The 68,969-nt window shown below is 28.4% G+C and overlaps 3 protein-coding genes across 5 annotated transcripts; 1 reads left to right on the plus strand and 2 right to left on the minus strand.

Annotated features, from left to right (window-relative positions):
• Window positions 1–16,706: 16,706 nt before the first annotated feature.
• LOC100215811 (serine/threonine-protein phosphatase 6 regulatory ankyrin repeat subunit C) lies at window positions 16,707–30,852 on the minus strand. The gene is made up of 4 exons (XM_065811055.1): window positions 30,543–30,852; window positions 22,749–22,913; window positions 18,527–19,043; window positions 16,707–17,568 (listed from the first exon to the last, which is right to left on the minus strand). The coding sequence occupies exons 1-4, from the start codon at window positions 30,544–30,546 to the stop codon at window positions 16,845–16,847; spliced, it is 1,410 nt and encodes a 469-aa protein (XP_065667127.1). The 5' UTR covers window positions 30,547–30,852; the 3' UTR covers window positions 16,707–16,844.
• A 9,714-nt stretch (window positions 30,853–40,566) lies between these two features.
• Window positions 40,567–48,560, minus strand: LOC136087634 (uncharacterized). Of its 3 annotated transcripts, XM_065811056.1 has the most exons (12): window positions 48,285–48,560; window positions 44,150–44,209; window positions 43,722–43,795; window positions 43,536–43,586; window positions 43,352–43,383; window positions 43,171–43,221; window positions 42,632–42,799; window positions 42,440–42,521; window positions 42,123–42,274; window positions 41,410–41,474; window positions 41,003–41,127; window positions 40,567–40,752 (listed from the first exon to the last, which is right to left on the minus strand). In XM_065811056.1, exons 7-12 carry the CDS (start codon window positions 42,632–42,634, stop codon window positions 40,655–40,657), a joined length of 525 nt encoding a protein of 174 aa, XP_065667128.1. In that variant the 5' UTR covers window positions 42,635–42,799; window positions 43,171–43,221; window positions 43,352–43,383; window positions 43,536–43,586; window positions 43,722–43,795; window positions 44,150–44,209; window positions 48,285–48,560; the 3' UTR covers window positions 40,567–40,654. The 3 variants fall into 3 exon arrangements, with proteins under 3 accessions (XP_065667128.1, XP_065667130.1, XP_065667129.1); XM_065811058.1 differs by lacking the exons at window positions 42,632–42,799; window positions 43,171–43,221; window positions 43,352–43,383; ... (2 more) ...; window positions 44,150–44,209; window positions 48,285–48,560 and having other exon boundaries at window positions 42,087–42,274; window positions 42,440–42,579; XM_065811057.1 differs by lacking the exons at window positions 42,440–42,521; window positions 42,632–42,799; window positions 43,171–43,221; ... (3 more) ...; window positions 44,150–44,209; window positions 48,285–48,560 and having other exon boundaries at window positions 42,087–42,413.
• Window positions 48,561–53,796: 5,236 nt separating this feature from the next.
• On the plus strand, window positions 53,797–54,444 carry LOC136087023 (piggyBac transposable element-derived protein 4-like). Its single transcript, XM_065809528.1, has one exon. The coding sequence runs from the start codon at window positions 53,797–53,799 to the stop codon at window positions 54,442–54,444; it is 648 nt and encodes a 215-aa protein (XP_065665600.1).
• Window positions 54,445–68,969: the final 14,525 nt, after the last annotated feature.

The raw sequence follows: 68,969 nt of genomic DNA on the forward strand, positions 1-68,969 counted from the left end.
GCAAATCTTTAGTTAAGATTTCAATTTTTTGCCAATGCAAAAATTGAAACCTTAAGGTTTCAATTTTTTGCCAAATTCCAAAAGAGAATAACTTAATTTCCAGTATCCTTGTCCTCTCCTAGTTTTACTAAAATTGACTGTTGTCGTTAGGAACTGGTTAGAAAAGGGGCTGAAATATGGAGCATACTCTCGATATTTTTAATGCAGTAGTTATCATTACTGAATTGTATTTTATTACGTCATCTTACTTTTTGCCTAACTGACGCCCTCATATGTATACAAGGTAACGTAAAAGATAAAACAAAAAAAATATATATATAAATAAAACGTTTAAACAAAGATGTTTTTTATAGACCAAAACAAAAATTCCACATATGTGGGGCTCAGCGGAAAAGTGGTCTTAGCCACAATTTTTCATTTTAGTAAACTGGAAAGAACTTTAAGAATCTTTATAAAAATAACAGGAAAAAGTATGATTATCAGAAGTATTTATTATAAAGACAAGTGAAAAAATACACTGGTATACCTACTAAAAAATTAGGACACTATATTACTGCGCTCTACAATAACAAAAAGGTTACGCAGCTTTGCCTCTTAAATTTTTTTTTTTAATTTTCAATAGAGTTGGTTAGAATAAACGGATGTTTTGTCTGTGACTTGTTTTTATATGTAAGATGTACTAATTCATATCACCAGAATCATCTGTTAGACCTAAATCAGTTGCCTTCTCGTCACCTTTAAGAACAAGACAATAGGGATAATGGACAGGCGGTATGAATTGTATTAGCTCAAAAAAGTCACAGCTTTTCTTTTGTGAGTTTATATAATAATATTATATAAATTTAATAACATTGTTGAAGACTTGTTCAAGGTAATAACATTGTTGAAGACTTTGTTAAATTTATACACAACGACAATGGTTTAGATGGGGAAAGTTTATCTGTTAACATTTTAAACACCATTGCATCCCTAGGTTTAGATATTAATTGTCGAGGCCAAGGTTATGATGGTGCTGGAGCTGAAACAAAAAAGGGAGTTGCTGCACGAATTTTAAAGTTAAACAACAAGGCTTAATACACTCATTGTTTTAGCCATCGATTGAATCTAGTTGTGTGTAATTCTTGCGAAGTTGAATTTCTCTGTAATGCAATGAACCACATAAAAGAGTTTTCTTATTATTTTAATCTTTCTATTAAAAGAAATTCTATCCTCGAGACAATGGTTTCAGAACACTGTCCTGATAAAAAAAAAAAAAACTAAGAGATGTTTGTTGAACTAGGTGGCTTGAAAGAATAGATGGATTAGACACATTTCAGGAGTTGTATGTTCCAATAGTTTATTCCCTTGAAGCCCTAAGCAACGACAGAAATAAGTTTGTATATATATATATGTATATATATATATATATATATATATATATATATATATATATATATATATATATATATATATATATATATAATATAATATAATATAAAAGCGCAGTACACTTCAAAAGTGATGAGTGGAAACTGCGTAGAGTTTGTACTTTAATAGCTGTAATACACAAAAATAATAAAAATTAGTATTCAAAATATTCATCCAATTTGTTTTTAAATTGGTTGATACTAACTGCATCTATTGTTTTTTGTTTAAGTTTTTTCCAGTCATTTACCACTCAATTGGTATGTCGTTTAATATTTCCCGTATATTGTCTTCTTAGTTTACTACTGTGGCCTCTAGTTTTATGGTCTTTGTCTAGCATTTTGGGTTTTATGTGAAAGTTTATGATATCGTATCCTTTCAAATGTTTAAACATTTGCATCATATCACCTCTTCTTCTTCTATTCTCCAGCGATTGTAAACCCAACTTTTTTAATCTCTCTTCATAGCTATATCCTCTCAAACTTTCTATTCTAGTAGCTCTCTGTTGAACACTCTCTAGTTTATCTTTATCATACTGCCAATAAGGATTCCAGATGGGAGCTGCATATTCTAAATGTGGATGAACTAAGACTATAAACAAGAGTTTCGTTGTTTTTTCATTTAAGAATTTAAAAGCGTGTTTGATCTGACCTAGCTTTTAATTTGCTTTATTTACTGCTTTATTTACATAGTGTTTCCATCCTAAATTGTCAGAAACGTACACACCTAAATCTTTTTCCATACTTGAGTACACTAAAGCTGTATTTTTCATTAAAAATTTGTGTTGGTTATTTCCTATTACCATAATCTTACATTTTTGCTGGTGGAACTTCATCAACCATATATATAATATATATATATATATATATATATATATATATATATATATATATATATATATATATATATATATATATATATATATATATATATATATATATATATATATATATATAACTTTAATTAAATACATTGATAAAGCATCGATAATTTTGTTCCTTTATCTTCTTAAATAAAAATTTAAGTTACTTGGTTACCCAATTACCCCACTACTCTGCACTGCCATGACAGAAGGAAGCATGCCCACGAAGCATGTTTTTATAAAAAGCTGAAAAACTGTTTTTAACAACTCTATATGTTTGTATACGCTACATATATACGCTGATTTGTTTATACCATTATTTGGCTTACTGTTTATACCAGTATTGGACTTGTTTCTTAGATTTAAAACAGATTATCTCTAACTTTATATTCCATTCACACCAAACCTGCTCTTAAATAAACTGTATCTTAATCTTGTCTTATAAATATAAATTGTGTTAATGTATTTATCAAAATAATACTCAGTATGGTTAAAGTTCATTGCATACTTGAGATTATAAAGTGTATTGCATGATTGAGAGCTCAATATAGAATCTCATAATTCTATATTGAGCTCTCTTTTTAACAAAAGAGTTTCAATAAAGTTATTGATTGGTCACAATTTTTTGACTACGTGGAAAACAAAAACTGTTGAGTTTCAAGAAAAAAGATTTTGGCGCTCTATGCAGCAAAAACACAGCAAAATAGGACAGCAAATGTGAAAAAAATATAAATGTTAACTCGATGAATGTAGTATAAAAGCTACAAAAAATGGAGACGGGAATAGGCCAACAACTAACACATCGTTTACTACAAATTACCCTCTGACGAAATATTTCGCAATTTGGGATAAGATAAATTGAGATTGGTTTGTTAGGAGAGCAACTTGAAAATTATTTTAATTATTTGGAGGAAGCCCTGTTCAGTGGAAAATTTTGGGAAGATTTGTTTGTCTTTGCATCAAAGTATTGAGGCTGCGACGCTAATGGTTTGCTATTCAAGGAAAACCTTATTCGTTGAAGAAGCTTTGTGATCAAGATCAATTGCTGATCTATTAAATGAAGTAAAATCTCGTAAGAAATGGATTCAATTATTTGAATTCATTATCATGAAGAGCTTTTGATTCAAAGCTCTTCAAGCAATAAACCATGTCAGTGTCTCACTTCAATAAGGAATTTCCTTAGATGATAAAAAAAACTTGCAAAGACTCATTGAGAACCTTATCAGACTTAGATCTTCATGGCCCAATTTCAATAACGTAGCACATTTCATTGTCTCCTGTTAAGCAAGTTATGGTTTTCAATCATACTTTACTTTAAAAGAGGACAAAGAAGAAAATGACCTTTTTTTAGAGAAAAAAAAAGTATATTATTTTTGTTCCTACGGACCTGATTAAGTAAATAATTTAATTAACTAATTTAGGCAGAATAATGCCTTGTAGTAAATTTAATATAGTAAAATGTAAATTGCATACGCCGTAGTTGAACACGTTCATTAAACTCTCATTTAAATGCTTTAAGAACTTTTCCACTTTGTATTTAAATGAAAAGGTTATTCACCATTCCTAGGTTGACGTCACGAAATAAATAAGAGTTCTTTTGATTTAAAGTCTGACATTATGGAGGACAATTAAGCCAACGGAACTAATTCGCCTATAATTATATTCATAGTATAGTATAGTATAGTATAGTATATAGTATATAGTATATAGTATAGTTTAGTGTATATATATATATATATATATATATATATATATATATATATATATATATATATATATATATATATATATATATATATAATTTTTGATTTTAAATTTTTTTGTATTTTTATATTTTTTATTTTTTTATTTATTTATTTTAAGCTATTTTGCGGAAAGAAATCAAGAATTAACATAGGGTTTAAAAGAAGATATTTAAGATTAGTTTAGATTATTTGATGAAGAAAGATTTTATTTAAAAAAAAATTTAAAGTTGTTTTACAAACAAAAGACCAAGTTATGAACGCCACAGAAAACGATTATATGATGAAATTATATATCATAAAATAAGGGCTGGCCGTGATTCATAAATAATTATATCTTTGTTGTAAAAATTATTTGCAGAGAACAGGTAATCTTTACTAAACATGCAGATCTTACTTCGAGCCGTTGTTTTAAAATAGCTCATATGTTTGGTTTTAGATTCCCATTTTCAACTTGACAAAAAACATTTTTAATACAAAAAAGTTGACAGAAAATATCCGCAGTGTTTCTACGGACATGATTATTAAATTTTAAAATAATAATATTTCTGTGGTCTCTGATTATTATCATAATCAGTACCATTGGGACAATTTTTGTATTACTAAACATATGGTGGCATCTGCTGTTCCATATTGTACTCGTGATGTTTTGAGTGAGTGACAACAGTAGCTGCCAAAAGGGTTTTTCTCCGGTAGATTCGCTGTTTCAATCGAGAAAATTAAATTTATTGGAGAAAAATTGTTTTGGGATGTCAAGGAGTTATATGCATATTTAAAATACTCCCATATTTTAACAGAAGAGGACAGTAGACAAAGACGTGAATGTTGTCGTCAAATTTACCGAAAGTTTTGCATTTGTTATTTTTAACGATCTTTTGCCTTGCACTTTTGGCTACCAAGGCCGTAGAAGGTAGACTGTTGTGTAAAAAATGGTAGAGGATATTTTGTGTCAGTCCACATGCGTGGGAGGTAAAGTTTCTTTTCCAAATTTAGGACCACGGCATTGTTATTTTTGTTAAACTTTTCCAGAAAAGTTCTCCTGAAACGACTTTTTATTTTTTGCCACTTCTAATGAAACTTTTCAAATGAAACTCTTCTAATGAAACTGTTCAATCTGGTGTGAAAGGTAACACCTAATATTTCGAAACCGGTGTTTTTGTTTTACTCTATGCCATCCAATTCCGGTAAAACTTGATATCAAAACCCCGAAGAGCTAAACCCAAAGCAAGAGCTTTGACAAGAAAAAACGTACAGCAGAAGAGAGATAGGGTCAACTTGGTTTACTCCTCTTTCCGTTGGAAAGAAGAACGACAAAAAACCGCAATTCAGATGTCAATAGATGCCAAAACTTCTGAATATAGAGTGTTAATGAGTAATACAAAATTTTCTCCGAGATTGAATTTTTGGAAAACTTGAAGCAGAAATGCACAATCAACTTTGTCAAACGCCTTCTCTTGGTCTATTAATAAAATATAACTAGGTAGGTTTTTAAATTATTTTCTCTACAAAAAATATTTCGTAAGCAAGTTCTTCAAAGTCATTTTCTAAAACATGTCAAAAAATTTTGTAAAATTTAGCTGAAAGTCTGTCGTTGCCCGGAGATTTTCCGTTTTCAAATTTAAAAAGGGCATTTTTTTGTTTCACGTCATTTAGGCGGATTTTTAAAAATTGGTTTTCATTATCACGTAAACGTTTAGTGACGTGTGACAATAAATAGTTTTAACTGTCTTTCCATAACTTCGTTTTAATGTAAATTTTTTTCATAATATGTTGCCAGGAAGTTGAGTATTTCACCAGGTTCACTCATAAATATCCCGTCATTCTTGTGAATTTCGGTAATTTACTTGTTCCGCTGTTAAGTTTTTTCCAAATTATACAAAAATTTTGAAGGTTTTTCTCCTTCTTTGATTAGTTTTTATTTCGTGCAAATAATCGCTCCTGGAAACTGGAGCAAAAAAAGAGCATTGCGTTTTTATTTGATGCTTTCTAAATTTTTTTTTTTTTCTTGCCTTATAAATCTATTCAAGTCGTAAATCATAATATAAATATAAATAGCAGGGGCAAGAAGAAGATATAATTGGTTTTATCACCAAGCCCCTGAGTTATTTTTTTGTCGCTCCCATTGGATTTCGTTTTCAATTCTTTTGATGTGTTTTTTATTTTTCGCGCTATCCTGTATGGATATGTGCTGTAATTCACCCCAAACAAAAAGTTTGCAGTTGTCTCACCATTTTAAAATTGAGTTTTTTTTTGTTTGCAAATCTTTAGTTAAGATTTCAATTTTTTGCCAATGCAAAAATTGAAACCTTAAGGTTTCAATTTTTTGCCAAATTCCAAAAGAGAATAACTTAATTTCCAGTATCCTTGTCCTCTCCTAGTTTTACTAAAATTGACTGTTGTCGTTAGGAACTGGTTAGAAAAGGGGCTGAAATATGGAGCATACTCTCGATATTTTTAATGCAGTAGTTATCATTACTGAATTGTATTTTATTACGTCATCTTACTTTTTGCCTAACTGACGCCCTCATATGTATACAAGGTAACGTAAAAGATAAAACAAAAAAAATATATATATAAATAAAACGTTTAAACAAAGATGTTTTTTATAGACCAAAACAAAAATTCCACATATGTGGGGCTCAGCGGAAAAGTGGTCTTAGCCACAATTTTTCATTTTAGTAAACTGGAAAGAACTTTAAGAATCTTTATAAAAATAACAGGAAAAAGTATGATTATCAGAAGTATTTATTATAAAGACAAGTGAAAAAATACACTGGTATACCTACTAAAAAATTAGGACACTATATTACTGCGCTCTACAATAACAAAAAGGTTACGCAGCTTTGCCTCTTAAATTTTTTTTTTTAATTTTCAATAGAGTTGGTTAGAATAAACGGATGTTTTGTCTGTGACTTGTTTTTATATGTAAGATGTACTAATTCATATCACCAGAATCATCTGTTAGACCTAAATCAGTTGCCTTCTCGTCACCTTTAAGAACAAGACAATAGGGATAATGGACAGGCGGTATGAATTGTATTAGCTCAAAAAAGTCACAGCTTTTCTTTTGTGAGTTTTCTACCATTGGGGTACAAGGGCTCAAGTTCAACATTGGTAGTATCAGATGGCTGTCCACGATTTCGAATTGTTACGTCCAGCAACATGAATGTGTCACTTTCTAAATGTATTTGGTTTCTAAATGTGTGTGCTTTTCTATTTGTTATCCCACTCTCCAATGAATGTACCGAGAAATTCATGGGTCTCCATTTTTATTACAATAAATTTTGGGACCCTCTTCTTTGAACTTTCAACAAGGTCTTTAATCTGAAATAAATATTTGGTCCTTTGTTTGTTTAGCTTTTTTTAACACAGCAAAGTCCCCGTCACAGGAGGAAAAACTATACCCTAGTGCAAAATATTTCTGTTCAATGGTTTTTATAGATTAAAATGTGCGCAAAATATATTGTAACATAAGAGACATTTTTATATTACAATTTTGTTAACCACAACTATCGTTTAACTGGTATGTGTCTGGTACATACATTAATCCTGTCTTTAAGTTTTCATCGTGGATTCCAAGATTGTAAGTCCAAACTTGGCTTTTATAGCAGTTTTATCGTATCGGTAGAGTTTTTTGTCAAAAACTAATACTCTCTTGTTTGGATTTGTATATGTATCTAGTGTATCTTAATTCATTTTTTCTTTTGGATTTTTTCTTTTGCCTTTACAGCCATTTCTTGATGAATAATAAAGTCCCTTCTAACAGTGTTCTTTTCAACACCCTATAAAAGACACTTTATTTTATTGTTAAATAGATCACATTTTTGACATATATATGATAGCGGATGGTGAAAATGTAAATTGAATTTTGTATTGAATATGTGTCAAAATATAAAAATTGAAAGTGGGGTGCGATCATTTTTATTGCAGTTAAAAACATATTTCTTGTACATTGTTGACATTCGTAAAGTTGGAGAAAAATAGTTTCTGTACTGGTTGTCCTTTCGGCTATAGTGGTATTGGTACGTTGGAAATAAACGAATAAACCCTTAAAGATATGCGGTGTCTTCATCACTACTTTTATTTTGAGCTAATTTACACCTGCGGTCCTCGATAGGTGTACTATCTGTTTTTTTCCTTGCTAAAATATTTGTTTTTGTCCATAAGAGATCCGCAATGTGTCTTTAAAGTAAGTTTTGCAAATCTTTTTAACATTTCCACGTGTATCAGCTAGTTTATAGGTGCAACTATTTGCCCTACGGGATTATTTGATGCAGTTATTTGTTTTTCTTTTACATCAACAGAATCCTACTTCTCCAACAAAGTTAACATTTAAATCTGCAATGAAAATGTTAGACAAAAATGATTTTCTAATAAGAAAAGAATTCCTAACTCAACAAATTAAACAACCCTAGCTAGTCTAATGCTAGGCCTAACACCAATGTAGACAATAGGTCCAAGGCCACAACAATAGGGACTAAAAAATTCTTTGTATTAGCCTATTTATTTTTAAATGATTAGTACATACCATCAACTACTGTTAATATAGATATAGGTATTGCGTTTTCTTTAACATACTGATCCCCAAAACTTGAATCTGCGACAAAAAAGTACCGTCACTTGACTGAAATAAAATAGTACAGTCACTTTTGAAAAAACAACATTGAGGCTAGAAACTATATTGTTATATGTTAAGCTAATGAAAATCTTGATGCTGCATTAATTATATACATACTCAATATTTTTTTGGAAGTGAATATCTGGAAAATTTTAAAAAGGTGGGTTAGACCACTATTACGCTGAGATCCTCAATTCTACCTCAAATTTTCTTTTACCGGGTTTCGCTGTTATTTTACTAGAGCATAAAACAAAAAAACGCGGCGGTGGTCACTGTGAAGCACAGTAACCGTTAGGTTTGAAATCTCCCCACATCAGATTTTATTTTATATATGCTTAGTTACATATAGAATAATAAATAATTGATTACTTAAAACCTCCAGTTGAGTGGGAAAATGCATAAAATCAAAAAATTGAATTAATTCTTTAAAGTTATATTAATTATCCGCCGTTTTCAACAAAATAACTTTAATTTGTCGGCGGTTTTTGTGCTGTTTGTTTTAAAACCTTTGGTAAAAAGTCATCAAAGCCTCATAAAATAACCAACGCTGTTGAAGAAAAAAAAACTTTTATTTGGAAGAGCTTTAATTAGAGTTTAGTTAACCATCCTAAAGTTATTTGTAGCAATTGTTATAAAAACCTTTATTGTTTAGAAAACAATGATACAAAATAACTTAATAAGTGGCTAAACGAAATTTCTCAGGTTAGTTATTAAACTGAGATAAAAATTATAATTATGACTAAGCGTTTAATTACTTAAAAAATAAAGAACTGTGTCTCAATGAACCTCCATAAATTTGAAAGAAAAGTTATTTAGATAGCTTATTTTAGCATTTAAAATGTGTTTCTAAATAATGTGTTATACTATTTATAGTTAACTAGTTAGTATAGTTTTATATAAATAGAAGAGGAGGCTGAATAAGTGCGAATTTCATAAGTGCGAACTGGCATAAGTGCGAAGCAGTTGCAAAGACTGGCATAAGTGCGAACTGGCACAAGCGCGAACTGGCATAAGTGCGCCGAAAGAATTTGCAAACATTGGCATAAGTGCGAACTGGCATAAGTGCGAACTGGCACAAGCGCGAACTGGCATAAGTGCGCCGAAAGAATTTGCAAGCATTGGCATAAGTGCGAATTGGCATAAGTGCGAACTGGCATAAGTGCGAATTGGCATAAGTGCGAACTTGCCAATTCGCTACTTATGCCAATTTGCACTTATGCCAATGTTTGCAAAATCTTTCGGCGCACTTATGCTAATTCGCGCTTGTGCCAGTTCGCACTTATGCCAGTTTTTGCAATTGGTTCGCACTTATGCCAGTTCGCACTTATGCCAGTCGCACTTATGCAGATTCGCAGTTACGAAATTCTCACTTATTCAGTCGCCCCAAATAGAATATTGAATTTAAGTTGTCTTTTTTAATTTACAAGGTCATTGAAATTCAGTTTTGCTCTAAACCATAAAAAGTAAATTATTCTGAATTGAGAAATATTTACTTGTTTATATAAAGTCAAGTTATCAGAAGAACTTCAGATCTTTTCGAAATATCAAAAGATAATAAAATTATTACTTCTGAGTTAAATGAAGAGAAAAATGAAAGGATGTGTTTAATACGTTGTGGTATTGTTAAGTCAGTAATTATTCACCTTTGTAGGGATGTTCAAGCGTTAAAAAATTTAGTTAATGCAGCATATGCATTGGGATCAGCAAGTGCAGAACATGTTGCTTCAAATATCCTAAAAACTAAAATGCAATATTTTTAGAGGTGAAAAATTTACAATTGCTACTCATGAGAAACCATTGAGTATTGTAGCTGGGACTATGGACAAAAAAAGTAATTGTGCAAGTTTAAATCAAGTTTCTTTTGGAACAATTATGGAGCTTGTAAAATGTTTAAAACCATCCCAGTGTAAAACCAAAAAAATGTGTTCTATATTTAGAAAGAATCTTGGGTTTCAAAGTGGTATTGAAGGAAATATATTTAAAAAATTAGAAACTTTAAAAGCTGAAATGAATATTTTTTATGTAAAGAAAAAGAATTTTTTGAAGCTGGTGATATAGTAAATAAATCAATGGTTTATATAAAGGATATTGATGAATTTATACATGTTATAATCACTGAAAGAAACCCTCTTTCTTCAATTATAAGGATTGCTGTGGATTCTGGTCAAGGTTTTTTAAAAGTCACAATGAATGTTTTTAATTCGCATGATAAAACTAGCAACTAACCTGACCTTAATGATACTGGAGTGAAGCGTTATTTTATTGTTGCTATTGTTGAAGGAATATCTGAACACAATGGAAATCTTAGGAAATTAGTTGATCCTCTTAATCTTCTAAATATTGAGTATTCTGTTGCATTCGATTTAAAGTGTGCAAATTCAATGTTTGGCATTACAAGCCATGCTGGAAAATATAGTTGTTTGTGGTGTGAAGGAGAGAGTCTTTTGGATTGTGGAGTAAAAAGAACTCTTGGTTCTATTGGTTATCAATACAGTAAATACGTAGAAGCTGGAAAACCAAAATCAAGGATGGCTGATTATAAAAATGTAATTAATCCAAGAGTTTTATTCCTTGAAGAAGATCCAGACACAATTATAGAAAATTTAGTTCTAGTACCTGAGTTGCATATATTAATTGGAATAGTTACAAGTTAGACATTCTTGCTTGTGATATTGCTGATCAAGGAAAACTTGATTTATTTCCAGTTATTTAATGTTTAAGAAAGTTTAAAGCTGTAAAACAAGCTACCTTTGGAAAAAAATTATTGGTGATATGGAATCTGCTGCTATGGAATTTAAGACGACTTATGCTAATTTAATGGAATATATTAATCATTATTTTGAAAATATTTCTTTAAATATAACATGGAAAATTCATATTGCAATTAACCATATTGTACCATTTCTAAAAAGTACCAATACTGATAATGGACTTGGAATTTACTCAGAACAAGCAGGTGAATCTGTTCATCATGAGTATAAAAAAACACGGATTAAGTATAGGAGACAACAAAACAACTCTGATTATGCTAAACGATTGAAGTTAAGTGTTGTGGAATTTTCAACATTTAATAAATAGTTAACATGTTTACAATTTAAGTTAATATGTTGTTGACCCACAATAGTGTCATAAAGTGTTGCTTCTTAAGTATTTTAATAGCAGGTAAGATAAAGTATCGATAAAATTTAATACTCTTTATGTAATTCTAAAGCTTAGTCTAGATATTTGTTCACATTAAATCCGTTTATTATATTTTGTTATTGTTTTTTACCTCAATTTTTTTGCTATGTTATCTGTTGGAGAATATATGTTCAAACACTTTTTAATGCATTTATAAGATAAGTATACACAAGTATAGAGTAAAATTAGGTTAAGACATTTGATAAATTTTATTTTTTCAAATTATGTGAAACATATGAGCTTCAATAATATTACCCATATACCGCCCCTCCCCTTTTAATCAAAAGTCAAAATGTGTAAAATTTTTATTTTAACCATTTCTATGGAGGTTCTTAATACCCTTACTTAATTTAACTACTGTTTTATTTCTTAATAGCAAAAAAAAAATTGGGTGTGGGGAGACTTCAAACCTGACGGTCACTGTGGTTCACACTGTCGCATTTTTATTTATATAAAAGAAAACCTGCAGAATTATAAATAGGCTTAACTTACCCGTTTATGATAATGATAAAGTTGTTTTGACAATCGAAATATTAACCAAAGAAATATATATATATTTCTTTGGTTAATACTAAACCAACAAGAATGACTGAATCAACGACTTCATTAATTGACAATATCATAACAAACGATATTTTTAATCATTCTCATAAAAAACGAATCATTAAACGCGACTGTGTTACTAGATTATTTCGTCATCATTCAAAGTCACGCATCTATACATCTGCTTCTATTATTTATGCCAGATGAAATCCGGAAACCGTTTAGACAAGGATCATAAAAATACAACGAAAGAAGAGTCAAAAAGCAAAATCTGAATATAACAAATCTATAGAATATTTATTATCTAAAGCATCTGTAGTTATATCTAATGCCATTAAAGTTGAAAAGACTGTCCAACAAGGCGGGCTTCTTGAGTAGATGCAGTCCGTAGTGTAACATAGTTATGTTGACATTATAAAAGTACACGAATTTGCTTTGAAAGTCTAAACAAGATGTAGAGGGACGATCCCATCGGACTTCAGAATGCTATTGGAAAGTTTGAATTCATTGTTGTTTTGGAAAAATTACTTTGTGCCGTTAATAAATATGGGAGAGCATTATTTTAACTTCAAAAGCACTAGCAGGAAACTGGAACACTACTAACACTCGCAAACATCCGGAAGAGAAATGCCAGATTATTTCATGATGACTTACAACAAGATCATAGAATTAAGAATGGCGAACTTTTGTTTGAGGTGGATGTTTTTATCTTATTATTGACACAGCAATATATCAATTGAAGTCACAATTCCAGGGCCACAAACAGGTTACTGATTTGTTCAAATTTTTGCATCTTCATTATCTCAACAGTTTGTCGCATAATGAAATGGAACTTGCTGCAACTAAATTTTTAAAATCATACCCTCATATTTGTTCATACAGAATTTCATAAGGACTTGTGCAAAATGGAGACCGTTCGTTATATTTTGCAGCATCTAATCAAAGTGAAACTAATTGTTTTAATGCCAGAATTAGCAACTGCGTGTGTACTCTTTGTAACACTTCTAGTGACAGTTGCATCGTGTGAACGCAAAACTTAAAATCATTAAAACCTACCAACTCGGTCAACGATTTCTCAAGATCGATTTTCTGGATTCGCTTTAATAGCAATAGAAAATCAAAGAAGCTTTACTCTTCATCGACAATTTTGTAAATAAATAATCGCGTGTAAATAAATTTGTTCCATGAACAATTCCTTATGTTTTGAAGCAAAAATTTTAAAACAAAATTTTGAGTAATTTATAGAGTTTTATATAGATTTTAAGAAAGTTTAGGGACTCATAAACATTTTTTGTCCAGGGGCCCACGAGTCTATTGTTACGCCACTGCAAGCAGTATAAACTTTGACTATTATTTACATAGACACTTTAAAAAGTTGAAATATTATTTATTTGACCCTCCTTCTTTGACGTCACAGTATCAAGGAAAACTACAAAAATTAAATTATTTTAGAAAATAAAATTTATATTTTCAAAATTCTTTGATACTTATTGATGATAAAGTGATAGTTATTTATTTGCAAATTAAAACTTTTTTAAAGTAAACTAAAATTTTGAGATTAACTTTTAATTTTTACAAAATATTTTTAATTTTTTAATTTAAATAAAATAAATTTTTTACTGTATGAAACCTTTTTTATTAAAATGTATAGAATGTAAAACATTCTTTTTAATAATTTTTGCAGGCTTTAATAATAAAGTAAATATGCCATTAAACAATAAATATATATATTTTTTGAATTGTTTAAAAATGTCAACTCAAAACGCAAAGGGTAAACAACTAAAGTTTACTATCAGCTTAAGTATTAATTTTTTCATTACAAAAATTATTTTAGTCTCAAGATAAGAAAGAAAAAAGAAAAGCTGCGATTTTTTGTCTAGGGGTAAATGAACATTTTCAATGATTGCTAAAAGATATTAAATTCACTCTAGAAACTTGTCAAATATCAAAAAGACCTTCAAAATTCGCTCCTATTCTATAAATTATAGCTTGTAAAAATAAACACTTGCTTTTCTGTAGAAATTAACATATTCCGTGCTATATTAAGCACGCTGTGCTTAATATAGCACGAATAAATTTTATTTAGTTATTATATAGTTGGAGAAAATACTATATAATAATAACTAAATTTTATTAAGTTATTATTATATAGTTGGAGAAACTATATAATAATAACTAAATAAAATTACTATGCATTTTCTCCAACTTAATAAAATTTAGAAACTACCAACTACTCTACCTAAAGAATCGCAAAATAAGCTAAATCTGATTGTGTTTAGAAAAATACTATTAGTTTTTTTTTATTGTTTAGAACTGAAGACTTTTATAAAGTCTATTTTTGAACTTCTTTGGGATTTTGCTCAGTTGGTTTTCTTCAAGTTGTATTAAATAAAATTAAAAAAACGCAAATGAGCAAAGTCTTCACTTAAAATAGCATTTAAGAACTTAAGATTTCACAGGTCTGGAAATTGAAGCTATATTTAGGATTCGAAAACATACCACTATATATTAAATTACATAACATGTAAAATCTTGATAAGCACTTTAACTACGCCTTAACTACACCTTAACTATTTAAATTTTAAAATACAAGTCATATATACAGCTTTGTTTCCGGTTTTTTTTTTATTTTCATATTGAGTTGTTATATGAAAAGCCATTTTGACCCTTTCGCCATCTCGCTCATCCGCTTTTATCTTATATATATTATAGAATATATATACAGAGGAAAACATTCCGTTTTCCCTTTCATATTCTTAATATATTTCCTGTGAAAAAAAGTTTACTACTTCTTTAAAAATTTCATGAAACCATAAATTTAGGTAAACTATGATCATTTTATGATCATAGTTTACCTAAATCTTATCGCTTTAATTAAGATTGTAAATGACTTTACTTTCTTATTTGATTGCAGAAAGCTGATACTTGGAAACTATAAGAAAATACATGTTTGTTTGTTTTTAAAATAAAGTATTGAATAAAAATTGGGATTTTTTTAAATTTAATCTACCTCCCCTAAACCTAGTTTAGAGAAATTATTTTAACTTTTAAAGGATTTAGTGTTAATGGGGTTGAGCCACTATAAAGTCGGTTATAATATTCTTGCATTGTCGTAAAAAAGTTATTACTCTGTAGAGTTTTTTTAGCTTTTTAGTTTTTTTTGTTTGTAAACTACTGTAATATGATTGTAACCATTTTTGGATTAACAAAGATTAGTAATATTTACTTTTATGTTTATTTGTTATTATTTACGAGTATGAGAGTCAATCTATTTATTTTTTCAAGTATATAAGTTATAGTCTTATATTCACAATTGGTTGTGGAGTGCAGAAAGTACCGCGATAGTCAATTAAAAAGACTATTCCGTCAAATCGTTGTTTTATTAAAAAAAAAGGTGCCAGTATGATTTATAGTTTACAAAAAGGTAACGTAATGGCATCCTGCCTCATTCTGTCTATTTATTGATATTAATTTTATTACAAAAAAATCTTTAAAAAAGCTGAAATAATAATAATCAAGGTATTTTACTTTTAGTAATTTAAATAAAATAAATCAGTCCTTTACTTTGAAATTACAAATAAATACAAACTGAATAATAATCTAGCTAACATTGCATTTTCACCAGTCGTTTTTTCGGAATTTCTTATTCTGCTTCTCCTCCCCCTAAGCTAGGATAAGGAGGTGTCTAGTACCAATTTGATTAAATTTCTTGTTTAAGAATTTCTATAGAAGAGTATTTTTAATATATGTTTTCATTAAATTAAGTAAAATAAGTATGCTGTTAGAATAAATGAAAAGTTCAAATTCTTAGTTTAAATGTTATTAAAATGTACATAAATGACGGAGCTTGTTTTTTTGTTTTTTTCCGTATTTTATGATTATATTTAGCCACTCTTTAACATCCAAGTTTTGCTACTTCTTTTAAAGCTCAAGAAATTAAGTTATAAGTAAATTTTTGTTGCGAAAAAATCGGCATTTTATGTTATTAGTAATTTTTTATTAATGTATAATAACATATAGTTATATATTATTAGTAACCCAAAACAATACCATTAAAAAATAAAACTTAAAAAAAAAAGTAGTATAAAAATAACTTTAATTTAAACTATAAAAACTGTTTGCGCAGGTACACATATACATAAATGTGCAAGTAAACATATACATAAATGCGAGAAAACACCTATACATAAATGAATGCACACACAAATACATTAGGCGTGTGCATAAATAACGCTATGGTTGTCATTGTCCCGGTTTTCCGTAGAAGAACGCGATGAAAACTTTAGTTTTAAATAGTTTAAGTGTTGTGCTTTCCTACGTAAAAGCCAGGACAGTAACAGCTATAAAGTACACAAACTTTGTTTAAAATATGCATTAACAAAGTAACTTTAAATATTCTGAAATCAAAATAAAATAAAAAGTAAAAAGATATAAACACTTAAATAAATGAAGCAAAATTTAAAAAAATACAATCATAAGATTAAAATACAGGTTTCTAGTTATTTTCAATAGCTAATATAACATCATTATTTTTTGAGTTGATGGCCAGAGCGTATGCACTTTTTCCAGAAGTATTTTTTTTATAGCGATCAGCACCATGGCTGATTAATAAACATATCGCTTTGACATTGTTATCAGCTACAGCGTTCATTAAAATTGTGTTTCCAGAAGCATCTGGATTATCAATAAGTCTCGGACAATATTTTAATATATCATCAAGAATGATCACATTCATGTTTGCATGATGCAAAACATTGTTCTGTTTAATATCTTCAATCATTGGATCTGCATTATTTTTTAATAAAAATAGAAGAACGTCACGTGAGCAGTACTTAGCTGCGTACATTAAAGGGGTTTCGCCATTTTTATCAACTTGGTTAAAAGATACTTTAGATTTTAGAAATAAGGGTAAACATTTTACAATGTTATGTTGGGCAATTAAATGCAGCAAAGTTTTTCCGTTTTCTTTATCTCTTTCGTTAACATTTGCCCCAACACACACTAACATTTCCGCATTAGAAATATGAGTTGAAATAATAGCCAAATGAAGAGGACTTTGATTGAACAAGTTTAGTGCATTGACATCGGAACCACTTCGAACTAATTGTCGAATTTCTTTCTGATTGTTTTCAAACATGGATACAATGTGTAATGTAGTGTTTTCATTTTCATACCTTCTTTTGGCTAATATAGCAGCAACAGTATCGTCGCATTTCAAACTTTAGTTGAATAAAAATTAAATATATTAGTGCAAACAACCTACACCAATAGTTTCTCAATAAAAATTGTGGGCCAAAAAACATTTTATTTTATATAATAAGGAGATTAGAAATCACATGTGTTTGTTATACTAAATTTTATTACCTAAATTACAGAAATATTCAAAACAATAATAGGGGAAAACGGGGCAAGATGGCTTTTCATTTAACAACTCAACAAAAAAACTTGAAAATGGGCGAAATGTATTTATATCTTGTATTTTAAAACACCAATTGGTTTTTATAAATGCGGTTAACGCAATTTTAGCGCTTAAAAAAAACAACCTCAGTTTTGGTTATTTATAATGAATGGTGTCCTTCGGGCTCTTTTAGAAATATTTTTTTGTGACTTGTATTTATTTTGTGTTACTTTATTTAGAATAGTTAGTAGTTTTTAAAGTTTTATAAAATTGGAGGCAGAAATTACATAATAAGTCATCTTGCGCTAGAAAATATGACTAGTTTATCAACTTTTTATTCTAATTTTTATTTTTTCTACTTTCTATTTATCTACTTGCAAACTGAAAATTCGTGCAAGCAATAAATTATTGTAATAACATAAACATACTGACAAAGTATTATTGCATAATGACTAATAGTTTTGCAATAACTCAGGGCTTTCAATACCTTCGCCATGTAGCCTCGTCTTCCCCTAAGTTCCAAATTCCTGCAACAATATAAACGAGGCTTTCTATTTTAACAACTTGTTGTTAGTTAACTGCTATGAAAATTTACGAGAGTTCAACTATGGGATTTCCTAAAGTACTAATTCTTAAAACTTTGCGGTAATACTTACTTAATGCTATAATTCCCTTAAGTTTTATTCTCAAAAAAAAAGTTAAGAATCTAGTTTGAAGTGTGGTTTTTAAAAATATTTAGTCTAAACTCAAATACCCGTTGTTAAATTATACTTACTTACCATTTTCTTATTGATAAATAGCGATTGAAATACAGAAAACAATTTTGAACTTCATTATTTGCAGCTTCTTGAACTGCTGTTTTTCCATTTCGATTTTTAAGAGATGCGGACGCACCTTTATACAATAGAAATTGAACCATTAACAAACAACCTTTTGATGATGCAATATGAAGCAAAGTTTCACCCTTGTTGTTTGAGTCATTAATTGGAGTTTCATTTAAATTAACAAGATACTTGAGTATATCTTCTCGCTTCCATATAGCAGCATTGTGGCATGCATAGTTTCCATCTTTATTTTTTATTTTGACATCAATGTTTTTACTTACAAGATATTGTACGATATCAAAATGATCTTTAGACGCTGCAATATGCAGTAAACTGTTTCCACTTTTATCTAAAGTATTTATCAATTTTGGCTCTTTTTCTAACAAAGTTTTCAAACACTGCAAACGTCCGTATGTTGCAGCTATATGAGTTGGATATAGTCCTTTTTTATTTTTAACTGTTGCCTCAGCACCTATAAAAAAGCAATGCTACTTTAACTAAAAATACAACTACAGAAAGTTTAAGAAATTGTAATAGACCTCTTCACAGTTTCGATAATTTTGTGCGCGCGCAAATTTAATCACGCGTCATGGTTCCTTTTGCGCAGAATCGCGTGAAAAAAAGTAAATGCACAGATATATTTGTTATTAAATTATTAAATTATTATATTATTAAATACACAGATATATGTAGTTGTAGATATATATATATATATATATATATATATATATATATATATATATATATATATATATTTTATATGTAGTTGTAGATATATTTTATATGTAGTTGTAGTTGTAGATATATTTTATATGTAGTTGTAGATATATATATATATATATATATATATATATATATATATATATATATATATATATATATATATATATATATATATATATATTGTATATATATATATATATATATATATATATATATATATATATATATATATATATATATATATATATATATATATATATATATATATATATATATATATATATATATATATATATATATATATGAGGCGCCTCACAGGAAAAGGTACCAAGTCTTAGTTTCTAGTTAGTTTTCTAGAGATATTTGACATAATAGTTAGTCAGGTCAAAAAATTCAAAAAACGAGATTATTGTTTTTTTTATAGTGTTATCATATTACAATACATACTAGAGGTTTTTTTGTGAAAAACTTTTTTTGGTAGTTGCAAAAAAGAATTTTTTTTTAATGTGGAAAAGGTACCAACTCTTCATCAGAACTGTTTTGATAATGTTCTCTCCTCTTGAAGTAAAGAACTCCTTGTTAATTATTTTTTTATGCTGTGTTATTAACGTTTTAGCGTGCCGGTATATAATACTTTTTATTTTTGATCAATAATCGTTGAAAATCCTAAGAAGTTATTGAGAATATAACTTATTTGTATGTTATTTATAAACCCTTTAAACCGAGTATGGTGACCAAATATTTTATTAAATTTTTTGTTATGTTTTTAATTGTAGTACCAACAATAATTATTATTGAATGATATAACAATTATTAGATTAAATAAAAAAATAATTTTAAAAATGCTTTTCTTAATTGAATTCCTTTTAACAGGTGTTACTTTAGAAACAAATTGATTTCAAATGCTGACCTAATAAGCCCGCTTAATTCGTAAATGTAACTATGTATTGAGGTTTTTTTGTATTTAAATAGAAGTGCATGACAGAATATAACTTATTTGTATGTTATTTATTAACCCTTTAAACCGAGTATGGTGACCAAATATTTTATTAAATTTTTTGTTATGTTTTTAATTGTAGTACCAACAATAATTATTATTGTATTTAAATAGAAGTGCATGTTTATACACACCAATTAAATTATAACAAATAAACAAATATTTGTTGCGAAATTTCTGCTAGTATTTCAAATCAACGATAAGAGCCGACTCACGTTAGATGTAGAAAAAAGTTCAGATAAAATTAAACTTTAATTTTAATTTTAATGACTTGTTTAATATTGATGCCCTGCACGAATTCTTTGAATATAAAGATGAAAATGGTTTCGATGATAATTTTTTAATGTCTGATTCATCTGATAACCAAGCATCTAGCGACGATGAAGCGGCGATAGATGAGAATCAACCTTTAACCTCGACTTTGCACGAAGAACCAATTAGAAAAAATGCACCTTTGGCGTCAACTTCACAGGATGAACTGACGATTTAAAATGACATTGTTGTTCGAGAATGGTTCAATTTTTGTTCCAACATATGATTGGCAAGAACAGCTTTCACCTAATTTTAAAACGATTCCTAATATTAGGCAATTGCACTCTTTCACATTTCAATTTGATAAAACTGGAATGATTACTTGTAAGATTGATTCGGACAGTGCGGAGGTAGAATTCCAAATATGGCAACACCAACTCATCTCAAAAATTACCACGCCATAAATATTACAATCTAAAATTCTCTCACCAGAAAGACAATGGTATCTCTACAATATTATCCGAATTTTTGTCCCAGAACGCGGGAAAGATATAATTTGTCCAAAGCCACAAGTTGACAGGATAACGTTTGCCCAGGTTTTTTATTTTTTTAACCTACCATCATTACGAGAATTAAAATACGGATATATTTAACTTAATATTTAGGTTTTGAACAATGAAAACATCACTAATTATCTTAAATTATTTTTTATTTCTAGGTCAGAGTAGCAAATGTTCACAAAACAGTTCAAGAAACGGCTTGCAATCTAAATTTTTCGATGGGTTTTCCTCCGGTTAAAAGAAAGCTGTCCACATGTTCTTACTGCAAACAAGTTGCACATATAAATAAAATGCTAAAAACAGTTCCAGTTTGCCCCAAACGAAAACCAGACACAAAATTTTGTATTTAGTTAAGAGTTGGTACCTTTTTGATTTTTCAGTTATGTTTCTATTTTTTTATTATTAAAGAGTTACTGAAATTTATTTAATGTGAAAATTTGTACCTGTAATCTAAATTGTACTATGCATTTAAAAACAGAAAATAACCACTAACTAACTTCTACATCAAACTGAATTTATAACATTTTTAAATTATGCGAACTTTCAACTTTAATTTTCTTAAAAACGCTATTCCGGTCGTTGTCTTGCACAAACAGCTATAACTTGGTCAAAAATAAAGATATTAAGTTAAATTTTTTTTCTTTTTGATCATTTTTCTTTCTATTATACAGTAGTGCTAATAACTCCATTTCTAAGACTTGGTCCCTTATCCTGTAAGATGCCTCATAATAATATATATCCATTTTGATTTTTTTTCCCCCCAAAACTCATTTTTATTTCTCAATATTACAAATAATTATATAATTTTGTTATATAGTATTACAAATATTATATAACAAAAACATAGAAACAGATATTAGACTTATAATCGTTAAAATAATTTTAAATAAAGCTAAATCTTTTTTATGAAAAAACGAAAGAAATCCTAAGTAAACTTTTCTTTGAAGGTTACTATCTTAATTTATAGCGTATTTACTTGTTTTTATGCGATTCTGCGCATGAAGAACCACGACGTACTATTAAATACGCGCGCTGTTTTTAGAGTTTACCTCCATATAATAAACTGTGAAGACGTTTATTATATGGAGGTAAACTCTAAAAACAGTTAGTGACGATTATGCATTTTGCGACTAGGATAGCTTTTAATTAGTAATTAATTTTAATATGTTTATACGGTTTTTAATAGGTATAGTTGAGGTTTTTAGTTTAAAGGCGAGTTTCCACTCATCCGTTTTTCAACGGTAATGGGAAACAAAATGAAAAAATAGTCACGCGAGCATGCGTGATAAAAGTTTTTATTTGCCTAAAGACAAATAAAAACTTTTATCTTTTATCTTTTTACCTGCGCATGCTCACGTGGTTATTTTTCCATACCCTTTCCCGTTCCCGTAGAAAAACGGATGAGTGGAAATTCACCTTAATATAAATCATTGATTGATTTTGTAAAAAACAAAAAGGTTAAGTGAAAGTTAAATAAATTATACTAAATGTAAATTAAATGAAATAAAATTCTCGTTGTGTTTCTTGCAAAAAACTACAGAATTGTGCGATAACAAACGTGAAAATATTGATAAAATAATCTTACATCGAAACATGAAATTTTAACTAATTTTAACTTATATGTTTTAAAATTATAAGAAATTACCAGCGTCTAATAGTAAACGAACTGCTTCAAAATATCCTTTTCTTGCTGCAGTGTGTAATGGTGTGTTCAAGAGGTCTCCAGAGGCCACGTTCAATGCATTTACATTAGTTTGCAACAACTTTTTTAATTCAATGAGATCCCCATTTCGAATACATTCTTCGAAACCTAAAACATGATAGAGTAAATTATTAAAAATTTATTACATGGAAATCAGTCGGTAAATCACAAAGTAACAGTTTATTTTTGCATAACAAGAATAAAAATGTATATTTGTGTAACTATGAACAAATGATTAGTTTTTAAAGCTAAGAGTGGCATTAGAAATTTTTATGCTTAACTAAAATGATTAGGGTAGACTAGGGTAATATGAGCACCTTAGGCGAAAATTAAAATGTTTTCAAAAATAATTATGCTGGATCCACAATTTTGCAAATGAAAAATTTTTAGGGATCCCTACTCATGATCCACTTAGATATTTGTGCACCCAAAATTTTTTTTAAAAAACACAAAGGTTTTAAAATAGTAGCAAAAGTGCTCGTATTACCCAGACCTTTTGGTAATATGAGCATTTTAAAATAGCTCAAAAAAATAACATTAATTAAGTAAAAAAATACCAACCTAACAGTTAGAACTAATTTTTAGAATATAATGATTCATTGTTAACAAATCTTATCATTAAAAGATTAAATTTTAAGCCACTTTTAATTGAAACACAACTGCTATGTTTGTGCTATGTTTGTGCTATGTTTTCTGTAAAAATAATCAGTTCGTTATTTTTTCAATTTTATTAACTCAAACCTTTTAATAATAAAAACTCAAATTTTTTGAATTTAAATTACAGAAAAATCTTTAGTAATATTAAAATATTAAAATTTTTTACTACGTTTTGTTTTTATTCAGAAAGCAATTAAAACCACTGCTATTTTAGGACTTTAACTTGGTAATTTCAATGAAAAATACTGGTTAATTTGAGCATGCTCATATTACACAAAAATGGCATCTTTAAATACAGTCAAAACTAAATGTTTCTATGCATTTTTCTTCAAACAAAAATGGATTGGACTTTTAGCTAACATATTTTTCTTTATGAAAAATTTTTTATCTTTATTTTAGCACCAAAATTTCGCGCCACAGATTTATTCATGCGTGATGTATTATTTTAACAAAGCAAAATATTTAATAGCGTTTTTATTAGATGATAGCCGTTAATTACTGCATATGAATTTACGCTAATTGTACTAATTCCTGGTATTACCACATAAAGTCGATTCAAAAAATACAAAGCAACTTTAATTTCGCTGCTTACATCTAAGAAATCTTTAAGTATGTATGCTCATATTACCAAGGTACTCATATTACCCTCATCTACCCTATATTGTATCCTTTTTTTTTCTCGTATAAATTATCTTTCTTCTTTATATTATGCTTGAAGAAAATTCTTTTTAGATATCTTTGCATAAATAAGTAAATAGTATTAAATTTTGTAGTTGAAAAAAATTTTGTAGCTTTTTCAATCAGATCCTTTAAATTATTTGTTAAAAGGTTTTTCTTTTTGTCAACTTCGGACTGTCAAAGAGAGGTTAAGCGGCTCTTCAAATTGCTTAAAATAAATTTTCAATGCATTAAATTCATGTTGCATTGTTACATATACATCACAAAATGACCTGAGTACCTCTACTGCTGCTTCTTTTCGCCTGAAGTTATTATTAAGTTTTGATTTTATTGCCGCATTGTGTATAACAAGAAATGTTTTTTATATAGCTCTTTTAACTACGCGGTTGTCTTAGTACTTCCAACGCCCAATAGGTATTGGACGTCCTAAGACGTCCGAATGGACAACGGACGTGAAATGGGCGTCTGTAAGACGTGTTAGGATGTCCAATGCCACTGGGAAGAAATTATATTTTTTTATTGGTTTAAATATTATTCAGGCAATAAAAGATGCTGTCTCTTTACTTAAAAATGTTGTTGATCAATACATTCAAATATGCAATGAACAAGCCTAAAAATTGCGCACAAAATAAATGTTACATAGAAAAGCCAAGAATTGCATTTATTGCAAAAAAAGAGCTATTACTTCTTCTGTATCCATTTTAAATTGTTTTAAATTGATTATCACTGTTTCTTTGCAAGACTATTTGAGTACCGAAATAAACACAAGGTTCGATAATAAAACTTTTGCTTGTTATAAAGCCTAAAGTTTATACTTTCTAATCTTTAGTGTCTTTAAAAATTATTGCATGAATTTTAGTGTTCTTGTACTATTGTTTGGAAAAACCACATCATATGCTTTAGTAACTTTTGTATAATAAACTTACCGAATTCTTTACCAAAGCCTTTATTAGGCTTACTTATTATTGCCGAATCAAAGGCTTTATTAAATGAGCTTCGCCTATTAAAAGCAAACTGGTTAAATTTCAAAATTACTACTTTCACTAAAAATTTACTTGCAACAAATTTACTATTACAATATACTATTATTAAAGCATTACAAGAAACAAATTTTGATTGATTTGAAAACATTAAAATAAAGGACAATGTAAAAATTTTAAAATACACTAACTTTTCAACCAGGTTAAATATATTAATCGTAAGTAATTAATCGCACGTAACCGTCACAGGATTTTTGTCAGGAAAATGATTAGCTTTTTTACAAACGATTATGATTTTTGATAGTTTAAAATACTTTAATTTTTAAACGTAAGGATTTACTGAGGTAATTACTTCTCCAAGGAATTTATTTTTTATATTTTTTAGTGAAAGGAATATGTCCTACAATATAAACAAAAAGTTTCATTACAAGACATAATATTTTCACAAAAATTTTGCGGAGTATATTCTGAAATCAAGGGTGAGGTAGCCGTGGACAATTTTCATGGGGCACATCGGGACGTACTCGTCTCTTAACAATCTTATTGGGACGTACACGTCTCTTAACAATCTTATTGGTAAATTATGTTGTTAAAAATTAAAAAATTAAACAAAGTTTGAAAGTAGTGCGCAACTATAAAAAGAAATGTGAAAGATATATAAACGTGAAAAATTTAAAAATTGCAGTAAAACATGTTTTTAATAAAACAATGAAACTAAACGAAGCTGCCGGTGTAAATGGATTCTCCAAAAATACATTGGCCTACAAAATAAAAATGCTTAGAAATAATAAAAAAATGATAACTTTTCTACCAAGTATTCTATTTCCACATTCAAACTTGGTTAAATGTTATAAACTCTAGTTTTTTCAATTGGGTTACAAGAAAACTTTTATTCAAACTTTATTCCATTTTACGTTCACACTCTTTACTATGTTATTTTTTAAACCTAATATTTTTGTATTTATAAGATTGATACATGATTGGATAGCTTTTTCATTTCAGTTTGTTCGAATGTAGTACACCTGAATACTATTTAATGGTTTGAGATCTTTCAGAAAATAATTATTTTATTGGTATTAGTTCAACAGTTGTTTAAATTTAACTACTTAATTATGTAATTAATTATTAATTACTATAACTACTTAATTATATTTATAATGACTCAATAAAAAAATGAAATTTTAAGAAACGTTTCTGGTCTTTTCATTATATTTCCTAAATTGCTCCAATGTCGTCTAAAACTATTCCTCTTGCAGCGTAGTTGTGGACAATATATAGCTTCGTTTTTTAGAAAAAAATCAACTATAATTTATTTGAACTAGCTGGGATTTGCTTTTTTTTTTTAAGAGCTAGTAACTAAATGATCTTTTTCAGCGAAACTTCAACTTTTTGTCTAACAATACAAAAGCTGTGGTAACTTATTATTATTAATATATTAGCGATTTTAAAAGTGATGTTTTTTAAAAATTTATTGAAACATTTTTATAAAACACACTCAATCCGCCAAAAAGGGGTTTGAAACTTATAAAAAGGGCGGAGGGTGAAATTTTTTCTTATTTACCCTCAAAATTTCTTGTACCTGCCCCTTTTTTCAATTTATTCAAATTATTGTTTTATTATATATTTAAAAAAAAAATCAAAATTAAAAAAACAAACAAACGATATCCACATGCCAAGTAGAATAAAATGTTCAAAAGTTATTGTAAAAACCAAAAGTATTATAGTTTTTAATCTTATTTTGTTTTGCTTTTTTACAAAAAGGTATTATTAAAATGAGTTATTATTAGTACAATTATGATTAATTATGATTAATTTATAACAAAAACAGATTATTACACATTTGCATATTTTCATGAAAATTGTATAAACTCTAAAACTGGTTATACCTCATTATCAGCTATGTAGTAGATAACAGGTGCGGATCTAGACCATTAACTTAGAGGGTGCTACTTTTAGGCTTTTTTGATTTGGTGGATCAAGACTATCTAGCAAAGGGAACTATATAGAAAAGGAACTAGACCATCTAGCTAAAAATCAAATTTTTTTGAAATAGCTGGTAATAGTAGGTAAATGTTTTCTTGACAGTCCGGTTTAAAATTTGCACCACACAACTTTATTCATATAATTTCTAAACAACCTTCCTATGTAACTTCCGTTTTCAAACAACATGCTGTGTTAAATATGTAAGTTTACAAAAAAAATTCTTTCTAAAACATTTAAGAGGGCGGAAAAGGGGGGGGGGGGGGGCTTAATGGATCTGCTCCTGTTAGATATTTATAGACAGCTTTGTAGTAGTATTTATATATTAAGTATATTAAACAAGCTAATTTATTAACTAATTAGTACAACAAAAGTTTTATTTCCCTTTTCTGGGGCGTAAACAGAAAAGTTTCTGCGCGCCCTAAAAAATAAAAATTAAATGAGAACTTTCAATATTATTAAAATTTGATACGATCTACATCTGACGTAAGCAAACAAAAAATATACTAGATCCTTTCAAAACTAACAACAACAAAAACTAATGATTACTTTAACACCGTGACACATATAAGTATAAAAACATATACAATCAAGCAACGTTAGTCTCTACTAATTAACGTTTTAATTTTATTAAAGTTTTGGTAAAAAATAAAAATTAGTAAGATAAAGTTAAAAAAACAAATAATTGACATATCTACCCACGGAAAATTAAGATATATTGTAGTCGGCAGCCAACAGCATATAATTTTAACTGCTTGAGGTTGCGCAATAAATTTTTCTTTTATAAAAATTTATCTTTATTTTTTTTCGCATTCTTTAAATTATAATTAATCAATAAAAATTTCAAACAGTAGTAAAAGAAACAAAAATATTTTTTACCAACAATACCCTTACATAAATTGTATAATTAAAATATTATGTGAAAATTTATATATTCTTGTTAAAAGCCGTGAATAAAAACAACACAATTATACTGTATTATCATAAATTACAAATATTGTTTATAATTATTAAATTTATAAGTTATACTTCAATCAGTGAAGTAGATACTTTTAAGTGTGGCGTAAGAATCTTACCAACTTATTAAAAGTTTGTGTTTTTAGTATTATAATATTTAACTCATTTAAAATGTCTACTTTTTAAGTTTAAAAAAAAGTTGATAAACAGTCTTGATCCCTGGCAGGGAAAGCATGTCAATTTATGTTTGTAAGCCTGCTTTATTGAGGTGATAAGAAGATCCATTTTTATATAAGCGTAGACAATTCGGAGCCAAGTTTAGTTCTGACTCCAGTAAATAGATTTTGTTATAGTTGTTAAACCTACAGCAAATAACGCTGGCATTAAATCGTTCTTGATCTTATAAACAAATTATTGTTTGGTTATTTTATTAGATTTTTTTGATAGATTCCTAATTTAAAAAGTAAAAAGTTTATATATTTATTTATTTTTCTTTGTTAATTTTAAATTTTATTGTAGACTAGACTTTAAAACTGTTTTTTAAATTGGCTTTTCTTACTTAAAAAAAAAAAAAAAAAAATGGAAGTAGTATATATAAAAAAATGATCATGTATTTTTTCTTAAACCATATAATATCTTTTGTTGTTGTTTTAATTTGAAAACCTAAACATATTTTATTATCAACAACCTATCAAAAAATGCGAAATCATCAAAAACTCAGAACTTTGATTAAAATTATAGTTTCACTACGCAAAACTAAAAAAAAGTAATATTAAAATCCAAAGTAATGTCTCTTAAGTAAAACATGTCGATTAGACGAGCAAGCAGTTTATTACCGTAAATTTAGTTATTACTTTTTTGTGTAATTAATAATGTGTTGTGTAACTTAGTGTTTTTTTTAATGAAAAAACTATAACCAGATAATTCATTCCTACTAAATAGTTGTTATTGTCCCGAATTTTTTCCTTAGGAAATCGCAATAAAAATTTCTGCTTTTAAGTGGTTTAGCGTTGCGCCCTACTTCGTAAAAACCGGGACAATGGCAGTTATATCTTACTATTCCCTCTACCGCCCATTTAACTTATTTTAAAAATTTGTCATGACCGTATCACGTGCGCTTAAGTTGAGTTAGTACTTAAGCGTATAGATATTATTTTAAATGTACACAGTATTTGTTGCACTAGTAATATTTTTGCATACTAAATACATTTCTGATAAGTCTTGATTGATAAAACACTGAGTAAAATAAAACAATTTGTTAATGATTTTCTACTAATTTTTATATATATATATATATATATATATATATATATATATATATATATATATATATATATATATATATATATATATATATATATATATATATATATATATATATATATATATATATATATATATATATATATATATATATATATATATATATATATATATATATATAGGGGTGCCTTAAGCATTTTTGGTCTTTGAGATAGCAAACTTCTAGACATTGAGCAAACTCCAAACATTTATATGTTTATACTTAAGTCAAATAAGGATGCTTTGCAAAAAATTGCGATGATTGGAGCTTGGGAACAAAAAAGCCCCCCAAAAATATATATATATATATATATATATATATATATATATATATATATATATATATATATATATATATATATATATATACATATATATATAAATATATATATATATATATATATACTATGGTACTAATGCGTTAACAAGTTTAACGACTTTATTGAGTTTATTAGTTCTTAAATATTAAAAGAACAAATGTGATAAAAAATAAATGACAATAGGCTTTACTCACATACTATTCGTTAAAAGAAAAAATCGTTTATATTTATCATCAACAACTAGTATTATAATTATCATCATTAATTTATCATCAACAACTAGTATTGTAATTATCATCATTAAATTCGCGATAACAAAGTTTTTATGACTTTTTTTTGACTTTTTTTGAACTTTTATAACTTTTATGAATTTTTATAACTTTTTATTGAAAATATTTTTAAAAAGTTTTCATAAAGTTTACAATTTTTTTTAATTTTCAAATAAAAAATTTGTTTAGATTGAGATTTACAAGATACATGTTTGTTTGCTACATATATGTTTGTTAGTATCATTATTCATGAATATCATTTCAGTTTATATCAATTAAGTCATTTAAAGGCGAAAAAAAAAAAGATTTAATGTATCAATAATAAAAATTATAACAGTTGGAAAGAGAAAGTATTATGAATATGTTAGTGTGAAGGATTTCTGAATATGCCGTGATAAATAATGATAAAAAGGTGAATGTTGGCTAAAAAACGTAAAAAACATGTTGACAACCAAGTTTATTATGTTTTTTTTTGAAATCATAGACCTCTAAATACTACTGGATTGCTTGAAAAATGAAGAAGAAATGTAAAAAATATAAACACAATAGAAAGATAAAAATTAAAAAAAAAAAGTATAAAAAAAATATTCTTACTCATTTTACTTTAATAAAAAATGTTTGTCCGTTTATTTGAGCAAATATCTAGGAATTAATAGCTATATGGCGTTTTACCATTTAAGCGGACGTTTGACAAAAACTATTATGATTTATGACCAATATTGATTATGTTTCTATTATGCGTATCATATTTACTAACGTATATTTAATAATGGATTATTTTTTTGTTTAGAATTTTTTTTTCAAGATTTAATTTTCACAACTTCTATTTGTTGCGGTTTACTTTTTGTTTTCATTCTTTCAAATAGTTGGTCAGTTTGGCTTATACTAATTCTTAAAATGTCATTGTCAGCAAAGAAACGTTTTGTTTTTGTTTGCAAACTTACAAATTGTTTCCAAAGAGTCACTGCCCAAAAACATGACCCGTTTGCTTCGACATCAAATTTCAAACTCTTTTTGAGTAAGCAGGCTGAAGTTTTTTTTGGCATATGACCCAAATCACACGTGCGCATAACAAAGCAGTTACGTCATATTGAAAAGCAGTTTATACTGGAACACTTAAAAATTTGATCCAAAAACTATATAAGTATAAATGATAGAAAAATATTTGTATATTTATTATAATAAAATAGCTTGGCTATTTTCTATATATAACTAAATAATCCAAGAATATGTTACAAATGATACGAATAAGTTACATCGGGCTATTTTAAAGATAATTATATAATTTCTGGCTTTTTTTTCAAAAAAACAAACAAACAAAAAACAAACAAACAAAAAACACACAATAAAATCTCGAAAAGCAATTTCGTTTTTAACGTTGCCCTTAATAGAAATTAAACAATTCATGAAAGAATAATTATTTTTCATTTGATAAGATGAGTCAAATTCAAAAATAATGCGTTAAATAAAGTTTAAAAAAGATTTTTTATAGTTAGAAACTAAGATTTACAAAACTAAGTCTTGGCTGAGATAAGCGCAGTGGGAAGGGGAATATAGTATTCACAACTTCAACTAAAACACACAACTAAAGCTTTTTAATAATTTACCATGTTTTATAACAGTATAAAAACACTGAAAAAAAAAGTTAGAGAAACTGTCCCACTTCCTCGCAAATAGTTTATCCGAATAGTTATGGCTATATTTTTTATAAATCTTTATTTATAAATATTATATTTTTCATACATTTGAGAATTGTGAGAAGGGAATACGTGAATAATAACATGTTTTTCAAAGCAAATCTCACTGAACTAGGATAGTCAATATGCGTACGAAAAGAATTTCTTGATGCCGTTTTTTATTTTAGATTAAATTTAATGAATGGAATTTTTGAATGGATGAATGAACTTTTAATGTCATGTGTTTTTAAAAGTCCTCGGCATCATTTTTAGAGAAAAAAATGAAATAAAAGTCTGCATGTCAAAATTAACTTTATTTTTGGATTAGCATTTTATTATTACTAACAAATAACTTTTAAAAATTGTAGTCAAGTAACGCATCAACGATAATCGTTTTATTGAATGAAATTTTCAAATGAAAAAAGTTTGTGTCGAGTATAATTATTTATAAATATATAATATATTTATTGAAAACAAATTAAATATTCAATGTATCAAGAATAACCTAATTTTTTAATTTAAAAACAGAAAATTTTCGAATTATAAAAAATTGAATTTTTCCAAATATTTAGATCAAAGTAACGAATAGAAAAACGCTGTGAAATAATCATATAAAACCAGTTAAAAAGAAAGATTAAGGTTAAAATAAAAAATTACTTTTTCTTAAAATTATCTAGCCAATCAAAAGCTAGAAAATTTTCAAAACTAAATTCCTTCGCAAAATATAAATCTTTTTCTTTCACCAGCAAACTACTAATTGAGATATTTTAGCTCTCATTCGTTTGAACTTTTTATTTTCGATTTTATTGACTTAATTGATTGATAATATGTAATATTATCTACCCGTTTTGCCAAATTTCCTTGAAAAAAAGCGACAAATATATTATTTTCTAGGTGGAAAAAGTGTTTTGTGGAATATCAAAAAATAGTCGAAACCTCTTAATTTATTTTTTCTCTTTCCAACTCCATCAGAGCTATTTTGTTTGATCTTCCTTAGATGCCATGTTTGTTTTTTAAACAAAACAAAACAAAAAAATAATTGACGCTAATCTTTTCTTGAAATCTCAAAATATTCTAAATTTGAAAAAAGAGTTCAATGGTTTAATAAGCATTTTACTCGTCAAAATTATGAAAGTTCTATTTACAAAGAGAATCTTATTAGTGGCTCTGAAAAATCCACATGAAATATTGTGATTCAAATTATAGAAAGGTAAACGTAAGAGTTTTTAAAGGAATTTTTACGGTGACTGCGCATTTATTCGAATTATGAAAGTTTTCGAATTAAGTAGATTCGAATCGGATACATTGTACTGTTTTGTTATTTTTACCAAACGTTCTTTTAATTTAGTTTTAATGAACATATAACAGTTATAAATAAATACAGTAAAAAAACAAGTTAAGGTGCCAAAATAAGTTTTAAAACTTTTCCTAAATGTGGTCAAAATAGGTAACTACATCAAAATCTTTCTGATTCGAATCTCCTTAATTCGAAATTTCCAAACAAAGGTTTCAAACACTGAAAAGTTTTCAAGCACTGCAAACGGCCGTATGTTGCGGCTATATAAGTTGGGTATAGTCCTTTTTTATTTTTAACTGTTATCTCAGCACCTATAAATAAAATATGCTGCTTTAACTAAAAGATACAAATACAGAAAGTTTATGAAATTTTAATTATATGGTGGTAAACTCTAAAAACAGTTAGAGACGACTGTGTGTTTTGCGGCTAGCATAGTTTTTAATTAGTAATTAATTTTAACAAGTTTTTTTAATATGCACAGTTTTTAATACGTATATTTGAGGTTTTTAGTTTTATATAAATTATTGATTGATCTTTTAAGAAAAAAAGGTTAAGAGGAAGTTAGTTTAATGACAAGATAGATAAATGAAATAAATTTCTTTTGTGTGTTTTGCGAGAAAACTATATTTACATTTATCTCTACGCATGCACATTGTGCTATCTAAGTTGTTGTTAGAAGTTTGTTGCTTTACTATAATCAATATCATGTAAAAATCTGTGACAGGAACAACATTTGACATAGTAAAATTGGTATCCTTGAAGGATATCAATTTTACTTTATTACTTGTTGTCCCTGTTATAATTGTATATGTATAATACAAACTACAACATTGGATACATTGAAAATAATATTTGGTACGCAAACGCCAGCGCCTTGCACACATGCCTTACCACAATTAAATCCTTCCAAACGATTTCGTATTCTAAAACTTGAGTGCACCTAAAATCACGATCCAAATAAGCAAACAAAGGTATTTGACGTCTTGTTTAACCTTTTTTTCTTACAATATCAATCAATGATTTATATTAAACTAAAACCTCAAATATGCGTGTTAAAAACCGAGTAAACATATTAAAATTAATTACTTATTAAAAACTGTAAACAGCGAGGTGATTTTGATTACCTATTACAAACGAATTTTATCACCCACTGCATTTGCTGCGGTTATCCCAGTAAAATGAATTTTACTGTGCTTTTCCCCAATACCAGCCTCAGATTGAAGATTTTGTGACTTATGAGGTTGCATGCAAAAAAAAAAACAATTCAAATTCATCTGCATTATAAATTTCATTAAGTTTGTACGTGGATAAAATTGGTGAGAGAGTTGTTTCTTTCCTTAGTTTGGTCATTTTAGCCGTATTTTCAGAAACGAAATGAAACTATCATTACCGTCAGCAAAAAATTTGTTGCTTGTAGGGTACCTACGCTAATTACTGGCCACATTTTTACAAGAAACACCAGTTACAGAAAAATACTTAAGTATATGTTACATACCATATATAAAATTTTAGAAAATTAAAAGCTCTGACATTTTAAGTAAAAATTATTGTGATTATAAATAACATAAAATTATATATAACCCAGATATTAAAGGTAAACAATTTTACCAAATACTGGTCATCTTAACCATTTATTGGCCGTTGGCTGTATTTGATTGAATAGAGTATTGTAATTGATTTATTATCATAAAATTAAAAAAAAATAAAAAGCACATTATAAAATCAAGATAACTTGTACAATTAAATTATTTATACACTCATTAAGATGAATTAACATGATCAAAAATACCTAAAAAAATTTTTTTGATAAAGTATCATCTTTTTTCACCTTGGTCAATTTTTTCAAGTTTGATATACGATCTAGCTTTTTTTTTGCAAAATTTTTTTTTTTTTAAAATCTTTTGTTTTTCAACTTTTCTATTTTCAATAGCTACCTTTGAAGCTCTATCTTCAAGCTTTGCATTATAAACCTCCTCTGAGATCAGAACAAAAAACTTTAAATTAGAGTTTTTTGAGTGTTTGTTTGTTTAATTTGTGAAAAAGGATATGTAAGAACATCTGAATCTTTGTCTGATGGACAAGATGAATTAGCAAATGGAAATGGAAGATCTGTTAATGTTTTGCAAAAAAATTTTTTTAACATTTGAATCTAATGTTGATTCAATTAATTTTACTTCTTCAAGACATATATCAGTATTAATATTCAAACCCAGAGTATTGTCTTGAACAGAAAAATCAATAAATTCATTGTCTTGTACCGGTTTGATTCTTGCATAGCTGTGTTTTTTAACAATATTTGAATATTGCACAGCATTGTCTTGAATTAAAAAACCAATAAACTCATTTTCTTCTTCTGGTTTGGTAGAAGACAGCGAGTTAATCGCAAAGCTATTTTCTGATAGATCAGACAATAATGGAAGGTTGTTTATTGTTGAAATGTTGCATACATTTTGACCTGGGACAGCATCTGAAATTTTACTATATAAAATGTTTGGGATATATGCCTCTTTAGGAATAGCATCTGGATTAAAGAGATAAATTCCACAAGCTCTAAATCCTCAGCGTATATTTGTGTCAGTCATAGCATATTTCCATGCTTTTGAAAACAAACCGCAAAAATTAGAATGCGAAACTACTAGACCAGGGTAGTCATTCATCATTGTTTGGCATTCCTCAGAATAGGCAGTTTTCAGTGACTTAAAAACTGTTCTGTCACAAGGCTGCAACCAGTTGCTGGTGTGAGCTGGAAGCTCTACAATTTCAATTTAGTTTACGATAGCCAGCTCAATCATTTCAACAAAATTGTGTAAGTCATGTCCATCTAGGATTAATATCTGTGGTCTTGCTGAGCCAATATTTGAAAGAAATGTTTTCTCAAACCATAACTCCGCAATACCTTATTTTGTCCAGCCCTTTTCAGACACACTCCATGTTGCTCCTCTTGGAGCATTTTCGGTATCAAAACCATGAAAAGTTCGTACAGTTTTTCCTTTCCCTATTATATCAGGTGGTATGACTTGACCAGCTGCATTTACGCAACATATAACAGTAATTGTTTCCTTGTTGCCACTTGTTCGACTCTGAATATATTTTGAGCCTTTCCTGGAAACAACACGTCTAGGTTTATGCTCTAGTTGCATCCCGGTTTCATCCATGTTCCACATACATTCTGGTTTGTCCTGTAAATTCTTACTTTGTATCAGAACTTCTAAAGAAGTAAAATGTTTGGAAACCTTTATCCTATCCATACACATGTGTCGTATAGAAGCTGTAGCTTCTGGACAATGAAGACTAACACAACTGTGTCTCTTTTTAAGTAGTTGCCACCACTTTTCACTAGGTCGACCATTTTTAAAACTTATGTTATGTTTTTTAGCAAGCTTAGCAGCATAAGTGATAAATGTTTTTTTCCCAAAACCGATTCCCATTTGGGCACGATTGCCTGTATATTCAATTAGTTTTTCTTCAAGGTCACCTAGCATTGGCTTTTTCTCTGGTTTCGCTCCTATTTTGGACTTTCCAGAGATTATGGTTTGCAGAGTCGATTGCGGAACTTTATATGATACACTTGCTTTCCGTTGATACATACCTGATGCAACTGCATGTACTGCTAGTTTCATGTTATTCTCAGTCCATAGCATGCGTTTTTTTATTATTCTTGTTGAAATAACTGGTTTCATGGTTTCATTTTAAATGTGGATTTTGCTAATATCTTAACTTAACTTTTCTCACACATGTATAATAACTAAGTGTGAGAAAATCCTATATAAAAATATGAAACTAAAAAATTTTATACCTGATACCATTTATTGGCCATGGCCAGTAAATGGATTAATTATTCGGCCAGTAAATGGTTTATTAGAACAGGATTAATCTAATTCAGTTAAAACATTATATGTGAAACATCAACTAAATACTTTTGTTTCAAAGTGTACATAAGATATTTATCTTTTTTTTCCTTCCTGAATGGACTGGCACAAATACTTGCAACGCACATAAAAAAGACTCTAAAGTATGAATTTAAGAAAACAAAGCGTAAAATTGTTACATTTTTTATAATGTTTTTAACATTTAGTTTTAGTGACTAAAACCTTCTAGAACTATCCTGAAATTGCGATATTTACAAAGTTTTAATGAAGTCATTGAGTTTAAATAATAATATAGGACAAGTTGTGTCATAGTTTTTTATGAGAAAAGCTTTTAAAAGTGGCCAGTAAATGGTTAATGGCCATTAATTGGCGTATTTACCCTACAAAGAGATGTGAGTCGTTTTTTTGGTTCTTGTTTTTTTGCAAAAAAAACCGTTTTTTTTTTGCCATAAAAACAAACTGCTTTGTTTTTTGTTTTTTTTTGTTGTTTTTTTTTAAATTACACTTTTTCTTATTTTAAACACTGAAATAATTTTAAAAGTTTGTTTTTAGGTGTTATTTATTAAAGGAGAGTTTTTATTCTTTTATTTAACATATGACTTTATTAGAATTGCCTAAAGTTCTTCAAGTAGCAGATCCCCCCCCCCCTTTTTTTTTTTGTGTATTTTTTTAACTAACTACTTTAACACCTTGAACTTTAACATTTAAATAAATATCACCTCAACAGTGTGTTTTTAAGAGATATTTATTAAAAGACTTTGTCATTCTCCTATTTAACATACAATTTATCTGTCTTGTTTTACAAGTTCTTCAAATGTTCATCAAATAACTTTAATAGTTTTTCTTCAATAACTTACTTAAATTAAGCTAAAATAAAATTAAAAAAATTATTTAAAGAAACATTTTTTTTATAAAATACAAAGACATCGTAAGTAAAGGGTCTTTTTTTTTGTTTTTTTTTATGTAGATATGTTTTTTGAGTTCAAAACTATTTTTCCTTAACGTTAAAAACAAATTTTTCAAAAAAATGAATGAAAACTAATTATTGTAATTTGTAGAATGAATGAGAACTTTATAATTTATAAATGAAGTTTTTAATTTATAAATGAAGTAGCATTGCAATGCAGAATTTATATGTATTGTATAAGTTTTGCATAGTTTTAATTTTTTTTTTAATTTTGCTATTTTATTTTATGCTTTTTGTTTTTTAGTTTTATTTCAGCAATTGCAAATAAATTAAATTTGTCAACATGTTATAAATAATATTGCATAAGTACTATTTTAACTTTTTAATTTTATACCTTTATATTAATAGTTTTGAAACATAAGATTATTAATGATGATATATTGTTGTTTTGAAAATACTTAATGTACCAGTTTATCATAATTTTTAGTAAAGTAAATTTTCAGTGATACGATTATTAGTAGTAATTTTTTAATAATGTTACTGAATTATGAAATTATTTTATAGCCATTATAAGGTATTGTAAGCATTAATTAAACAGTTTTCTAATCAAAATAGTCACATCATTTAGTTGTTTGATTAGAACATACTAATGAGTAGTAATAATAGAGTAGTCTGTGGCCTCACTGGGGGTAGAAAGAAAACATCTGTGAGCATTTTATTTAAGCCAGCAAGCCAGGTGAGCAAAGCAGAAAGAGTTCAATGTTCTTTTTGCAATGATGTTATGTATTGCATATTAAGATACGTGGCTGGATAGCTCTGTTGGTTAGAGCGTCAAACGGAAAGTTAAAACCCGGACTGTTGTACGATACGGGTTCAAATCCTGCCACCGCTAACTCAGCGCTTGAGTAGTACTTCTGTACGCAAAAATGTTGGTCAATAACGGACGCTACTTTGGATTAGTCTTAATGACTATTTGTGGCTGTTCATATGCTAAGCCCACAGTATCTTCGGATAAAAACATTGTATAGAAAAATATAGCATGAAAATTCAAAAAAAAAAAAAAAGAAATATAGAAAATGTCCAGTTGAAGTCAAACACAAATTTTTAAATGATGACACAGTCATGTCCCAATCTCATTTCTTCAGCTTTCTGCTACAAGTGCTGCTTGCAAATGAAGTTTTAGCAGTTATGCAAATATTCACAGTGCCAAAAGAAACAGATTAACAAATGAAAGAGCAGCAAAATTAGTGTTTGTATCGCAATATTTCAAACTTGAAGCAATGGATATATGTGCAACACAATAACCAATTCTGCCTAAAGATCTAATAAATATTTCAGATAAATCTCACGAATCAATAAATGTTTCAGATGAAGAGTCACCTGAACAAGAATTTGAGTCACTTGACCGAGAATGTTGTTTTAGATTAAAAAAACTTAAAATAGAATTGTTTCTTATCAATTTTTGAATTCAAATTTTGAAAAGAACAAATAGTTTGTTAACCATTTTAGCAATAAAAAAATCATTAATTTAACTCTTTTGAGAACTCTGTTTATGCTTTAATAAATTAGTTTTAATATAATCTAATATAGAATCTAAAATACTCAAACAAAAACTAAATAGAAACATTTTAGATAAGTTGGAAACATTTAAAAAAAGTTAAAAGTAATTAAAAAAAACACTAAAACGATCTGTAAAAACCAAAAAAACTCCAAAAAAACCAAAAAAACCCCAACAAAAACAAAAAAACACGTTTTTTTGGGTGGAAAAAACACGAAGCAAAAGCAAAAAACAAAGCAAAAAAACACGTTTTTTTGCATCTCTACTTGTACATCCTTTTATTGATATTTTCCAGCACAAATTTTTAAATAAAAAGCCATACAACTGAGCAGCTTTGCAAGCCCTAACGCTTGCTGTACCAAATTTGCCATTACATCTCTGGTTAGCAATTCAAAATCTGAGCGCGTAATACCGATAATCAATAAAACACGGCTAAAGAAAAAAAATCTGAGGTTTTATGCCGACAAAATAGTTTGAAGTGTATGTTCTTCCACCGTTCAACCGATAACCTAAAATACAATTACATTTTATTTTTTTATTTCAAAAAGTAGAACCACAGCTTAACAGTGCCGTGCGGACCTATTTTGGGGCCCCAGGCAGACTTTCTTGTGGGGCTCACAACCACAATTTTTTTTAATTTGCTTTTTTAAGTGAGGGATTTTCAGGGGTAAAAAAACCCGGGTTTTCACTAAATCATTATATTACATACGATAATTTCCAAATTTCCTCAATTTTTTTGCATATTATCAAATAAATGATACATAATGAAAATTGAAAATCAAGAAAAGGAAAAAAAATGTTCTGATCATTGTTTAAAAACCGGTTAGTTAATAAGTATAAAAAACAACCCTAGATGACCAGTGGGCACGGCGATGTTGGTTTAACGTTTAGGCGACGTCGAGCGCGACATCGCATTAACGTTGGAAATGGAAAGTTGGATCGACGTTAATATGCAATGTAATCGCGATGTCAATTTTTGATGTTAAGACGATGTTAATATCCGATGTAATATTGACGTCGAATCGCGATGTAATAGCGATGTAAACATTCGATGTAGCTGCGACGTTGTGTGCGATGTCGCATCGATGTTGGAAATGGAAAAGCGTATTAACGTTAGAATCAGATGTTAATCCGACGTAAATCAAGCAATGTTCAATAAAATGTTATATTTTAAGTTTCGAGTTTTAAATGGAAGTAAAAATTATCTAAATTTTAACTTGCATCTCAAACTCCGACTGAGGTTCACACATCGTCGTTTATTAATGTTTAAATATAGACTACATCCTAAATTAAAACAAAAAATAAAAAAGATTTTCAAAATATAATATAATTACGGTATTAAGATATAAAACATAATTTACAAGTTATTTACTTTATATATTTTATATGTTGAAGACCGTCATCCACCTGTGGCCTTGTCTGGAGCGTATCGCAAAATATCTTTGACGCAATTTACAACGTCTTCTCTGTTAAATCTTCTATCCTTCATAGCTGCACCTGAAATATGAAAAATGACTTAAAATTAAACGTATCAACACTTTTAATAATTTTAATAATTATTTTTATAACAACAACAAAAAAAGGCATTAAAAGCTACTATTTTAAATCAATTCATATTTTATATTATTATAATATTTAAAAATGGAAATGAAAGTAAAAAAAAAGTAAGTGGAAAAATAAGCATAGTAATAAGATACATAGTAATAAAATTTAGCTTCTAAAAACTGAAGTAATTTATAAAACGTACAGCACACAACTTTGCAAATATTAAGACTTTTAAAAGCTTTTTTCTTTGGTCTTGAGTCTTTATTGTTTTCTAGGCGATTAGTTCCTTTAAAATTGAACTTGGCGAACAAATCGTACGTAGCGACGCTAAAACAAAATATTTATATAATTATTATTCTATTTAAAGAGAAGGATTCCAAAGCAGTGTTGAACTCCAAGTGAAAAACCTTAATATAAACATATATGTTGGATGATATGATAAGAACAAGTGTTCAAACTTATAACGTTATTTTATCTAAGAAGATTATTTGCTATAAAGTACACGATATTCACTATACCCAGGGGGAATGTGTCGTTCTTAGAGCTTCTTAAGGACACATGCCCACTGGGTACAGGCTATAGCTAATATATCATCAACATATTGAGAACCTTTCCATTATGTTCTTGACAACATCTTTAACATCTTTACCCCCAGCAGAAGACAGAGATAAAACCTGATAAAATTAGAAAATGGAATAAAATTTAATCACAAGATAAAATATTTTTATATCATTACATTAATAATATATATTAAAGTTCAAAAAACACTAATAAAATACAGAAAATTTTCTACATATTATTTTAAATTGATAGAATCAGATCACCTCTATAAAATATATAAAAGACACCATTTTCTTTAGATTGATTTCGCTTAAGAAACGAAAATTAGAACTTGAGTAAAATATTTTGAGAAAGTGTCTTAATCAACTCTAGATCCTATTTTTAATCTATTCAAGTACTTATTAATTAATATATCTATCAAACCCAAATTTTTAATCAAAATTCATACAACATTTATAGATGCCGATCAAAAAAGAGATTATAATTAACAAACAAACAAAAAAAAAATTGATTCTGTGAATCAAAATTATTCTAAGACCAGATCATTTAATGGAATTATATCTTGGTCAGCAAAGTATTTCATAAACACAATAATATTTTTAAAATCACTTTAATCGTTTTGAGGAAAAAAACCTACATATATAAATGACATAAACTGACATATGACATAAATAATATGACATAAATTAAATTTACATTGAAAAAAGACATAAAAATTTATTAACCAGTTTGTTAAACTTTTCTTCATTTACTATTTTTACCACTAAATTATGCAACTCCTCTAGATTGCTTATTGGGGATATTTCTCCAGCTACTCCAACTGAAGAAGATGTTAAATTTAATAAAATTTTCTCAATATTTTCAAGTCTCTGATCTTGTTTGGTCAAGTATTTCATTACTTTAGCTTGAAATTCTGCATAAAAAATCATAATTTTAATATTATTAAAAATGTTCCATTACTATGTACAAAAAATGTTAAAAAACTAAACTAGTTTTAATAAGCAAATAATTCATCACAAAACAACGACGTTATTCAAAAACACAACAAATATACAAATTTAAATTGAAAAAAAAAAACCTGACTCAGTTAACGGAAACCCTTTAACTGGTAATGTAGCTGCATCTTTTCTACTATATTGACTTTTAGTAAAATGTTCTTCCTAAATGATTTTTTTTAATCAATTAATTAATGAATTATTCTAACACTATTATACCGTGAATTATATTTTATATATATAAAAACATAGAAAAGTTGAACATAATAATATACCATACAGTCTTCTCTGTTTGGCGAGCGCTTTCGCGCTCTTGCAGTTTTGCTCTTGTCCGCATGCCTGCCAATTTTTTGGTCAGCGCTTTTTTTAGCGCTCACCAATAATTTTCAAGTGTATTTTTAAATTGAAACAAATCTTTTTTCTTCATTAAGAAGTTCTATTTCCTATATTAAGAAGAACAAAAAAGAAATATTTTTTAAAATCGCGCAAGCGAGACAATTAATGACTGTCTGACTAATGACAGTCATTATGAAAGAATGACTGTAATGACTAATGGCAGTGAATTTCAAATGGAGAAGACTGCATACAGACTCCATCAGGTCAGGTTATCCTATTACTGGTTTCCAGCACAACCTGCTTCATGTTAACCTCAGGAAGGACATCCAGTTGTAAAAAATTGCTTCAACTCTTTCATAATGGCATTTATATGTCACTATGGAGAACCATCCAAACCACACAAGTGTGGAAACATGGATTTAAAACTTACAGAAGAAAAAAAAAACTACTTTGTTTAATTAGTGTTTATGTACGGTACCTCAGAATTGTTTGGAACTTGTGAACTACCAGAGGTCTCTTGAAAATCAACCTGAGAAAAAAATCAAAAGTAAAATAATGATAAATAAAGTAGTATGCTTTAACTAAAAATATTCTCTTGTAAAATAAATATTTATTAATCATTGTTTGTAGTTTGGATAATAGCTGACAATGAAACATACCTCTTCGTCATTGATTTTCTTTAATTACATTTCTAGTAAAAATTATTATTATTAAATTTATAAAAATTATTATTATTAAAAGTAATACGAAAAAAAATAATAGATCATTACATAACCTAACAAAAAATAAAAATTATATAACAGTATAACTTTTCAAAATTAATAACTTTTAAAAGATCATTACTTGTTTTTCAGTTTCATTGCTGGGTAAAAACACTCTTTTTAAATTTTTCAACTAAAAAAATAAGGTAATGATATACTTATCTGTATATTCATCATCGTCAATCATAATTATTTCATGATGATTATCATCATCTTTAATCAAAAAATATTTAAATAAAATAGAAAAATAACTTATAGCTAGCTATACATTTTCATTGAAATTTGATGACATTTCATTCTTTTTCACACTTGATGTCTGATTCTCAAAATGCAATAACTTTTCTAAAGTTAATCCAGGAGAAAAAGGATATATAAATACAATATAAAAATACCCACTTATGGGTAAGATGAGCATCGCCATCTTCTGAGTGATTTTGTCGTAAAACAGGTTTTGGTTTAGAAGTAATCACTTTTAAAAACTTACTTTAAATTTTTAGGTTGTTTAAAAATAAATATTATGGAATGTTTAAAAAAAGATATTATGGAAAATATCTAGTCAACTTTCAGAAAAGACTCCATACATTAAATAACTCCCTAATGACTACAAAAAAAAATAAATTAAGCTGCCTTCTAATTTTAAGGGGAAAATATTTTTTTAATTTATAAAAATTAAACAGTTTACAAATTTGCATATACCTTGATGAACATATATTCGTGATGGTGGAGTAGGAAACTCTTTAATATTTTGACTGTTATCTACAAATTATTGCAAAATACTATTTAAATTAATTTGTTATAACCTAATTTTTTTAAATAAATAATTAACACAAAATATCTAATATAGAGTCAGTGGTGTACACTAGAGGTCGCCCGATGGCAAATGCCACCCGAATCTTCCGAAGGGCTACTGAAAATAATATCTTAATGCAGTTTAGTCGCCCGACCGGGCGAGTCAATTTTTTTCTTCATTATTATTATTATTTCAGTAATTCTATAAGCAAAGTTTATGCGTCCAAATTTAAATTAAGCAAAATTTATGCATTCAAAATTAAAAAAGATGACTTTAATTTTGGAACATAATAACGACCACCCCCTTCTGTGTACGTACGCATTATTTATTATTTAAATATTATCTTGTTGTAACATTCTAAGAGAAATGATAAAAGCCAAGTGACGTAATTAAAAAAAATAATACATAAAAAGTTTGCTTTTATTTAACGTCTTTTTGCTACCAACCAAATTACGTTGCAAAAAATAAGAAACATTAATTTGAACAATTATCGCTCGATTTTTTTTTCTCTCCCTTATTATTCATAATGTAATCCTTATTAAATATAAAAAACAGTTGTGACAGTCAGAAAAAAAAAATTTCATGTTTTAAAAAAAATCGAGTTTTGGAGAGATTTTTACTTTTAGAGAAACTTTACTGTTTGAGAATTACGCAAAATGCGAATTTTGTTAAAAAATGGTAATAGACGACTGAAAACTTTGGTGGGCGACCGAGATTAGCTAAATTATTACTCTCAGTCGCCCGCCAGGCGACCGACCAAAATCCAAGTGTACATCACTGAGAGTTAACTTTTTGCTAAGCAAAAATTATATTGGATAACTACAAATTAGTTTCCTTATTGTTTTATTTTATTGATTCTCTAAAACATCATAACATATTTAAAAGCAATTATTACTTGTTTTTTAATTATTTTTTTCATGCATCACATTATGTAAATTTTTATGAATTATAAAAAATTATATTTTAAAATGAACCATCCATCACGATCATTTGGTACAATTCTATCTGAGATAGTCTTAGTGCCTTAACAACACTGCTACTTTCTAACTCACTCAGCCGTTTTGCTAATTGGATGAGAGGTTTATTTGCACTTTTTACAAATTTTTTAACAATTTGAAGAAAATTCTCAAAAGGAAAACTTGAAAGATCATGAAGGCTACAGTTATGATACAAAACATCTTCATGTAAATGAAGCAAAGCATGAACGTTATAAGAATAAAATTGTGGCCGATAAAGCCACTTGAAGATTTGATACAAAAAAAGCCATTAACTTTTTTGCATAATCCAAGTAATGTCATTGTTTCAAAACATTTGAGTTTCTCATTAAGGATACTGCAATGCTTAAAGACAAGAAGTTCTGGTATACCTCTTTTGACAAAATATTTTTTAAAATTATTAGTCCAGTGTACAACAAGGATTGTCAAAACTCGGTTGCTTTAAAACGCTTAAATTCGTCAAGTGAACGTGGTTGTCGAGCGAACTCACTGGGCATTTTGCCATGATAAAAAGCCAATTTATCGGACATTTGCTTTTTTTGCTGACATGATAGGCGACAAATACGTGGGCCTTCAAACCAATATTTTATTAGCCGCTTCATAACACCAAGACAAACACAATGCATATAGTCAATAACAAACTCCTTTACACACAATATTCCATAATCTACTAAGGGAGTCCTTCCTAATTGATGAGGCTCACAGCAAACATTATTTGTACCTAATGAATGATTTAAATAAATATATTCTTTAAATTGTTCATCACTTTGCATTTGACAATCAACTTCAGTAAAAACAACCCTTCCATCATATTTTCCTTCAACTAAACATCACTCACATGAATGATACCCTCTGTAACCTTTAATATTCTTTAAAAAAGAAAGTGCAAGCGCATCACAAACAAATGCCTTAATTGTAACAGGTGAAACTTTTCCATTATGTTCAATCCCACTAACTTTAAGCAATCTAAACTCAGTTAAAAATTCATTCAAATAATCAAATATCTGATTACTTATCTGATTACTTTTTATCACAAAATAGACAAACAATAAATGGCTGTAACTCTGAAAACTTTGCTAAAATTAGCCAAAATTGTGTGTTGGTACTCTTACATAAAGGCAATCCATCAACATTTATTAGCATCTTAATTCTTTCAACAATTTTTCTCAGAATCCTTTAAAATTTGATTTATTCCTTTTTTAATGCCAAAGTAAATATATTCACCACCACACAGCTCTTTTATATTTATATATTTAGGGGTTTTTAGAAGTGATTACAGTATTTTGGGAGAGAAGATAAACCAATTTTATTCAAAATACTTAACAGTTCATTGACAGTTTTCTTTGTACATCTATTGCGTGTAGCCCATGCTGCTAGACCGCTAACTAGCACATAACATTTATTACCAAGTAAAGATGTTATTTGACATGATTCGATAGAGCATTACCAAGCAATGAAACGTCTCTATTTGCAGTTTGGTAAATTGAAAATGAATCTGATGCATAGTCAGAGTTAATGTTACCATCATAACCTTCGTCTATAAGATTCAACTTGTTGTTTTCATTTTCAACGTTACCATTGTTTTCTGTTAAAATGCTAACTGAGTCGTCAATATCAATTTCTTTAATCAGTGACTTATTAATATCTCTGTTTTTATATCTACAACGTTTTAAATAAGAGTTCATTTTTTAGTACAGGCAGGTACACATTAAAAACTACAAAAAAAAGTGGTATCCTGTAACTGAATATTGGAAACTTCTGAAGTGCTGAAACTTTCTATACTTAAAAACTACTTAATATGAATGTCTTCCCTGGCCTTATTTTTTAATCTATGGTTTATAGTAAAGTTTTGTGTTTTAAAGAAAAGTCACCTTTTTTGGTTAATACCGCTAAAATACTGCAATCAGGTTTTTTGCTTATAATTTTAGAGCTGTTGATCAGCTTCACTCAAAATTTTGTAAACATTTTGTTTTCGGGCCATAGTATTGGTACAGACTTTATTGTAAACTTATTATTAAAAAATAGACATAAAAACCCTTAAAAACTACAAAATAAATCCTTACAAATTACAACTTCTATGGTAAATTATAATATAATGTAATTAGATGGACTACTATTAATTAAAATTTGTAGTTAGTTTAACATATATGTATTTTATAGATAAAAATATTAGTAATTTTGTAAATGGGGAAACCAAAATTTATTATAAAAAGGAAAAAAGAACCTTTTCTTATTGGAAAACCAAATTCAAAGGCAGAGGCAAAGGTCCAGAGAAAAAAAATAAATATGAAAGAACTTCAGATTCTACAAGCTGCGCCTTAGTGCAAAGAGAACAATAAAAGAGGCTATGCTGCTTTGCAAACTGCATGCTTTTTTTTATAAAAGAGGAACATTAGCTCGGAGATTAGATGGAAAAACTGCTAATATAAAAAAGCAACACCTGAGAATTTTGACAGCAGAAGAAGAACACTTGATTATAGAATTCATTAAAAATAAAAACAGGAGTCATCATGGAATATCAAGGAAGCAATTTACTAATCTAATTATTGATGTTTTAAAAATTAGAGACTATTGCAACACCAAGAATCGAGGCGGTCGTAATTTTGGTAAACTATCTGATAATGCAAAACATGTTATAAAGACAGGAAAATAAATTAAGTGTTTAGTTACTAAATAAACTATAATGAAAGTTTCTTTATGTAATATATTACACTAGTTATTTGTTTTTTAACACTATTCCATATAATTCCAACATAACTATATTAAAAACACAAATTTTAAATTTATTATAGGCTTGGTTAGTCGTCATGGCAGAGATAGGAAGCAGAGTACTATGAATTTGATCTAAAAAGACAAGGAAATGTACCAATTAACAGGGCATGAACTGCACAACGGATATGGCAGAGTCACATTTAGGTAAGAAAATAATTAATAATATCTTTTTGTACTTTATTTGCTGAAATGCTCTATAATTAAAACAATGATACATAAATGTCTTAGATTAGCCCTAGGCTGCATTGTACTAGCAAAAACATTTTGAATCTACCTTTTAGATTTGTTGGCTGAAGAACTTATTAAATGTAATTTTCTCAAACTCAAAAAAACTTGAACCCGGTGTGTGGAAGGGTGATATTGATACAAGAAGAATTTTTAACTTTGAAACACCCCAGTTCATTGCGTATGTTGCACGTAGGGAAACTTGCAGAAAAATGATCAGGGAGCATTGTGAGTCAATAACAATATGCCCAGTTGTTTCATTAGCAGGTAATAATAACACAAACTATTTATGTAAATGTACCTATACAACAATTTGCATTTATCTAAAAAAAACAAAAAACAAAGAGAGTTGGCATGATTTAAAGAAGGTTTAAATATAAATAAAATGCAGCAAGATAAATTTCTAAAGGCTGCTAACTGTATGGCTCAAAATCAAGAGCAAGAGCCTTCTAGCAGCCTTGTTCCAAGTACACCAAAGAAAATATGCACACGTTCATCAGTAAATGTTTTTCTAACACCAATTACTCCACATTCATTTCCAGAATCAGCAAAAACAAATCATCGATATGGATCAGCTAATTATTGGAAATTTATGTAGGAGCAGTTGCAGATGATTATGAAAGAAAGTTATGAAAAAAGTTAAATCTAGAAGACATACCAGGTTTGCTTACAATAAGCAAGGTAAAGCCAAAAGACATGAATAAAACGAAAAATATATGTGTCACCAATATACATGGATCAATGGAAGCCCAAAACATCATTGAACAGGTCGAATTGATTGAAACTGGAAAAAGGAAAAAAAAGGATCAAAAGGAGAAAAAAAAGGCATGAAAAAGATAAAGAAAAAGAACAATTTTATAAATGTAAAATAAAATGTGTTTGCAATGGCATTTGTGAGTAAAGGGTTTTAAAGAGTGCCCAGTCGTCCACGAAATAAAGAAATCAGTATGCAGCAAAATTTCTTGTAGAGCTAATGGAATGAAGCCAATAATGATTAAATTAGCCACATCAACTGAAACAAATGCTGAATATAAAGGCCATTTTAATAACGTGGAAAGTGATACCATCAATTAGGGAAATGTTTTATGTTTTGAAATGTAACTTATTGATTCTGAAAAGAAATTTTGACTTAGTATCTCAATGTTTGTATTAACCTTAGTACCCCTTAAAAACTACAAGCGCCTCTACTGCTAGTAAAAAGCAACAATATAGTTATCTGAAAAAAAAAAGAATTGCAAACTTATTTTCAAATTGGTGCTTACCCATGCCAAAAAGTGTGTTTTTTTAATTTTAAAATTAATTTATATTTTATTTTTAAATTGTTTTTATTGCATTTTTTAAATATGAGAATAGTCGAACTTGTATTTTTTTGGAGAGAGTATTTATATGGAGTCTCAAAACAAATAATATTATGCGATAAAATTTACACAGTGCTTGACAAGAACATAAATTATGACTTTGTAGTTTTTAAGGTGTTTGTGTTTTTAAGGCGTACCTACCTGTAACTGAATTAATTTGAATATCAATGTGGGCCAATTTTAGTGATATATATATCTTATATATCTGATATATATATCTTATATATCTGATATATATATATATATATATATATATATATATATATATATATATATATATATATCTTATATATCTGATATATATATATATATATATCTTATATATCTGATATATATATCTTATATAAGATATGTATATCATCTGGTAAAGTATTGTACATTAAAACTTCAATATCATGTAATTCAAAAAATATTATTTATTTTCTATCATGCAATGGATGTGATGGAAAAACAACATACATTGGTAAAACTAATAACCTAAGGTTAAGAACTAATCTACACATCTACACATGCAGAACAGGTATTGATGTTCAGATAAATTTGATCAGCATGTTTTCAATTGCCATAAAAATGAACCTTTTTTAAAATTATTTCCTATGTTAAAACTCTCAAATGAGAATTTACTTCTTATTTATGAAGCTCATTTACATAAACAGGGACATGATACAATGAACATATAAACAGGAAAAAATTATTTTTACATTATTTTTAAAATTTTCCTTACCAACAAGTATCAAGTTATGCTATATTTTTGTTAATTATAGTTCTTTATATAAACCTTGTTTACTTCCTTTTTAAACTTTTTATAGGAAGTTCAATATAAAGAGTTTTCTATAGTTTTGTATATCTCATACACAGCTGAAGATTTTATATGAAAGGCCTTCTGTGTTAGAGAAAAAATTTTTAAACATTTGTCAAAATTTAAATAATAAATCTATTTTACTCATCTTAGTTTGAATAGTATTGCTTTTGTTACCTGGAACATTTACTCATACTGGTTAAAAATTTTTTTTGGCTAAATATATATATATACATATATATATATATATATACATATATATATATATACATATATATATATATATATATATATATATATATATATATATATATATATATATATATATATATATATATATATATATATATATATATATATATATATATATATATATATATATGTATATATATATATATATATATATATATATATATATATATATATATATATATATATATATATATAAATTATAATTTATTCTTCTATCAAACATCGTCTAACGACGTATGTGCGATGTTATTTTCAAATTAAAAATCAAGGTTGGATAAAACCACGAGTTTTACGTCGCTGTGATGTTGATTTAACATCGCAACTCGATGTTAATTTTCGACGTCATTCTCACCTTGGTGTGATGTTTACTTTACTTTGGCGACGTCGCTAACCTAAAACCAACATCGCACCGACGTAAGAATGACGTCGATGCCTACTGGGTGCGGAGCGGTACATTTGTTCCTAGTCTTTAACACGTTCGCTGCCGACCTATTTTAAACTATTTTGTTTTTCGCGGTTTCGTTCTCATTGCCAAGGCTAGATATCAACATTTCAATAAATAAAATATTTTTAATCTAAAAAAATTCTATAGTATTTTTCATTCTGAATATAACTGACAAAAAATAAGCACTACGAGAATACTCGTACTTTGGCAATAGGAAAGAAATTTTTTTCTCCAGTGCCGAAGTACGAGTTTACTCGTAACACCGTAATGAGTATAACTCATTACGGTGACTGCACCTTATCAAGATCTATTTGAGAACTTGAAAGTTGTAATTAAGAAACGTTAGATGTAATTTAGAAGATGAAAGTTGTAAATAAGAAATTGTAAGATGTAATTAAGAAGATAAAAATTGTAATTGAGAAATGTTCACAATATAGATTATCAGAAAGAAGTTATTTGCATTTTTAATTTTGTTGCTTTAGTTTACCTTGTAAAATAAGGCTTGATCCTAATTTGGCCAAGGTGATATGGGTCATATGGGTTGGTTTTTAATAAATAGTAATATATTATCAATAAAATAAAAAAGTGATGAAAAAGGGATTTGTGGTTGGCGGTAACTCCATATCTTCCAAGCAAATTAAATTTCCTCTAAGGACCCAATTGTATGCTTTTTTATATTTGACACCTAAAGCTTGTGCAAGAGTCGCAAAATGACGATTGGGTCGTCATTTCGCTCAGCACATTCAATAACACATTCGATGAAGATGAAAACATAATATTTTCTTTCAACTTATTCGGTTGTATGTATTTCATGTCCACAAATTGGACAAGGTGGTTCTGGTTGTTCCAAAAGTGAATGTAAACAAGTTTAGTGAAATAAATGCACGGATTCAATTTAATCACAGACTTTCTGTTTATAGTGTATTGACAAATAACACAATGATCTTTCAATTCCATTACTGTGTTACTGCATTGCTGGTGCATACAATGCTAAATTAGATATTATTAACTTATTAAAATGCATGTACAAGAAGATTTTTTATAATGACCTTTAAGCTTACATCGTGAATTCGCAATTACAGATAATGTATTCTCATTTCCATATTACGATTTCTTAATTAGAACTTTTGTTTTTCTAATTACATATTGCGATTTCTTATTTACATGTTGGGTTTTTCAATTACATTTTAAAATTTCTTAACTACATTTTGTATTTCTTAATTACATATTGTGACTTCTAAATTACATGTCGTATTTCTCAATTGCATATTGAAAGGGTATAGTAATGTAGCTTATTTGATGCAATATTATTATAAATAGTGCTTCAATTTTTTTGCACATGCATATGCACATTGGGAGTTATCATGAGTAAAAAAGGTAATTTATATTTTGTTGTTTCAATTTAAATTGTTGTGTTTTTAAGACTAGAAGCTAAAATAAATTTGATAACCACATTATACCGCATGTTATTAATAATGTGAAAAAAGTTTGATTTACACAACGTTTACAAAATGTTTTTCAATATATTAAAAAACATTTTAGTGTGCACTTCGAATTTTTTTACACAGTATACTAATTAATGTGTTTTATAGATAGGTAATTTCTTTTTTATAAATAGATAATTTATAAGTTTATCTATCTCATATTAGCTCAACACAGATACCCCACAATTGGATCAGCACATATGATTATGGAAGATTGTGAGGATAGTGAAGATAATGATATTGAAAATTCGGATTCATTTTTCGCTTATACTACTTTGTCTTCGAGTTTGACTGTATCAGAATCAGGTTCTGAAGATAATAACACTGAAGAAAGTGATGGCGATCAGTTTACAGACGTTCATCTAGCAGCCACTGCAGAAGATTTTTTAATACCCCCGAAAAGAGCTAGAAAAACGGGTGATCTTGCTTAAAGACAAAATCAAAACAATGCTCAACAGGTAGATCTTATAAGTAATATTTTGCCAGACAAAACAACTTTTGTAACAAATCCATCTAGAAATTCAAACCACTGGAAAGATGAGCCGAATATTGTAAAAGAAATTCAACTTACTGCCGATCCTGGTTTGAAGATAAACATAGAGAGCAAGAAACCATTAAATTTCTTTAAACTTTTTATTACAAAAGAGCTTATATAATACTATGGTAGTTGAAACTAATCGCTACGCAACGCAAGAAATAAGCAGCGTCCCCTCAGAAGAAGCTTACGTTTTAGAGATTGGAAATCAATAAATTCAGAAGATATGCGGCAGTTTCTTGGAGTTCTTCTTCATATGGGGTGTGTCAAAATGCCATCTTTAGAACACTATTGGTCTAAGAACAGTCTCTATAGAGTTCCCTTATTTTCTAGAATAATGCCACGAAATAAATTCCAACTAATGTTACGGTTTTGGCATTTTATTAACAATAAAGATTCAGGTAGTGGACGCTTGTGTAAAATTATTAGACTTCTCGATCACTTAAATAATACAATGGATAACATCTACTGTCCCAATAAAAATATATCAATCGATGAGTCAATGTTGCTTTGAAAGAGACGTCTTGCATTCAGGCGGTATGTGAAAATTAAAAGACATAAGTATGGTATCAAGTTCTATGAGCTTTGCGAATCAGATAGTGTTGTACTAAAAGTAAAATTCTACTCTGGCGAGACAACTCTCGGTAAACATTTGTTGGGTCAAACGGGAGCTATTGTTTTAGACTTAATGGAGAAATTTCTGGGAAAAGGTTATCATCTGTACACCGATAACTTTTACAATTCCTTTGAGTTAACAAAGCACATGATAAATCAAAAAACATACATTTGTGGTACTTTAAGAACTGACCGAAAGTCAAATCCAAAAGAATGTACAAAAGCAAAACTGAAACAGGGAGGCGTTATAAGCAGAAGCAGAGAGGGCGCAGTGGTTGCTAAATGGAAAGACGAAAGAGACGTGGTAATGATTAGCAAATTGCATTCGTTGCAAATCATTGAAGTGACAAACAGGCGAGGAGAGAAGAAAATGAAACCCAATATTATTAAAGATTACAATCAATGTATGTCAGGAGTAGATAGGGCGGAACAAATGGTATCATATTATGATTGCCAAAGAAAGACAATTAGATGGTATAAAAAAGTAGCACTTCATCTCTTTGATACTTTTTTGTTTAATGCTTACTGTCTAAACAGCAAATATGGACAAGATAAAACAATTTCCTTGCTTAAGTTTAGAGAATTAATTGTTACGGATTTATTGGGTGAACGTTTGAATGAAATTGTGCCTCGAATCAACAATAATAGCTTCCGCTACTTGTCTTCAATACCACCAAATGAAAAGAAAAAATTCCCAACAAAACTATGTCAAGTGCTCTAAAATAAAACGTAAAGAAACACGATATGATTGTGCTGTTTGTGAAAATAGACCTCCGTTATGTATTGGCGAATGTTTTAGAATGTGTCATTCCAAAGAATATGTTTACACTTTAATTTTCATGAAATAAAGTTATCAATATTTTACTTTTATCTGTTTTAAGCTACTTCTGTCTTTATCTGCATTTAAATTAGGTTCCTTGGATTTTTAAAATAAAAACTTAAATGTTATATTTTCTGAAATCAAATGTGAAGCTAAGCAAAAAAAAGAAAAAGTGAATAGACAAAGCCAGTCATGCACAAATATTATTTCAAATAAGTTAGTATAACTACGAGTTTACTCGTAGTTAGCAAACTCATGACGCCGGCTTACTACGAGTATTCTCGTAGTTAGCAAATATCAAAATCCTACGAGTATAAAACGACTACGAGTTTACTCGTAGTTGGCAACGAACGTGTTAAGTTAAAACTTCTAATCGTGGTTTTAATGCTTTAAAATGGTTACTTAAAATCTCAGCAAACTTTTGATTGATGATTTTCCTATAAGACAAATTTTCACTAGTAAAAATGTATTTGCATGTGCTTTATTTTTGCAGTCCGCGTTTTCATCACTTTATGCTGGTTACACAGTGAGTTTTACATTTTTTAAAGTCTGCCTTTTTATTAATAAAAATGTGTGGAAAAAAAAAAGTTGTTTCTAACTAAATATAAAACATCAAAAAAGTAAAAAAATCAACAAAGTAAATCTCTCTCTCTCTCTCTCTCTCTCTCTCTCTCTCTGTAGATCTCGCTCTCTCTCTCTCTCTCTCTCTCTCTCGCGCGCTCTCTCTCTCTCTCTATATATATATATATATATATATATATATATATAGATATATATATATATATATCAGGGCCGTATTTAAGGGGTGGTTCGACGGGGCAATAGCCCACCCTGGAATATGTCAACGGGGCGCCCAAATTTTTACGGAGAATATAAAAAGTTTTCGGAAAAATTATAAATTATATTAATATTAAAATATAATATTATAATACAAAATACTAAATATTAGGTAATTGACAATTGTACAATATTGTAAATTGTTATTTGTTTCCCAATCTGCGGAATATTATTTCGGCCTCCGTCATAGATGAGTAGAGCGGCGAGCACGGTCACGGTAAAATATAGTATACTTATATAGTTATAATTAATATATTTATTATTGATATATAATGAATCAAAAAAAAAAACTTAGCGGAGCTGCAAACAAAAAAACAAAATTGCAAATTGAAAATAATATTTCAAAACTTCCAAAAATATTTGATTTTTTTTCAAAACAAGAAATAAAAGGTAAGTGTTTTTAGCAACTGTCGGTTATTAGTTTTATGTTTTATAATCTAGCTCTCTAGTTACATTTAATACATTTTTAAAATAATTAATATTAATTTAGTTAAAATTACATTAATACAATAACTTCATTATACACTTTGTTGGTTTAAAAAAAAACTAAGAAAATGAAGGATCACCAAGTGAAATTGAGTCTGTTGTATTGTCTAAGAAAATAAGTTGTCAAGTGTCACACAACAACACTAGAAATATTAATGATTTACATAAAGCAGGCTCCAGTGATGATCCATTGTAAGTAATTTCATTTGTTTTAAAATATTCCTTTATAATAATAAGTTACATATTTATAAATAATGTTGGCATTTTATAATTGCTGACTGGAACCAACCTTGTATGAAAAATAAATTAAAATTCCAGTATTTTCAATTGTACCTAATTGTTTTAAAAACTAGCCTGAGATCTATTAAAAGAATATGTTTTAGTATTTTATTAATTTAAATTTTTATTGTCGTTTTAGAAGTAACAATGAAGAAAATGAAGAGGCACTTTGAGAAATTGAGTCTGTTATATTGTCCAAGAAAACAAGTAGTCAAGTATCACTCAATAAGACTGGAAATATTAATCTGGCTATCGATGTTTTACATAAACCAGATTCCAGTGATATTCCAGGGTGAGTAATTTCACAATTTTTAAAAATATTTCTTTATAATATACACAATTTGTATAAAAATGTTAGTTATTTATCTTTGTTGACTTGTGTAAATCTCCTAGGTAAAATTAGTAAAATTTAAAATTAAACCTAACCAATAAATGTTGTTTAAAAAAAAAATATATATCAATTAAATAGATTATTAGAGAATAAATTACTTAAATTTGTAACATATAGCCATATAGGTATAGCAAATAGTGATTATTATTAATTATTGTTTTTTTTTAATTTGTGGTAATTTTAGTTCTGATCCAGGATTGTGGAATTTAGATGAGAAAACAAGAGATTATATTTGCAGAAATGGATTCAACCAAAATATAAATGCAGATTTTACACATTCCAAAAAAATCTCATTGTACATAAATCCGGAGGTCATCGGACTTTTAATAGGTACTTAAATAAAGATTGGTTTAAAACTGTATTAGTCAATCGAGAGACATGCCAACGAGATTATTTATCCTACTCAGAAACAAATGGATCAGTGTATTGTATCCCTTATTATTTGTTTGAAAACCAGACTGTTTTATCTAAAAAAGGATTCTCAAATTGAAAATATCCAGAAAAATTAATAAAACATGAAAACTCAGAAGGACATAAAATTTGTGTGTACAAAATGAAACAACGGGAAACTGATTTAGGCCGAATAGTCACTAAAATTACTCTTCAATTAAAAGTAGAGACAAATTATTGGATTAATGTGCTGACTCGAGAATGTTCTGTAGTGAAGTCATTAGCTAGTCATGGATTACCATTTAGAGGAACTGAAGAAAAGTATGGATCTTCTGTTGCTAATAGTGGTAATTTTATTATGGCAATGGAATTAGTTGCAGAATATGATCCTTTTTTGTGTCAGCATATAAGTAAATATGGGAATCTTGGTAAAGGAAATACATCATATTTATCTTTTTATACTTATATATATACATATATATATATATATATATATATATATATATATATATATATATATATATATATATATATATATATATATATGTATATATATATATATATATATTTATATATATATATATATATATATATATATATATATATATATATATATATATATATATATATATATATATATATATATATATGTATATATATTAGGTACGTAGCATTTTAAAACATCGTTTTTCTTTACCTAAATTGTTATAACTTTGCTAATTATTATCAAAATGCCTATAACTTGGTATCAAAAAATAGGTGTAACAGTGGGCTACAAAATTAAAATGGCCTCTGCCCACTGAGCCTATCTAAGGGGCTAGAGGGGGTGTCGAACCACCACCTATACCACCCAAAAAACATTTTTTTTCCATAATGGAGCGTCTTTTTGTAAAAATAGTCATTTCTATATATAACTTTTATTATAATTTGCACCACCACCACATATAAAAGGTGTATCTTTGTGTTAGGGTGGATAGGAAGGAGATAGTCAACACACCCTATTATCAAAAACAATTCATTCTTATAAATATTTTTATCTTTATAATAAAAAGGAAATCTATCACTATAAAGAAGAATCATATTTTACTACTTTACAATATATACTAGTGGTGAATACATTGATTTAGGAAAAGGGGTGTGTGTCATCCCCCTCCAACCTAAATAAATTAAAAAAAAAGACATAAAATGTGACTATGTATAGAATTTTATATAAAAAATAAAATTAATATAGGAAATTAACATAAGAAAATATCTTACCACATTACAAGACTTTAATGCAGGTAGTGTCCAGGGGGCTAGAGGAGGTACCGAACTTCCATACTCGCTGCCAAAAATGGTTCGTCCATTGTAGAGCATGTTTTTTTGTGAAATTAGTCATTTCTATATACAAAATGGTCTTCTAATTTTGATACAATTAATATACAATATAAATTTTTATTGACCTCTAACCGCTTGATGTATTAAGGGGGCTAAATGGGGCCAAAAAGAGCGCAAAAAAAGATTAAAAAAATTGAAAATGTTATTATTTCAAATGATATGAAGTAATGTAAAAACACATTACTAGACAAGTAAGTGTATCCTTTCTTTCATAATATTATTAGTAATTTGTGTCTTGGCTTTTAGTGAATGGTTGTAAATTTAAATTCCATTAATGAAACTTAATAACAATCATTTTTAACGATAGACACGACAAGAACGTAACCCAGAGCCGTCTATCAAATATATTGCAAGTCACACCACTTGCGGTAGTTTTTTAGCAAGTCACACCACTTGCAGTACCTTTTTTGAAAGTCACACCACTTGCTGTACTTTTCTTGCAAGTCACACCACTTGCTGTTTTTTTTTTTTTTGCAAGTCGCACCACTCGCTGTACTTTTTTTTCAAGTCACACTTTTTTTATATCATAATCATCAAATTATGAAAAAATCAACTCTCCTGCTATGACATCAGCAGCAAGCTGAAGCTTTTTCATGCAATAGTCAACTGCTTCTGAATCATTTCATATTTTTTCCAGTAAGAAATAGTATAAATTCTTTCTTCTTTTCTTTTATTTACTCTTTCTACTTGTCAATCATACATGACAGACTTATCAGTTACAAACCATTCATGGCAGAGTTCTCTGCCAACAATTATTTCTGACATTATGTCACCTAAGTCTTCAAGTTGTTTGGTAGATAAGTGCTTGTATAAATTTTTCATATCATTGAAAGATAGTTGACGCTGGTCTCGTTCATGCTTTCTTTTTTCTTTTTCATTTATTTTTTGCTTTTTGCATATCTTTCTTTTTGAAATTTCTGCTCGCAACGCAGTATGATTTAACCGATTGTTTAGCCGTTTTTTACGAGCTGCATGCATTGACCACTTAACTACATTTTCTCTAGATACTTGGTCAAGACTAAATAATCCATAGTCTTATTCTTTTTTGATCTTATTTTGCCAGATATATAACATAGTGTTGCATTAGGGGATCTACATATAGCTTCACTAAACATACCCATTAATTCTGTGTAGTGAATATCTGTGTTGTGAAGCCTTGCACTAGCTGTCTCCTCTTTGAGTGTCGCTGTAATGGAAAGGGAGAAATATCTCTCATATTGACGTTTCACAACATCCATTACCGCAATAAGACAAGCTTTAATCATGCCAACAAGCTGCTCATCAATGGAGCATAAATTATTTATAGGTTCTAATACATTTGGTTTAAGAGGATTTCCAAAAAAATCATTTTTTCTTTTTAACACTGAAATTGGATTAGAAATGCAACTTTTAATTGTTCGCAAAACACCTTTAACTACCTGGATACCGGCAATATGATCAAAATTTGCTTTGTCAACTGATACATAAAATATTTTTTCATCCAAGGTCCAGTGAGTAGTTTGGAAAATATGGCTAGCACACACACTTCTTTTATGGCAGTTGTATTGCAAAACGCTGATTGCAGTGCTGTTTGAAGAGTGCCACATTTTACTATTTCGATAGTCAGAAGTCATTAAAAGCATTTTAGTGTTTTATAAAGATAAAACAAGTAGGAAAAAGAATGTGAAGACGATTGCCACGATATCTTGGAATTATCCCTCGTGGAGGTTTTTTATTGTATACAAAGTTAACAAAGCCTTCAGGATTACCCTTGCCATCTTTAAACCTCAATTTGTTCATTGCTAAAGCAATTTTAAATGCCTTACAATCTTATCCAAATAATTGGCAAGTTTTAATTTCCAGAGACTGTAATGCCGAACAACAAGAAATAGCTATTGTGTCAAGCGGGTGCAATTGACAGTTCAGCTCATTCAAACTTTTACTCCAGGTTTCACAAATTTTGGTTATGGTAAGGTGATTTGCTGCAACTGTCTGTCATTGTGTTTGATATATTTGAGATAATTGACTTACGACATTCGTCAAATGAAAACGAGTGATAATCTGAATAAATTAACGCCATATAATCCACTGCGTTACATATGTGCTTTTGATAATCATCTGATGTACCTCCAGGTATTTGGTCCAAAGCAATGACTTGACATTTATCCTTTGATGTTAAGTCAATACTGTTGATATGGATACCTTCTTGTGTTGTTGCATCAAACCCAAGAGTCAGATTTTTGTTACCGAAAGCCCATTCTGCAGCTTGTAGGTTAGATATACTGCCAAGCTCACAAGCCATTTGCTCAACAGTAATGCACTTGGAATTATACAAAATATCAACACCAAAATATTGTTTAATTTTCTCCAATAGGAATGGAATATTACCTGCTGGCACATTAGACAACAACATGCAATAAATTAACAACCTAGTTTGTAATTTACAAGACTTGCTAACTTCTGATGTAACTGAATTTGCTATAATTTCCTCCTCCATCTGGGTTATATCATTTTCTAAACTAGCTAATGCTTTTTTTTTCCCTAATAATTTTATTATTTTTGAGGTTAATTTGCCTTAATTTCTTTTTCTACTGTAATAATATGTTTGCAATTTCTGTTTCAAGTCTCTAACTTCTTCTCTTAAAGCTTTTATAATACCTTCTTTTTTTTTGACACTTTGCCTTAACACTTTCAACTTATATGGCATGGTCTTCGTTTTAGACTTTACTAAATCTACTTTATTTTTGTATTCTTTGGAAGAGCTAGCTAACTTTGAAGACAAATAAGACAATCTATTCATTAACTTTTTTTTCTTTGGAGTTAATTTTTCTCTTGAATTCTTCCTAATTTCTAAATTTACAATCTGGCTTGGTGAATATAAAGGTTCACTATTTACTGGAGATAACGCATTGTTTTCTAATGATGAAAAAATTGAAGATACAGTGTTTATGTTACTAGAGGTAGACGAAAATGCATGAGGCAGCACTTGTTTTTTATTACATAGGGCTCATTGCAAAATGCAGTAAAATGATTGGAAGCTGTTCTGCGTTAAATTTTTCAAAATACGGCAATTTTAATGACCACAAATTATTAAAAATATCTATTAGAACGTTAAGAAACTTTGTAAGAAACTAAAGAACAAAGAATCAGATAATAGCAGATTCGTTTATAATTTTAATAAGTTTATATTTAATGATACGGTTTATAAATTTCTAAAAAAGTTTGTAAAATTCTATAAAATATCGGCGCCTACTGTTTTGTGAATAAAAATATCCGGACGTATGTAATTTTCCGGTATCAGAAATTAGTCCGAATGAACCGTAAATACAGTAAACTTTTTTTTATAAAAACCTGATAATTTTCTTTTAAATTTAAACAAAAATTCGATGTCTTGTGAAAAAATCAGCTCAATATGTTGAATGCTTCCTTATTTATAAACCTATTTCCTCATTTTATATTAGAGCGACGCAAAGTGCCATGTATGGCTACTGTTATTGTCTCATTAAAGAAGTTAATCCGTAAATTTTCCATGGGTGTAAACTGTGTTTGTTCAGCTGATTCGTAGAGAGATTGTTTTTTGGTCTTTCTCATTCGAGGTTTAGGCAGCTTAGTATCAGTTTCACAGTTAGCTGCAATTTTCCGAGCTTTAAGAAACAAACTGCCAAAACAATCCTCACCATTTTCATCATTTGCTACTGCTGCATTATCAACTGCCCATGTTAGAGATTTTTGAATGGGCAAAACTTGATTTTCGTGTTGTGGTAGGGTAAAAAATAAACTAATTTTTGGAAAAAGTTCAATCTTTTTTCATCCTCTTGCTTTTTTTTTGTTTGCTGAATCCACTTGCACAATTTCGACTCATTCTCAAAGTCTACAGTTTTTAGCACAAGTTATCACATTTCGACTGTTCTGTAGCATTGGCTGTATCACGGACGTACTGAGAGCAATAGACGCCGTGCCAGTCTCTCCAATTTTGCCCAAGAGTGAGCAGTGTTGATGCACAAAGAAAAGCACGAGCATAATACTACATTGAGCAATGCTGTAATGGTCTCCGCTTCAAAGACATTTACTGCAAAATTGGACATTTACTGCAACGTTGAACTTACGTTGAAACAACGTTTAAATTTAGATTTGGTTAAAAATTAACGTCGAAAATGAATTAAAGTTTGCCGGCGCAAATGTAATAATATTTCGGTATTAAAATAAAATTTGATATTGTACATAGATTTTTGCATGGGAAAGTTCTTTAAAAACTTTTAATAAAATTCCTAATGTAATAAAGTAAAAACATTAAAAGATTTTAAAAGAAAAGATTTTAAAAGATTTTAAAGGAATAGATTTTAAAGGAATAGATTTTAAAAGAAAAACATAAAAGATTAAAAAATTGCTATGAAAATATGTATAATTTTACAAAAATTATAAAAAATTTATAAGAAATTGCATTATACACAATTTTTTTAAAAGTCTTTTTACATTGTGTACCATACTTTACATTGCATATTTTATATAAAAATGGTGGATTATAGATGAATATTTATATGATTTAAGATGTTTTCGTATATATGTAAAATTTACAATCAAAATCTTATTATAATTATGAAACTATAGCGTGGACCAGTATGTTTTGGTTCGTATAGTCAAAAGACAATGTTGTTTGTGTGAATGAAAATCCATCAAGTTGAAAAAAAAAACACTATGTAATGCAATAAATTTATCTTCGTCGCCATGTTGTATACGTTGTATATAGGTATATAACACTAAGAGTATTTTTGGAAATAAATCTCTTTGTTATCATTATCACTTTATATTTATACATACATAAGTTCTGAAAACCACCATCTTACTTTGAACTAGTAAACGGAAGCTTTCGGCTTCGGCCAAAACCGAAACCGAAATTTCTGCTCCAACAATTTTTTACTTTTCCTGTTTCGGCAGAAATTTCGGTTCAAACCGCTACCGAAATGAACCAAAACTTTTATAAAATTTTTTTTAAGTTTAGGTAACTTTTTTAATTTAGAGTGGGATCAAACGATTACAATTAGGAAACAATTTACTAATTGTAATCGTTTGTTTGTAAATTAGTTTTTAATTATATCAATTGTAGAAATTTTAATTGAAATCACGTTACATTATAGTTTCACATTACTATTTTCAAATCATTCTTTAAATGAATTAACATTTAAGTGAAGCAACCAAAATAAATAATTTTTTCAAAAGTTTCTCAGTGCTAAATTTTACAATGGAAAATAATCGAAAAAAAAGCTATTTGTGGAATCATTTTACCGCAACAGCCAGTGATTCCAAATACGCAACTTGCTATACCTGCAATTTGAAAATATCTCGTGGATCGCACAACCCAAAACTTCAATCACTTAGCGAACTTTCATCACATTTAAGAAGTTGACACCCACAGCTTACTCTAAAAAATTTCGTAACTGAAAAAGCAATACTCATAAATACCGGCAGTCCTGAAAATATACCAACTTCAGATTAGCTTGAGTCTATTACAATTAAAGAAAGAACAATACCCTTACTTGACATCAGATTAAAACGGCAGAGGACTAAAATGTTGCAATTTACAATGCCTGGCTGGGTCGACAATATCTCAAAAATTGATTCAAACTCCGAAGAAAGTCTTAAGTTTCATAGATTTATATTTGAAATATTATCCTCGACTTACAGCCTTGGTCAATTGTAAAAATCCGGGATTTTCACGCCATCACTTTGAAATTAGAAGTGAGAAATACTACCGTAGCATGCTCAATCCAGCAATGGAAAGATTAAGGATGCAACGAAAGTTATGCTTAACGAAAAAATGTTGAAACTGTTTCCATCTCTCTAGACGCTTGGTTAACCTTTCATCATGAGTACTTGGGCATGATGGCACACTTCATTTTAGACAAATAGGAGCGGATCAAATTCTGCCTGTCATGTTCCAAGTTTGATGAAAAATATACTGATTCAAACATTTTTCAAAGACTTGAGAATATTGTGAAAGAGTGGGAGCTAAAGGACAAGATCACAGTCTGCTTAAGAGACAATGCTTCAAATATAAAAGCAGCTTTCAAAGATCCACAGCGTGTTTACAAGTCTGCTGGGTGTCTTAATCTAAATCATTCAATTCAACTAGTTATTAAAAGAGAATTTTCACTCCAGAGCGCTGTAAGCTTGATAGAAAAATGTCGAAAGCTTTGCACTCATTCTTCTTTTTCATACTCCTTCTTTGCTGAGCTTAACAAACAAAAAGAGGTTCAAATGAAAAGTTGTGACAGGCTTAAAAATGATGTCCAAACACGCTGGAATTCAACTTGTTACATGCTTGAAAGAACTCTGTACTTGAAATTTGCAATTGCTACCACACTGCTAATCTGTCCTTCCACCGGGATTGAGTTCACTGTACAGGATTGTAACCTGTGTGAAAAGCTGGTAAACATCTTAGCGATTTTCGAAGAAGCCACCAAATTGTTCTCTGGAAAGAATGCACGCATCAGTGCATGCATTCCAATTGTGACAATTGTCCTGAAGTCATTTGAAGTTCCCTCTGATGACGAAGAAGTAATGGGCATGAAAATGCTTTAAAAAAAGCAATGGAGGCACGTTTTTTTGACTAAGAAACCACTCATCATTTTGCAATAGCAACACTTCTTGATCCTAGATTCAAGCACCACTTCTTTGGATCCCAAGAAGCCTTTTAAGCTGCTAAAAAAAGTTTTTTTAGAATTAGACAGTTATAATTTGAGCCGAAACTTTCGGTTTCGGCTCAAATTTCGGTTTCGGTCGATCGCTACTTTGAGCAAGTTTTTCCGCTAATGTCCAGTGACGTATTCAAAATGTTTTATCTTAAGAAATGCCGTGCTACACTAGGGCCGCAAACACAACAATTTATTTACAAATACTCAATTAAGATGTAAATTAAAAATAACCTAACAATAATAAAGTGTGCCAAAAAAAAATAAACATGCATTACTATCTATTGCACAATTTATCGTGTTCAACCAATTTTTTGAAGTACTTTATCTTTAGGAAGACTTAAATTCTAGCATTTTTTAATGTTGTTAGTGCAACCTACTGCACAACAACTTTTTAGCATTTTCTTAAAAAATTAACTCAATAAAGCGCTACTGATTTTTAGTTTGTTTTAACCCAATTCAAGATGACTAATTTTAAAACAATGCTTTTTAATACGGAGTGACGTCATATCGACTGGATGGATAGGAGTCATTTTTAAATATATCCACTTTGTTAATTCATGTGCATATAATACTCAGCCAGAGAGAGAAGCCGGATAATGAAAATCTCTTTAGAACAAAAAGTTTTTTTTTCTTTCTTTTTAATGTATTGTTAATGTCGAGCTGTTCAACTGTAAAGAAGTTTAAATTAAAACAAATAAATAAAACACATTCTGGTTATAAAAAGCATATATAATTATATAGATATTATGAAAGTAACAAAGAGTATAAATTATGACTGTTTAAATTAACTGTTTTACTCAGCCATCATATATAATTGTCATGGATATGTCAATATTGCACCATTGATGCAACTTTCTGCTAACAATTTTTTTTACGCATATTATAATCTAAATCATCAAGTTGTATAGATGACAAATTGTTAAATAAATTTCTTTTTTCAAGAAATATTAGTATAAACAGCTTTTTCCCTAACTTTTTTTCTTCTTTTTTATCAAATTTTTGCTGTTTTGATTTCTGTTTATAAGAAATTTTAGCTCAAATTTGAGCATGCTGTTAGCAATTTTTAATAACCTTTTCTTTTTTTATGTGCTTTCTGAATAAACCGCTTAACGACCTCTTCTCCTAATAACTCATAATAATATCACACTACATAATTATTAGTTCTTTTCAGATCTTATTTAGTAACTTCATTAGGGGACCTTTTGCATCACTTAAAATCAAAACACAGTGCTTAAAAGATCTGCAATTCACTTCATGTAATTTGCAAATTTCATAACGCACAGATTTTTATCCTTTATTATGCAATACAAACTCAAAGGTTTTTTGAAAACTTGATAGTTATGTAGATATTATTTAAGATATATTTTCTTTATTTACATTTAGGGTTATCATTTGACAGGTAAGGTATGGTTTATTGCCGTTTAGTGCAAACTTAGGCAACAGTTATTTGTTCAAGTTTCCCTAGAGTAATTCCATGTCAAATGACCCAGAAATTTTAAAAAAAGTCACCCTATACAGTTTATACAGTTGAGAGTACTTATATACAGTTTATACAGTTGAGAGTACTTATAAAAATAAGAATTTCTTGAAAATTTTAACCTTTGGCTCCAAGAAGATCCTGAAATATGACCATTTTACTTTTAGCAGATACTGATCAGGCCCCTCTTGTCCCCTTAGAATTGCAACATTTAGTTAAATGTTATAAGTAACATAACTTTAAAAATATTAGATATTTTTACTTAAACATTTGGACTAGGCCATTTTCAGGGGTGGCATATCCAATGAAATGATCAGAAATGTAAAAAATTATTTTTAAGTACCTGTATTTATCAATTAAAGTAAATTTAGGAGATTTTTTATATACCAGGTTTTGATGCTCAAGAAACCTATGTGGCCTCGATAATATCAAAAAAATATATATTACACATCATTCTATATTCATTGATCTTTCAAAAAATATAAAGACTTTGATCTGCAAGTATATGGATTTCCATATATGGATAAAGGTCTCGGAAACTTTCAACATTTGTGTAGTCCTGATCAATGTGCGTTGAAATTTTTTCCAGGGTAGATGACCAGAGGGTCCATAAGGCTGGGGTACAAGGAGTCATGCCCCACATTTTTGAAAAATTTTTTTGAAAAAAGTGGGGCATTTAAAAAAAAGTTTTTGCATTTTTAATAAAGTAAAAATAATTTTGAAAATATTGTCTTTAAAAATTTTTTTTTTGTTTATATTTGTTCCATTCGGTTTTTGATCAATCTGTATTCAATGTTCTTTCTTAAAATATTTAAGAAAGTACATATGTTTATAAGACTTTTGATTTGGAAGTATATAGATTAAAAATAGTCATCCATCTAAAATAATAATTTTGACAGAGTTTTATATTGTATAATTTAAAACTTTTTGAATCAAAAAGAAAACAGATATAACAACATTGATCTGTCAGACAACAAAAATTGAAGAATTCAAATTGATGTTATCAGAGGCAATAAACAAGTTAACAGTTTATTCCTATATTGCATAATGTCAAGCAAGATACCTAAGGCAACAAAAGAAAAATTTGACAAAAGACTGCTCATCGTCTTAGATAGTTTTACAGAAAACTACACGTTTGTGATTCAAAATGAAATATAAATTTACCATCGGTGTCAAAGTCAATTCATGTTAAACCCCGTTTCCCTCTATTTATTAAACAAAATTGACCAGCTTAAAGGAAAATCGTTTTGCTTCATATCAGAAAATAATGAGCATGACATTTATTTTGAAGTTAAGACACATATAGTTAATTATTTAAAAGAAAATCATTCTTATACTTAAAAGATTCTTTATTTATAGTTGTGCTGCACATTATAAAAACCACAAAAACTTTTACAACATCTGTCTCCATAAAGATGATTTTGATATTGATGCAGAGTGGAAATTTTTGCTACAAGTCATGGTAAGTCACAATGTGATGGTATTGGTGGCACTGTAAAACGATTAACTGCAAATGTAAGTTTACAAAGCCCCATAAATGACCAGATATTGAATGTAATAAAATGCTTGACTGCTGTGCAAAAAATATTTAAGGGTTTTTTTTTTTTTTTTTTCAAAATTGATAAAGAAAGACTGACAGAATTGCGCAACACTTTGAAAAAACGTTTATAGCTAAGTAGAACGATTTCTGGAATTAGGAGCTATCATCAATTTAACTCAGAATCTATAGATAATATTAGTTTTAAACGAACAAGTGAAGATGTTCATATAACAGGCATGTTTTCGTTTTCTGATATTCAAAGTGTTTAACCTAATCAGCAAAATAACATCAACAGATTGAAAATTAACATTAATGCATTAAAATTTGGTGAATTTGTTCTGTGTAAATATGATACGTTTGATTAGATTGGTATGAGCAAAGTGTATTATTTGGTACGAGCAAATGGTAATATTTATGCACCAGCACAGCCCTTTTAACAAACCTTTCTGACCATTTAGAGCACATGAGTGTTGGGTTGCAAATACCAACATAATTTGTACCATTGATGCATCTGTAACAACAACCTGACGTACGAATACTTTGACCGTTGACGCATCTTAGCAAATCTTAACAGAATCTTGAGACTTTATATTTTTGTATTTTATTTTGTAAATAATTAAATAAAATAGAACAAGTTCAAACAAAAAATTTTTTTGAAAACAATATTATCTTTACTTCATTAAAAATGCAAAAAAAAAATAATTTTTTTTGTTGAGAAAATAAGTGGGGCACGGCCCCAGTGCCCCACGCTATAGACCTGAGCTCCCATGCCATAGGTCAGAGCTCCAGCTATTCTAAAAGTTAGTGAAAAAATAGGTTTCTTGAGCATCAAAACCTGGTATATAAAAAATCTCCTAAATTTATTTAAATTGATAAATACAGGTACTTAATAGTATTTTTTTACACTTCTAATCATTCCTCTGGATTTTTCAAAATAAGTTTTAGCTTATTTTAATGAAGGTAATAAGTTTTAATAAA

This window comes from Hydra vulgaris, chromosome 11 (genome assembly GCF_038396675.1).
Source record: "Hydra vulgaris chromosome 11, alternate assembly HydraT2T_AEP".
NCBI classification, from domain to species: domain Eukaryota; kingdom Metazoa; phylum Cnidaria; class Hydrozoa; order Anthoathecata; family Hydridae; genus Hydra; species Hydra vulgaris.

Excerpts from the sequence above, each read along its gene's own strand:
- LOC100215811 (XM_065811055.1), bottom strand. Across the intron at positions 19,044-22,748 it reads TCGTTTACTATTAGACGCTG|GTGCTGAGGCAACAGTTAAA; the intron begins GTAATTTCTTAT and ends GCTTTTTTATAG. Across the intron at positions 17,569-18,526 it reads TATTTATCAATAAGAAAATG|TTTGAAATGCGACGATACTG; the intron begins GTAAGTAAGTAT and ends ATTCAACTAAAG.
- LOC136087023 (XM_065809528.1), top strand. The coding sequence starts at position 53,797 with ATGGAGAAATTTCTGGGAAAAGGTTATCATCTGTACACCGATAACTTT.
- LOC136087634 (XM_065811056.1), bottom strand. Across the intron at positions 41,475-42,122 it reads AGGAGTTGCATAATTTAGTG|GTTTTATCTCTGTCTTCTGC; the intron begins GTAAAAATAGTA and ends TAATTTTATCAG. Across the intron at positions 40,753-41,002 it reads TATTTGCAAAGTTGTGTGCT|GTGCAGCTATGAAGGATAGA; the intron begins GTACGTTTTATA and ends TTCATATTTCAG.